General features: G+C 42.3%; 1 protein-coding gene across 1 annotated transcript; it reads right to left on the reverse strand.

Annotated features, from left to right (window-relative positions):
• Positions 1–7,803: 7,803 nt before the first annotated feature.
• Positions 7,804–52,421, reverse strand: LOC126101070 (protein takeout-like). The gene is made up of 6 exons (XM_049911744.1): positions 52,264–52,421; positions 29,423–29,515; positions 26,154–26,307; positions 16,769–16,905; positions 10,620–10,769; positions 7,804–8,096 (listed from the first exon to the last, which is right to left on the reverse strand). Exons 1-6 carry the CDS (start codon positions 52,349–52,351, stop codon positions 7,942–7,944), a joined length of 777 nt encoding a protein of 258 aa, XP_049767701.1. The 5' UTR covers positions 52,352–52,421; the 3' UTR covers positions 7,804–7,941.
• Between the last annotated feature and the right edge of the window lie 19,668 nt (positions 52,422–72,089).

Genomic DNA, 72,089 nt, shown 5'->3' on the forward strand with positions numbered 1-72,089 from the left:
GAGAGAGATGGCGGAAGTTTTGAAATTGAACTGCTATATATATTATGATTATTAAGGTAAATACAGTGTTTGTTCTCTATTAAAATATTTCATTTGCTAACTATCCCTATCAGTAGTTAGTGCCTTCAGTAGTTTGAATCTTTTATTTAGCTGGCAGTAGTGGCGCTCACTGTATTCCAGTAGTTCGAGTAATGAAGATTTTTGTGAGGTAAGTGATTTCTGAAAGGTATAGTTTAATGTTACTCAGGGCCATTCTTTTGCAGGGATTTTTGATAGTCAGATTGCGTAGCGCTAAATAATATTGTGTATCAGGTTAAGCACAGTCGTGTGTAATTTTTCTAAGGGGACGTTTCAGGATTATGACCTTCATTGTCTATTTGTGTCATTCGTGGGAGAAAGCACTGACAGGTGGCTAAGGTGCAGAAGGGCTTGGAGAGCGACATCTTTAATTTAGCATATTCACTAACGGTAGTATGGTTTCGGCTTGTACTTTTGGCAGCGTTTCACTGTGTCTGGTGAACACAGAATGAGCACACGTTCTCGTATGTGAGAGATTTTTGCGGGACATGTTTCTGTCGACATCGATGCCGATGTCTACCAGTTCTGAACTACGTTACCACTGGATACATTTGTGTTAATTTTATTGTTGTGAGTTGTCGCTGTCTATTAGGGAACTGTGAACTTATCTGTGTTTCTGTTCACTTTCACAGTGTAATTTTAGGTGATTTTACATTTGTGCTAATTTCTATTACTTTGGTGACTACGATATTTGCTTTGTTTTCTTGCTTCATCTGGAGCTGTACTGGGTAACATTGTATCTTTTAGTTAGGTAGCCGGCCGGAGTGGCCGTGCGGTTCTGGGCGCTACAGTCTGGAACCGAGCGACCGCTACGGTCGCAGGTTCGAATCCTGCCTCGGGCATGGATGTGTGTGATGTCCTTAGGTTAGTTAGGTTTAATTAGTTCTAAGTTCTAGGCGACTGATGACCTCAGACGTTAAGTCGCATAGTGCTCAGAGCCATTTGAACCATTTTTAGTTAGGTAGAATTAGTCATGCTGCTCTCTTTAAATGTTTTAAGCTTCCTATGAGAATACTGGTGTGGTTACGGAGCTGAGACTTGATGTGATGTGATAAACACCTGTACTATTTTATATGGGCCAAAGCATCCTTGTTTCCACACCAGAGTATATTTGAATGAATTTCCGGATCGTTGCCTGCGCTTGAGCATTTAGTTTGTTGTTGTGATTTTTAGGGACTTACATGCCAGACCTTGAGTGTGAAATTAGCTTAGGCAGATGGTATCGTAATGTTCTGTGTTCTTAGCAAATAAAAATACTTTCTAATTTCCGAACGCCACACTTCCTCTATCAGAACGACTTTCACTTACCTATCTTCAGGCCTCCCTCTTTGAATTTGAGCCTTATTATTTACCGCATGTTGTACATAATGTTTGGGGCAACAGGTGAAATTCTACACAGTGTATTAATGTCGCTTCAATTATGTGAATATTAGAGAAGAGCAATCTCATTTCCCAAGTAAGTAACCTTTCGTTTCCATTTCGCAGAGTAGGCGATGTTATTGCCTAATGCGTCCAAACAGAACCAACGTGCTGCTATTTTTTTCTTGGCTGTCGAAGACCTAAGGTCTGTAGAAATCCCCCTGTGAATAAAGAATGTGTAAGCTACAGCATGTCTGGCGAAAACAGTCGGCGAGAATGGGCCCAACTGCTTCATGCTAACGCAAGTTTTCATATCGAAAGTGTCCTATAGCGCCGGACGCTGTGGCTGAGCGGTTCTAGGCGCTTCAGTCCGGAACTGCGCTGCTGCTACGGTCGCATGTTCGAATCCTGCCTCGGGCACGGATGCGTGTGACGTCCTTAGGTTAGTTAGGTTTAAGTAGTGCTAAGTCTAGGGGACTGATGACCTCAGCTGTTAAGTCCCATAGTGCTCAGAGCCATTTGAACCATTTTTTGTCGTATAGCGGACTTTATGCTAACTCAAGTGGGAGACACTCTTAAAAAACACGTTGAAAACTCGGCTATTCCTGTCGGACGAGGATATGCAGTAGGCAGTTACGAACTTCTTCATATAGCAGGACACGGTGTTTAATCAATATCGAACATTCATCCCGACGCCTCGGTGAGATGTTTGCCTCAATAATAATGGAAATTTTGCCTGCTTGTTGTGCTAATACTGAACTGGACGACATTAGAACGGAAACGTTTTAACTGTCCCTCGTCTACACGCATACGGATAAGCTGAAGTCCCCTCCCCACGGCTTTGTCAGTTGGCTTGAGTATGATCAATCAGTGAAAGGCAGAACTCCATGGAATCACATTAGCTAGGGCAGCTGGGCGCTGCAGTTGGGCTGCCGTGGGCATTACTTTCTGTCCCTATAGAGCACCCCATCTTACAAATTTTATGTGACAGATGACGCTGATGGCATTGACGTCGCGTTTCGTCATAACGTTGTATGGCAGAAGGTGCCTCGTATCGAGGCTGCGTCGCAGAGGATGCTTCGTACAAGTGTCATGTGACAGAGGGTCTTCACGCTGATGTGGAGGCTTTGTATTGATAATGTGTGGCAGATGGTGCTCGGTACTGATGTTGTGTAATAGAAGATGCTTCATAACGATATTTAGTGGCAGACAGTATTTCGCACCAATGTTATATGGCTGTGAGGTCTTCGTACTTATCTTGTGTACAAGAACGTACTTCATACCGATGTTACGTGGCCGAGGATGGTTCATACTGATGTTGTGTGGTAGAGGATACTTCGTAACATTTATGCATGGCACTGTGTCCGTCTTGTGAATTTTACGTATCAGAGGCCGCTTTTTAATGACCTTTCGTGGACGACTGTGATTTGTACCAGTGCGGTGTAGCAGAGAGTATTCTGTACCAATACAGTGAGTCGAACGATGTTCTGCCGTATAATTTTTTTGGGGAGTGGTGCTGCATATGAATGTTGTGTGCTACAGGGTGCATCCCACCGACGTTGCGTCATGGAGGGTGCTTCGTAGCGAAGCTACTTTCGGTAATGCGGTAAAGGTCACACGGAAAATGTAGCTCGCACTATACTGGCTGCGGAATCACGTGGCTCGCAAGTGGCCGCAGCTCACGCCAGACTGGTGATGTGGTCAGGTGGACTGGGCAGTGCGGCAGTTCACAGCTGCCATCACTGCCATGAAATGTCACTCCAGACACCTGTTAAATATGGAAACGATAACAGTTCTCCTAGCTGAGAGCTTTCATGGTGTGCACTGACCGAACTGCTAACATCATTTGAAAACGACGCTATTCTGCTATCGAAAGTTGTTCTCTGAATTTTAATCATACTTCTATGCAGTGGCCAAGACATGTTGTCCGGCTGTATATATTTAGTGCTGACTGTGGATTGCAAGTGTATTATAAATTTAAGTCTCCTCCCATGTTTTTCGGTCTGTATGTAAAGGCTAATCGCAGGAACTACGGTAGGGATTTAGATACGGTTCACACTAATAGACAGATCCACGAGGAAGTTTTGTGTCCGTAGCTCGTGGTCCAGTGTCTAGCGTTGCTACCTATGGATCACGGGGTACCGGGTTCGATTCCCTGCCGGGTTGGGGATTTTCTCTGTCCGGGGTCTGGGTGTTTGTGTTGTCGTCACCATCTTCATCATTCGTGACAGTGGCTAGATTAGACATAAAAAAAGTGGACTGTGAAATAATTGGAACTTTATACAGGCGCTGATGACTGCGCAGTTGATCACCCTACAAGCTAAACATCACGAGGAAGTTTTGTGTGCCGGACAAGTCGACTGACGATAATTATTAATTGCTATTTCAAGAAGCCGGGAGACGTCCTGTTTATAAACTTGAAGCATTCTAATTGGGGGCATACAGGTGACTTTCATTTGCAATTATGAATTCCGCTTTATGTCTTTTTCCATGTTCATAAGAATCAGTACTTCAATACTGAATAATGAAGTAGTCATTAGTGCAGATGAGAACTAAAAAAAGCTAAATTTGAAAGTTAGCAAGTATATAGTGCATTGTGAAAATTATTTTCCATAATGTGTCGCACGTACTTTTTTTCATTTCCTTACAGTTTGCGTGGATGGGCATGCTGCTACATTTCTCTTATTGCATTTGTTTCTTCACTTTACAGCAACTGCTTTCAAATTATTGTGACCTAGCTGTATTCAATGAACTGGGTGCATTGTTGTACAGCGACATACTGAAGTTCTTAATGGTTCATTATTGTTTTTTTTTCATTTTGTGCGAAAGTGTTGGTATTCGTGTTTTCAATTCTATTTATACGTAATACACTTCGTCTTCAGGGGTCCGACTGCCTTGTCATTCCCACGGAGGATGCGGATAGGAAGGGCGTCTGGTCAGCACACCGCTCTCCCGGTCGTTATGATGTTGAGTGCACCCCTAAAAATGACGACAGCACATGGCGGCCAGGCCGGTCACCCATCCAAATGCTGGACACTCCTGACAGCGCTTAACTTCGCTGACCTAATGGGAACTGGTGTATCCACTGCGGCAAGACCGTTACGGTTTACATTTACTACTGAGGAGAATTCTTTTGTTTCATTGTGCCCAGTTAAGTTATATCCATAACGATCAGTAAGTCAGTTTATTGCATTAGCGACATACAAGGCTCGATTTAAGTTATTTTGTCCCTCTTAGTTAAGGACGACAAGTTTCAATCCGTTACGTGGTTACACAGAATCATCTAGTACCTACCCACCCCTGTACAGTACCCCCCTCTATCCACTAGCTTCACATGTTGTGTACAGCCAAAATGCCACCATACGACACAAACAAAACCTAGTAACCTACCATTATGTCCCATTCCAACCCACATGCTCATACTGCGTGAATTAATGTCGACGAGATATAACGGACCAAGGTTTAATTTTTCTATTCAACTCGATACAGCTGAACAGTGATACACTATCAAACAGGAGAAGCTCGATAATGCGTCTGAATGGGCGATATTGATCTCTAATATTAAGAACTTACAGGTACTACAATGTTCTGGATATCCTCAAACTTTAACTTCATTCAGACAGTGCTGAAACTTTCATACGTTGCGGCCATTACAATTGCTACAACAGTAATGACAGTAAATAGGGAAACTTTACTTACTGTGCATGTCCTGTGATCTAGGAGACATTACAACATTAAATTTTTAATGACTACACAAGAGAGAGCACGATCCTCTCAGAGATATCGAACACCGAAACGCAATAACTGAATGAAAAACAAGCTACGTAATTTTCTTAGATAAAGAATGAGTATAGCGTAACTCCTACAAACTTCAACAATAATCTTTTGAATGTACTAGTGTGTACTGGACTTCATGTCAAACTCAATTTTTTTTTACATGTCATCTGTAACGTATGCCGAAGCCAAGAGAGCAGCGTTCGATCCCCGTCACTCTTAGTCACGTGGTAAAGCCTCAGTCACTCTCAACAGGCAATTACTCGCCGACTGTGATCAAACAGGCAAGTGGCTCAGTGCGTATGGTTAAGGAAACGTGGCGGTTACCTATGTCACAATGTAGCGTGACGCCTACGATCCTGTGTACACTGTAACTCTGCAACCTAAGTACATTTGCGGGAGAGCCACACGGCTGTACAAGCGCCTCTGCCAGCTGCTGGTTACACATGAGCGAACTTCTATGATGGGTGGAATTCATAAATCCGTGAGTTTTCCTGCGGTTGTTCACTTGAGAAAATGTATTAGCTGTTTAAAGTCTCGTGAAGGAACGAACAATTAGCATACTGAGAAACTACACAGCTGTATTAAGGTGTTTGGGAATGTTGACCCATGGACATTACCTGGACAAAAATGTAAAAAACAGAATGTACAAAGTGATAACTGAAATACTTCTATGAATTATTTCAAATGTGGACCAAAATGTAGTAAAAAATAAGCTGCAAAGGTTGAGATCTAATTTATGAAAAGAACTCAAAAAGGCCGACGCTTCCGAAAGCAGCAGGGACGCAGCAGGATGGTTTGCCTTTGTACCGTATTATATCAATTACTTTAAAGGTATTATGAGTTGCTGCAATCTACAAAGAACAGTCTCTTCCTAGCACATCATACAATCACGATTCTCAGATTAATGCCAACAGTTCTGAAAAGCAGTCTTTAGAGTACTGGTATCCTTCCTCGAAATAATGTGCCACATTGCTGTACGATGGGGCCCATCATTTATAAATGTGCTATTAAAGTACAGTTTGTTGCACCAGATGCTGTGCATCAGCTGTTGACGCTAGCAAATGTAATGTACTCACCCAAAAATATACTAGTCTGTTCTGAAATAGTTCATACAGTCGTCGGGTAGAGAATATCTGATACTGTGAATCAGACACATATGACTGGAATGTTGCCCTTCGGCAAATCAGTCTTGTTGCCCATTTTGTGCGATTATTTTCATGATATACATGTGTCATGGCGACTACCGCAGTTCTTTTCCTGCTATCATCCATACCAATTTTCTCTCGAAGATATAAACTAATTTCAAAACCCTGAATCAGAAAAACTACTTCAGTACAAGCCTAAAGACGCTGCACTCTACAATGAACGTTCGGTGAGACACAGTCGTAGTTACCGAAATCCATCCCCTGTGCCATCTGACGTGTCATACACCCACCGTATCCCACCCCATACACAAAAGGAAGCGATCTCCGGACAGATCATGGTGACTTACCAATCATTTTTCTTGCTTTCCTTGAGCTATTAAAATTACTTTTTCTAATATAATGATTCGGTAATGCAATGATCCATTACTGACATAGAAAGGAGTCTTATTTATGCATCATGTATTCCTTGTATTCCTAAAGCTAGAGAAATTGGCCTAAAATGTGGTACATTTGCGATATGATCTCTACTACTTCCTTTCCTCCTCGTCCTTGTTTTAGCCAGTTAAGATGTATGTACCATTGTAAACACGTATAAATAATGGTTTAGTTCGTTCAAGTAATGACTCCTGTTTTATTATTTCTTAACATTAAATTCTTTAGTATATTACTGACAGGTTCCAAGAAGGATATGTGGGTGAGTCTCGTTGCGTGAGCGCGAATGGCCGTTTTGGTCATTATTAGTTTAGGCGCCAGTGCGGCTGTCGCTACGATAAATCTACGAATTTTAATAATTGCTTAGAACGTACATGTAATTTCATTAAAAAAAGTCTGATTGCCCAGAGCAAATCAAATTCGTACCCTTCAGATATTTCAAATCTTTACAGTCACTAAAGTGCTAAGTCAAGTCAGTTGTTCCGAGAAAATAATATTCCATGTCATATAAATTTTAATCGGTAGACCTTTCGTCAACTGCACTCAGCAGGTGCTACTTATGGTGAGTTAAGAGATCCGACAGGTGAACCTGCAGGAAGTGGGATACTTCCGGCCGGATCCGTGGAACACGATTATTGAAGTGTCACGACGTTATGGCGGTCAGAGAAATCTCTTACTGTGTGGTCAGATGTTATGGAGATAATACTAGTCATCTTTGGCCACTTCCACCAAGCTTTGCGAAGATTATCCGTCCTCTCTCTGACACACTGCAGGCGAGTGGATTTCATGTTGAAAACGTAAATGCTTGCACTGTTCTGCTACTCACCTCAGAATAGCACAATAACTTACACAGATTTACTTCAGTAATGAAACGTTCCAGTTCTGAAAATATTGTAACAGTGCCTTGATGTCTCCTTTTCACTCCTTTCAAAAAGCTGTGTAACGTCAGAAGCGTTTCACAAGCAACTTTTTCTTCTCTGTAGATCCGGGAAACACGAATAAAAGCAGCCAATAGACTGAGGAGTTTATTGAAACATGTGTGCAAGTGCGTACAGTCGGAATTGGTTTGGTGTCAGGAAGAGATATGGGACTCCTCCGGGCTCCTCCTGTTATAAGTAGGTGGTGTGCACACGTGCGCTTTCGCGCATACTCATGATGGGGGAAAAACGGAGTTGTAGGGCACCTTGCTGAACAGACGTTTAGCCACGTCCATGTGCGTAGCCGCCAGCGCCAACTCGATCGGCGCTTTTAGGTCCTGCACCAACAGATCCATGTTCTCGTTCAAGAACTTGTTCATGTTGTCACCTGCAATGGAACACAAAACAGAAAGTATTCTTCTTCTTGTATCGGCATATGGTGTTACAGGTTCAGAGATGATATCATGTTTCTCGTGGACTGTTACTGTGTCTCTTTCTGACAAACGCGATTTAGGTGTGTGTGTGTGTGTGTGTGTGTGTGTGTGTGTGTGCCGTTTTCAAGTGATATATAGTCGTGATTTTCCGTACAAAGCCTGGTTTCGTACAGCTCTCTATGCTAGTCCATCCGATGCAAGTCTCTTCATCTCTGCATATTAGTACGAAATACTTGTATTTAAATCTACTTACACACTTCAACCCTTGGCCTCCCTCAAAAGTTATCAACTTCTTCACCCCTTTCCCCCCCCCCCCCCCCCCCCCCCACTACACTCAGCACACACACTTGCACCTGACTCCATTACCAAACCAACTAGATTCATTATTGGCTCGGGGAGTTTTACACGATACCTTCCATTCCTTTGCTTGGACTGAGCCATAAACTTGTTTTCCCCATTTTGAATTCGTTCTTCCTGAGTAGTTGCGCAAACTATACATCTAATCTCAGAGCGTTCTCCTGCAACTTCACATTTCAAAACTTTCTGTTCTCTTCTTGTGTGAATAGCTTTTTGTCAACATTTCACTTATTTGTAACGCTACAATCCTGGTACACACCATTATAAAAGACTGCCTCACCTTTAAATTTATAGTAGATATTAAAAGAAATCTGCTTCTGGAATATTCTGTACTTTGGTCCTGTCAGTAATTCTGTTTCCCAAATAGCAGAACTCATATTCTTCTTTTACTGCTGCATTCGCTAATCTGATTCCCTCAGCATTGTCTGATTTAATTCGAATCTTTCATATTACATTTGTTTTACTTGTGTCGCTGCTCATCTTCTAACCTTTTTTTTTTTCAAGATCATCCATTCTACCAAGATATTATCCATTCCTTTCAGCTGCTCTGCCAAATTCATTCCTGTCTCTGACACAATTTCTATGTCATCAGGCAAACCTCAAAATTTCAGTCTCTTCTCCTAGGATTAATTCCATTTCCGTCTATCTCTTTGGTGACCTTTACTGCATGCTCAATGTTCACAGTGAACAACATTGGGAATAAGCTACAAACCTGTCTTACTAGCTTCTCAACTACTGCTTCCGTTTCATGTACCTCTACCACTGTAACTACTGTCTATTAACTCTGCAACTTATTGATAACTTTTCGCTTCTGTTATTTAGCCCTACTTCTTTCTGAAATTCGGACTGTGCATTCCACGAAAAATTGCCTACAGTCTTACTCTTAGACTGCAACTGAACTGAAAGGAAATTTGTCCCTCTTCAGTCTAACTTTTAATATATGTCGTAGACTGAGCATCGTCCAGTAAGCTACATCACATTCATATATTGGAGGCTTTTCATTTTAAAATAATTCCGTGCCTGTGGTATACGGCTCAGGTGACAGTCCTTCTACGGTTATCTTTGGCCACAATACAGAGTGAGCGAATGCTTGTGGTTACTCGATGCTCATCGATCGACAGTCTGTTTAAACGATATTTATCTGCCTTTAGCTGCCTTCATAGATAAATCACGGTTTCGCAAACTTCTACCGATAGAGCGTTCGTTGAAGTTGATATCATTGCTCCTAAGCATATCCTCATGCATCTGTAAAGCAATGAATCCAACTTGCTTAAACTTGCCTAAGGTGCATTGCAATACATAAAAGAGCCACAGTCAGTTTTGGTTCTTATGCCAGCTATATACTCGCTGAGTACTAGTCTAGATTGGGCTACCAACCACAAATTATATTTAGAGCTTAGATTGTACACTGTGATGCAAACAGAAAACTGAAGATGATGTTTCATCGTTTACGTCAGTGGAACCTCTACTCGTACTGCGCCCTACGACATCATTTACGGCGCTGTGATTCCGTTAATTATTGCACAATCATTTGTTTTCCTAACGAAGACATTGCTGGATAGTGTCGCAGCTAGGATTTTTACAAATAATTAACGCGACGGATGTAGCAAGGACACTTAAAAGTAAAAAATCATTGAAGTTAACAGCAAACATAACAATATTAAATGTACTCGCATTACAGCTCGTTTTGCAGTAATCAGACACCGTGAAATAGGTTGCAGTACAGACAGTTTTGTTTGTCTGATGAGTTTCTGCAGTAGGGATCAAATCTACCAGTACACAGTGAAGCTAGTGCGTGGTATATAGTGCAGTAATGCGATGTCGCAGTTGATTGAAATGGTCATTGTCTATCACGCGTCATTAGTTCATCATAAGTAACGTTTGCTCTTAGGTACCTCAGTGGATATTTGGCTAAAGAGTTTGCGTTTTACTTAAGTAGATTACTGCTTAGTGGTTACAAATTGGCGATGAAATAAGCCATTACTTTCAGTAGTTGGTCGTAAATTATGCTAATATGCAAATTCACGTATCTCTTTTAATAAACAGTTTATATTAAATTTTTAATGTCCATTTAACAGAGTTACAAAAAATAATTTCATTAACAACCGTTGGACACTTACCCAGCACCTTGTCACCATTGAACAGGTTGTCAAGTTGTATGTGGACCTTCCCAACCTCCATCTTGACTGTGAAGTTCTTGATATCCCAGTACACTTCTCCGTCTCGCTCCAAAGGCTCTCCCCACATCTCCATATCAGCTTCGAAACCCACTGCAAGATAATGATGTAGTTAGATGACTTAGAATCCGAAATTCGCAGTTACATGAGTGGAAATGTTTCTGCTATAAGTGACTGATGGACGGTTTTCTCTAGATCGTAGTCTTTAAACGCACATCTGTAAGAATCAACATCGAAATAATTTTCAACAGTGAATCATATCAAGACAATGGATCATAACAATAGCGTATTTTGTAATGTCATATACAAAATATACAACGTTTTATTTACATGGATATGCACCCGAACGATTTTTTTCCTTTTCTTCAAAGAATCGTTAGGTACAGTTTAGAAGCTGTGAAAAGTTTTCCCCAAGTTATACAAAATACATGACGTGAAGAAATAAACGGTCAATAGTATTAAATATTGTAAGCCAAATATGATAGCAAATTCATGTGGGTGAAAAATAGCACAAGCTTCTGAATCATCTAACGAAACATCTATTTGCAAAGCAAAAATTGGCATAAACCCGTAATTAAAAATTAAAAAGTGAGCACTCTGTGCTGATTAAAATTTCTTGATGATTAACTGAAGGCAAATTTGGGCAGCTCTTTAGTCTAAGACAGTGTTTTCTCAAGCCCAGGTTGAATTATTTGTGGTGTGAACTCGAAACATCCTATACAACAACTGGTTATACCATCTGGCGCAATAGTATGTTTGTTTCTAAATGAAAATGTTCGTGAATAGTAGTCTCCATATACAAGCCAAGACGTCAGTAAGCAGAAACAGTATCACTCGTAAGAATAAATACAATCTGTATCAGGATATGAAATAGGTTTACTAAGTAAAAGATAATTTCCATGACTGAGGAGCACACATTTTCGGTAATTTGAAAGGGACGATAATGAATTAATATTTTATAGGACACTGAAATATTTATTAGTGGCCAACTCCTTGTGTTTCAAAAACTAAAGTCTTATAAAAAATAATTATCGATTAGAGTTCCATAATGAAATTTCTGTGTAATATGTGATTCCTGAACGTTTCAATTGCAATGGTATCTAAGTACTGCGCATTCTCCTCTTTTGACGACGTATGACAGCAGTATCCAAGAGCTTGTTTCATTTCCTTACCTGTTTCTCCCTCTTTTTGGTGACTGTTTTATTCGCTTGTGGACGAAATTTATTTCAAGTTTATTTAGATCACATTCTTGAGGGGCTCTTCACCGAGGACTTGCGGAATGAAAATCAAATCTGACCATAAATATTCTAATATTTTCTTGTTTGTTCCACGTCCACGAAGCTCTCATTAATTTTGGATCTATTAACAACATGAATGTAACCCATGAAAGATGAGAAAACAGTTCCGAACAGTTGTCTGCAGATACATAAAACGACGTAGTGAATAGAAATTAAATTTTCGATTTCCGCGATAGAAATAGTTTGTCATAAACAGCATACTATACATCTAAAAGTTAAGTACATCGTATAATCTATGTGAATGTCCGGCTCCATAGCTGAGTCATCAGTGGGGATTAATGCCACGCAAGGCCGTGTAGGAGAGTTACTCTGGTCAGGGACTGGCTGTTGTGTTGCCTTCACAATCATATCATCGTCATAGACATGAAAGTCGCCTAAGTGGCGTCAGCTGAAAAGACATGCAGCAGGAACGCAGACTAACTGCAGGTGGGAATCACAGCCTAGCCACACGCTATTGAAATAAAATTCTTCGAACATTAGATAGCGTCATTCTGAAACTAAATCCACCATTGTAAATGACGTTTTCACAATCTTTACAGACGCAGTCTTCAGGGTAAGTAAATTTCACAACTACTGCAAAAAAAGTCATCTTAGAGGGATGCCCTTCAGATATGATGGTGCAGTGGATAAGATATGATAATCGAAATCTGAGGGTGGTGGGAATCCTACTGTACATCGTTATTTGCTGTGTGTTCCGGAAGCCACTTATTCAGAAGCAACAACACCTTTCGTCTCGCATAATCGCGTCCACATACCATCGAAAATTGTAACCCACATTATTTCATCCATTTACCATACCCTTTTCTCTCTCTGGATGGCCTTGGGAACTTATCCAGAAAATTCAAATTCAATATCCTTGCTACTAATCAGCGATCTAGATATCATGTTCCATCGCTACGTCTTCATCCTATCTGCGATTCATCTCCACACCTTATCCAGTCATCCATTGAATTTTCAACCAACTCCAATTAACAGGTACGAAATCCATCTTGACACGTTATTTGGCTCACACCCATAGTCAAGTATGATTCATCTTAGCCTTACGCCAGCGGTTTTGGCCGCATCTTCATCCTCTTTTCTTCCACAAGCCAGAGCTACTTTCCTTTCGTGGACTCACCGAGGTTGACATCATTACGTTTTACACTAGACACACGACGGTTTTCTTACATCATCGCATCATAAAAGCACCTAAAAAACCACTCTAGTATTTATAATCGTCCTAGAGAATCATCTGTATATTAGAACGATTATTTTCAAACACTAATTATTTACACAAATTGTTTTCATTATTACCAAGTCCCATATGTTAACTCTAGGACGAATAGCAGTATTATTCCTTGCTGTAACGTCCATTATGGAAAACTGAAATAACAACTAAAAAGTACAAAATATATGGTCATATGAATTGACCCAGACTGTGAGCACACCGGACGAAAACTAGGTGACTTGTTCAAGTGTTGCAAAACTCAAAGCATTATCTCGGTTGAATGTCGCAAGACATACCGTCTCTCACGAATATACGCTCCTTTTTCAAGATATGTATACAAAACTCGAAATGCCGTTTCTCGCAGATCATCTTCAATAGTTTACTAACTTCTTAAGCTCTCCCTTGAAGATTTCTGGGGCACATAGTTTCCTTGAAAACTATTTGCCACTTTTACAGGCGATTGATCTCTACATCTTTTTCTCTCTCGGATCGACCTCCTTACCTTCTTTGGCCATTTCTTGTTATTCATTTTCCATTATCGTCTAGTTTCACACACCATCATATCATAGAAGCATCCAGCTTGTTAGTAAACCTAATCCATTCAGTTAGAATCACTTTTTCTGAAGAATACATTTGAAGTCCCCATTTTGATGTTTCCATTATGGTCTCGTTCACTTTCATATTTCTTTCTGCTTTCTTCATTTATGGCGTCGTTTAAGCCTAAGATTCCATTAGTTCTTATCCATTAAACAATTTCTATGGAATCCCGTTAATCTTTTTCACTTACCCATTTTTCCAAAATTCTCTTCTATTGCTCCTTTCAGTTTTTATAGTGGTATTGTTTCTCCAGAGGTTTGAGTTTCATTGTTGGGTAATACGTTTCCCTTGCAATGACATCTCCTTAATTATTTCTAAGCTATTCCTATTCGCATTTATACTTACACTTACGTATTTAAATGGTATCTCAAAAGCCTACATGCATACAATTAAAGTAACTAACTGAGCAAGTACTAGCTCAGTGGGGACAGTTATCTGTTATCAGAGGAATTCCAGATTAATAAACGGCTTCAGAGGGCTATACGCACGCTCGTATGTTGTTTAAAACTGACAAGAACGAAGTATTAAAGGCATAGAGAAGTAAATGTAACCTAACAGGAATGTCAGTGGGAATTGGTAAACGATACTCTCCAGAATGAGATTTTCACTCTGCAGCGGCGTGTGCGCTGATATGAAACTTCCTGGCAGATTAAAACTGTGTGCCGCACCGAGATTCGAAGTCGGGACCTTTGCCCTTCGCGGGCAAGTGCTCTACCATATGAGCTACCCAAGCACGACTCACGCCCCGTCCACACAGCTTTACTTCTGTCAGTACCTCGTCTCCTACCTTCCAAACTATACAGAAGGTCTCCTGCGAACATTGCAGAACTCTCCTACCTAACATAGTGGGAGTAAGTCATTGTTTTGGTGAACGTCTTCTGGTTTTATTTCACCATTCGTTGGATAACCTACATTTAATTATTTGAGGTTGTAATCGTTGAAGCAAAAGCGTTGCATCCATACTAATAACATAAAACGATGAAATTTTCATGTACTATTCAAAACCACTCATGTAACAAGACAGGTTTTAAAACTCGGCGGATAAGTTATATCAAAACTATTGATTTTAGAATCTTTTCTCCTGTTGGAAAAATGTCTGTCGATGCTCATCATTGAGTATATATTAGAGAGTAGTAACGAATGACTTCATTCGATCCACAGTAATGCATCCTAAATATTGATTCTTATTCGTTTTACAAAATCAAACTATCACATTTGATCTGTCTAAAATTAGGAAATGAAATATTCAACATATATATGCAGACGCTTCAAATATGTGGTCATACAAGCATTGTCGTTTATAAAATCGTTAACTTTGTGACCAGTAATTAAGTAAGGATTCTTGCAGTTAGTGACTGATGTAAGCAAATTTCGAAAGTTTTCAAATACTCATCAGCACTGATGTGACTAAAAAAGCGCTTTGTCTAAGTATTATGATTTTCAAGCCAACGGAACTCGGTGGAAGGCGGTTAACGTACTACCTCGTTTTATCCGTCAACAAGAACATATACTCACAACTCTGCTGGCCGAATATTGCGATGAGCACACTAGTAACGTTCATCGATCGATAGCATTGTATTGCCTTGTAGACCTTCAGATAGGGCCTTGCTTGTTTCTGAACCCAATCCATCCAGTTAGCATCAGTGCTTATGAATAAACTGAAGTTCAGTTAAAACGATTTGTTCGAACTTGTTACTTTGACAACGTTTATAAAATCGTTAATTGTGTGACCAGTAACTAAGTAAAGATTATTGCAATTAGTGACTTGTAAGCAAATGTTTAAGGTTTTCAAATACTCATCAGCACTGATGTGACTAAAAGACCGCCTTGTCTAAGTATTGTTCAACGGTGAAATGCATTGAGTAACCTATTATTGTTGCCTGCCGCTTCACACTAACAGTCAGAGCTGAGCCATGACTGTATGCTCACACTGATTATTATGAGTGTGCTCTATGACTTACCATATATGCATCTGTGTGAAAAATGCATAGTTAAGCGGATACGTTTCTGTAAACGTATTAGTTTCTTCTCCTTCCATGCTTTGCTTTCTAGGTGAGGAGTTTCGATGGATTATATGATCTGCTACGACGCTATGCATTATCGTGATACGAGGTTCATCAATAAGTTATATGTGTCATTTGTATTTCATTTTGAGCCAAGTCTTTTCTGCGTTTATAGCATTTTGATGTATATTTTGGAGTGAAATTCTTTCAGTAGTGTCTTAAATTCTATTCAAGTCACACGAAAATTTCACAATCCTGTCATAATTTCACAAGGACTGTCGACAAACGAGGAATCATTGGAGGATCTATGAAATGTATCAGCTAAGTATCCACATAATACAAAAAAAGAATGGTAAAGGAACTTGATCCAAGCGGTGATGTAATGTTCTCGCTGTGTTATCTGTAGTTATTTAGCAGACTTTATAGATTCAAATGGTTCAAATGGCTCTGAGCACTATGGGACTTAACATCTATGGTCATCAGTCCCCTAGAACTTAGAACTACTTAAACCTAACTAACCTAAGGACATCACACAACACCCAGCCATCACGAGGCAGAGAAAATCCCTGACCCCGCCGGGAATCGAACCCGGGAACCCGGGCGTGGGAATTTATAGATTCCAAAATGATTCATTAAAAAATTAGAGAAGATTATCAGTCGGTAGTATGCCTTTTCCTTCCTACATTTTTTCTTGATTCACTGTCGACACACAAGGCAGCCTACTGTTATTCTCGAGCACAACAAATCAAACTGTCGTATGAGTCAGAGGTCTTCTCATCTCATAGTGAGGAGAGCTCAATTTGTTCTGCGTTGATTATGTGTAACCATCTGAAGTCATGTTTGGCAGGCGCATTTCACACATTACGAACTATACAATTGTAAACTTCGAGGAAACTAACCTACTACAATTTTAACGGTTGAAGTTAGACGTTGCCGCATGAAGCCATTACTTTATTCTAGATGCACAGCTGCAACAAATAAACTTACCGATGGTGAGGTTGCAGGCGCCATTTCCCTTAATGGGTAGGACAAGGACGTTGCCGTCCACCTTGTATGTACCGATCATGTACATGGGATCGTCAACGCGCAAGTGTGCCTTCATGCGGTAGCTGCCGGGCACCATCCTGCAACGAAAGGAAAGTATCAGGGTACCAGCTGATTGCGCTATATGCGCGGTTATTAGGACACATTCCACCAATAGGGATGACAAATAATTTTTACTGTGGAACTTGGAAGCTTTGTGTCAAGAAACGGCCGACCGACAGCATACGTGGACAGTATGGCGGTCCACGTCACCACGGCTGCGAAACAGAAGGATCACCTACCACCGCGAAAGTTCGAGCTATTCGGCCGGACCTTGTAAGTCCAGCAGGACACCGGCGCTGCAGCGTCATTAATCTGTGGTGAACCGTAATGACGGCTCAGCTTGCCTCTGCTGGGACAGATCCTGTTGTACATCCGCAGAGTCGTTCCACTCCTCAGCAACTGGCCTGGCGGCTAAACACTAAGACATCGAAAGGGCTCTAAGGCCCTTATTACACTAGGCCGCCAGGCGGCGCAGCCAGCCACTCCACCGCTGGCGTTGCTCGTCATCGGGAATGTATTGTTATGGGGCTTATTGGACTAGGGCAGCCAGTGGCGCCGCCAGAAGCTGGGTGCCGACTGCCTGCTTTGCCCCGCCACTATGTCGGCCGCCGTTGGTGGCGGGAGGCTCTTGGCGGGGCATTGTGTCAAACGGGACCTATTACACTGGTTCGCCAGTCCTGCCACCACCACTCGGTTTGGCCACCGCGTCGTCAGTTCGCTGTGCACTAGTGACCAGGGAACATGTCGGACAACAACTATGCATACACGCTCCTCCTAGCACTTTCAATGAAAACGCCAAGGCGAAGGAAGGGGAAGATGTATGTACACCCTACGCTATCGCCAAGAGAATCTAAAGTATTGTACGAGGGCTATCCACAAAGTACATTACGTTTTGGAATTAAAAATAAATCAAGTATTGGAAATTTTTTTTATTATATACAGATGAAAGCCACACTTAAATACTACTTTTCTACATAGTTGCCATTTAAATTAAGGCACTTATCGTAGCGATGGACGAGCTTGGAAATTCCTTCGTCGTAAAATTCGGCCGCCTGCGCCTTCAACCACGTGGTTACCTCTTCTTGAAGCTGTGCGTCGTCATCAAAATGCTGCATAGCCAATCACTTCTTCATTGCTGGGAATAAGTGGAAGTCGCTCGGTGCCAGTTCTGGACTGTACGGCGGATGAGGAAACAACTCCCACTTAAAAGATTCGAGAACTTCACGAGTGGCATTTGCCGTGTGGGCCCGGGCGTTGTCGTGAATCAGCAAGATCTTTGAGCCCAACTTTCCCCTGCGCTTGTTTTGTATTGCTCTTCTGAGGTTGTGCAGAGTTTGGCAATACATTTGAGAGTTAATTGTAGTGCCTCTTTCCAGGAAATCCACAAAAATCACACCTTTTCTGTCCCAAAAGACAGTCGCCATCACCTTCCTTGCCGACATTGTCTGCATGCATTTCTTGGGTTTGTGGGTGGAATTTGTGTGCCCCCACTGCATTGACTGCAATTTTGTCTCGCAGTTCACATGCTTAACCCACGTTTTGTCATCAGTAACGATGCGATCGAGTAATGAGTCGCCATCTTTCTCGTAAGCGTCCAAAAACGTTAACGCTGCAGCCATTCGCTGATTTTTGTAAATCTCTGTCAAGATTTTTGGTATCCATCTTGCAGAAAACTTGTGGTAAACCAAGCTTTTCGGTAATGATTTCTTGCAACAAACATCGTGAAATTTGTGGAAAACTCATAGAGAGTTCCGTTATTGTGAAATTACGGTTTTCACGGACCGCAGCATCGACTTTTTCGATAAGTTCGGCAGTCACTATGGTGGGTCTTCCATTTCGCTCTTCGTCGTGAAAGTTAGTTCGGCCATTTTTAAATTTTATGACCCATTGACGCACTCCACCTTCAGTGATTATGTTGTTCCCATACACTTCACAAAGCTGCCGCTAAATTTCTATCGGTGTACAGTTTTTTGCAGTCAGAAACCTTATTACAGCACGCACTTCACACTTCGCGGCATTTTCAATTAACGCTGACATTTCAAACTGTCACAGTAACTCAACAGAGTACAGCACGAACCCCTCACTAGCACGGCAGGATGCCGACTGAGCGGCGGAATGCCATGACAACAACATGGCCGATCTAGCCCCGCCCCTAACGGACAAAAACGAAAACGTAATGTACTTTGTGGATAGCCCTCGTATTATACTCTTTTTTGATGGACTGTGTTTAGAGGATAACAATTCTTTTATTTACCTACGAATGTCTAAATCGTCTTTGAGTTATTGTCGTTAATGAAGGTTGATATTACCGGGAAAGAAACTAAAATGAGAAAATGTATATCACATGAAGAAAAACTCGTAGTCACTTTGAGATAAGTAAGCCTATAAATTGTTTCGAAAGCAGGCTATTTCTCTCACTCGAGGACCGTTGCTCTAAATCCGGTAGGAGTGAACAAATAGTTTCATTGCTTCACAATTGACGTCCCAAATTCCACCTTGTGGTTCAACTGTACAAATGAAATTTTCGGTATTCATAGGTGTGTCCAATAACATCTTGTATTCTTTCAGTGCTTCTTCCACCTTAATGTTTTTCTCTTTGATCATGTGTATACTTTCACTCTTCTCCACAGTGACACTCCACTAGGCATACTGAAGCAAACGAAATAGTGCGCAGAAAAGTGTGCGAGGAAAATAGACTGCTCGACTAGCGAGAACTATCGTAGCTGGCGGCCTCGTATAATAGAAACAGCGCCTCCGGTGGCGTGGCTGACTGGCGGCCTAGTGTAATAAGGCCCTAATCATCTTACTTGTGTGTTCCCCTGGTGTCCGAAACATTTTCGGCTTCAGTGCCTTTTCCAGCGTTTGGTTCTTAATAGAGGCCCCAGTCAATTTAGAGCTCGGAGCAGTGGCTTTTAGCGTTCCTTACCTCAGTCTGTAAAAACGGAATCCCTATAGGATCACTTTATTGTCTGTCTCTGTGCCTGTCTATTTGTCCGACTATTAAGAACCCTTTTTCTCAGGAATGTATAGACGTATGAGTTTCAAATTTTCACCTGTTAACGCCTGTAGTCCACTGGCAGTGTCCCAGTTATGTGCCGTATTTTGATACTCGGAAACTCACTCATCAAAACTTGTGTGTTGCTTCCCGTTGGACTAGAGTCATGAAATTTGGCGAGAAGCGAGGTTCCACAGTAAACGCAAAGCAAAAGTTCCTAAAACTGTAAATTTGTAATTAAATAAGACGAATTTTTTTTGTCATTTGTCGTCTGGTCTGCCCGACCGTCACTTAAGACCCCTTTTCCTAAGAAACTGGTAGTCGAAATTTATGTCATATACTAAAATATATAGTCCTTGTGGTATAATAAACGTCAGCGTACTAGTCAACGCAATCGAAAGGTACCCCACCTATGTCTCATATTTCGATACTTGTAAACTTACTCTTCAAAAGCTGTAGGGTACTTGCTATTGGCCTAGAGTCATGAAATTTGGCAGGAAGCAACGTTTCTCATTACAAGTAATGGTAATAAACGTGTTAATCTGTAATTATATCACAGGAAAAAGTATTCCTGTCCTCATTTGTGAGCAGACGTCAAACTTCAAATTAAAACAATTAGTAGTTCTGCATTCAGGCATTTGTATCCTGTTATATCCTAGCCAGTAATGCCAACCGAGCCCGCTGCCAAAAGGTTGGCAGCATCAAAGTCCGGACGCCGTCCGCATAAGCAGCGCCAGCGCAAGTCTGCGCGCGCCACCGCTGGCTTCTGGCTTCTTAAGCGCTGGAGTCGCGAGCGCTAGTACAGTTCTGTATTCGCCGCCCAGTTGTATACTCGCCACCGATTTGTGTACTTGCTAGTCAGTTGTGTGTTCATCGCAGCAGAGTTGTTGTTTGTCGTCAGCCGACGCCGACCTAGCCGCTCCGACTCGAACTAGTCAGATTTCTGTAGACACGGAGTTCACTACTGTGTTTCTGTATCTTCGTTAATAAAGATAAGCACCGACTTTTATTTAATCAGAGTGTTTGGGTTTTCATCTTTCTGTTCACTGTTCCAGCGGACCGGTCGGCCCGCTATTAAAAGTGTGGCGGTGACTTCGTAAGCCGTTTCTACAGCGAAGTGTTTGTCGCTACGAACGCCGCCGCAAAATATCCTATCTTGATGCTCTCTACTATTCGTACAAATAGATTTTGAGCAAACAATCGGGTGTGCACGTAATTTTGCAGCTCTCATTTCTCTAAAGTGTTCTGTAGTTCTAGAATTTTTCAAAGCTCGCCCTTTTCCATTCACGGTTTGATAAGACCGTTCATGCGGAACTAGCATGGCTTCAGCACCAAGGCGTGACTTCCTCAATTTCCACCAGCTAATTGGTGATGCCTAAGGTTGTTTTTTGCCTTCTCCCCATGTATTCCACTGCCCGGTATGACCTCTGCCCCCTCGCTGACAATCTTTGAGAAATGCAAATCACTTCCACTCCCACAAGCTTCCACAAATGTAACTCAATCACAAACTGTGTCCCATCGCAGTAAGTAGGACAAATCCACCCACATCCACTTGCCCGTTCTCACTCACTCATTCAGGCCAACTCATTCTCTTTGCCGGCCGTCGTGGCCGAGCGGCTCTAGGTGCTTCAGCCCGGAACCTCTCTGCTGCTACGGTCGCAGATTCGAATCCTGCCTCGGGCATGGATGTGTGTGATGTCATTAGGTTAGTTAGGTTTAAGTAGTTCTATGTCTAGGGGACTGATGACCTCAGCTGTTAATTGCCTTTTTTTTCATTCTCTTTATCACCTTGTGTCTCTCTCTTTGTCCTTGTCTCCTATCTGACAGCCTCAATCTCCTTCGTTTGTTCTTTTGCTACTGTCTCTTCTCACTGTCAATGTCTCCACCTTGCTTTCTTTTACTGCTGCTTATCTCATTCATCCCTTGCCATCGGTCTCGTAAACTGACATACGGCAGGAAGAGCGGTGTGCTGACCACATGCCCCTACATATCAGCATCCAGTGACGCCTGTGGGCTGAGGTTGACACGCCGGGCATGCAAGCCTGTTCGGGCGGAGTTTAGTTTAGCTTAATTCCTTCCCACTGGTATTGTCTCGTCTTACTACCATTATCACACTCTTCCTCGTTGTCATTGTCATAGACTCTGTCTCTCATTATTACTACCTATTACTCACTTCTACTTTCCCCTTCTCTTTGTCCGTCTCCCACTGACACTGTTTCCTTCACTTTCTTCTTAGCATTGTTCTCTCACTGTAAACTGTGTTCCACTCCCTCTATGTCCATCTCTTTCTCTCACGCTGCCATTGTCTCCTTCGCGCTTTCTATACCACCACCACAGTCTACTGCCGTGCAGTACTTACTAGCTCTCCGACTCCTTCCCTCTCTGCAGAAAAAAATGTTCACATGACAAGAGGCGCTGAGGAAGGAAGAACGAGGCAGCCGGCACCGCGCTTTGCACTCAGAGTCCTTTAAACAGGAGAACATAAGTCTTTTTTGTTCTCCGATAGGAAAATTTTTCCGCTTGTTCCCTTCTTTTCCCTGCCAGAAGAGGGCAAACCACTCATATGAAAAGAACGTTATGGGCTTGTTACAACATATTTATCCATGCTGCGTCACTTTATAAGTTACACTATGTGATCAAAAGTATCCGGACACCTGGCTGAAAATGGACTTACTAGTTCGTGGTGCCCTCCATCGGTAATGCTGGAATTCAGTACGGTGTTGGCCCATCCTTAGCCTTGATGACAGCTTCCACTCTCGCAGGCATACGTTCAATCAGGTGTTGGAAGGTTTCTTGGGGACTGGCAGACCATTCCTCACGGAGTGCTGCACTGAGGAGAGGTATCGATGTCGGTCGGTGAGACGTGGCACGAAATCGGCGTTCCAAAACATTCCACAGGTGTTCTTTAGGATTCAGGTCAGGACTCTGTGCACGCCAGTCCATTAAAGGGATGTTACTGTCGTGTAACCACTGCGCCACAGACTGTGCATTATGAACAGGTGCTCGATCGTGTTGAAAGATGCAATTTCCATTACGGAATTGCTTTTCAACAGTGGAAGCAAGCAGGTGCTTAAAACATCAGTGTAGCCGTGTGCTGTGATAGTGCCACGCAAAACAACAAGCGGTGCAAGCCGCCTCCATGAGAAGCATAAACACACCATAACATCACCGTCTCCGAATTTTACTGTTGGCACGAAACGTTCACCGGGCATTCGCCGTACCCACACCCTGCCATCGGATTTCCACACAACGTTTTCCCAGTGTTCAATCACAAGCAAAGCGTCGTTTGGCATTTACCGGCTTGATATGTGGCTTATGAGCAGCTGCTCGACCATGAAATCTAAGTTTTCTTACTTTCCGACTAACTGTCATAGTACTTGCAGTAGATCGTGGGACAGTTTGAAATTCCTGTGTGATGGTCTGGATAGATGTCTACCTATTACACATTACGATCCTCTTTAACTGTCGGTGGTATCTGTCAGTTAACAGACGAGGTCCGCCTGTACGCCTTTGTGCCTTACGTGTCCCAGTATGTTTCCGCTTCACTATCACACAGGAAACGGTGGACCTATGGATATTTAGGAGTGTGGAAACCTCGCGTACAGACGTATGACACAAATGACACTCAATCACCTGACCACGTTCGAAGTCCGTGAGTTCCGCGGATCGCCCCATTCTGCTCTCCCACGATGTCTAATGACTACTGAGGTCGCTGATGTGAAGTACCTGATAGTAGGTGGCAGCACAATACGCCTAATGTTAAAAAAGTATATTTTTCGGTGTCTCCGGATGCTTTTGATCACTTAGTGTACGTTTTCGCCTGACATAATTTATAACGTGCGTATCTTACGTGTACAGGTAGGGAAACTTTAAATCTCTGTTCCTCGGAAACACATAAAAATATGAAAAATATTTTGTGAGTAGCACTATGTCGGTATCTTAGATATATATCGAAAAAATTACACCCATTTGCCGTTCACAGCCCTCTTGGAATGTGCGTCTTGCTTTTGGTACCAAAACATCATGTTTTCTCAGGAAATGGTGTCTCGATAAGCCATTTTAAGGCACAAGAGAGATCACATATAATGCACAAAGAACCAACATATTTGTTCCATTTGCCTAGCTGGAGGACATGTGTAATATTCAGACTTTGACACTGTACAGTAGAATAATCACAGTAAGACGATCCTTCTGCTGGGTATACAAATAGTGCATCGTCCAAGGGCTGTACAAAACATTTGACACTATCTCTCTATCACCACTAGGACCTTGAGGTACCGATAGAAACATTTCTTGTAGTCTTGACTAACAGTACCTGCATTAGGAATATGTCGTACTTTTCTTTAAACATGCTGTGCAATTCCAGATGTACTCTAGCCGTGATCGTTGATGAGAGTCGTTTATTATTCTTACTGATTAGTTTACTGTTTACTGTTCAAAGACGATTTTTTTAGGGATATAATGCAATTGGACGTAATTAATCGAAATTCGTGAGACATCGTTTTATCATATATAGTTCCACAGTAACGGTTTCTCGCAGAACAGTGACCTTATATAGCGTCTACAACCATCACTGTTTTACCACTATTTTTAAAATTTACAAACATATAACAATTGCATTGCTTTAAAATTTTTCTAAATATTTCTCCGCAAATATGGTGACAGGAAGGGCAACCGACCATATTCTAACATTATCAACGCCAAATCCGATAGTCGCCACGCCGACTGCGTGTAGATACAGGACAAAGACTAAATAAAAAGAAGAAGAAAAATTCTCCTAAATTTATTTTAGAGAAATGAACAAGTTGCGCAGCTGCCATGCTAGTCTACTATGAAAATGAATAAAAAAGAGAAGCAGATAACAGAAGCTGAATGGTTGCTAAGTTGTGCTTCTGTAAAAATGTAACGTTCATGCAGGAGTTTAGAGAATAGCAGTACATGACAACATACGGATACATAACACAAACATGAGATACAACAGAACAGTAATATGGAACATTGGCGCCAATATAATGCCTCGTGGCTTGGTATGGGACTACCTGAACATGTGGATCGAGGTTGCTCTCTTGATGTTCGCACTTGTAGCAAACTCTGCCATAAGATCAGCGCCGTATCGAGGGAACCGACAAACTTCAATTTCTCTAGCCCGTTGAGCCATGACATTTGCAACTGCGGAAACAGTTATATAACTAACTACGAGAGATATCCGGAAATTAAGGGGCCGCCAAACGGAAACGTCACCAAAAGTCCGATGAATCTTTGCACAGATGTGTTTGGCAGTGTCTTTAGTATGTCTGTCAACCGCGTCTCGTCGCTCTTTTCAATGCTGAGCACATAGTGAAGACGCCTAGAACCTTAGTGTCTCTCCCGCCAAGTATGGGAGCCCGTTGCGAGGTTTCACCGGATTTCGTGCAGCCCCACGTGTCATGCATTTCCTTTTTCATGACAGTTCTCGGTCGCACACTGCAGGGGCAGCGTTTTCGATGGGGACTGTCTGATCAGCCACCATACATCACCTGCATGGCTCCCTCTAATGTTCATCTCTGCTGACATGAACCGGCGGCTATGACGACAACATTTTAGCACAGCGCATGCAAGTGACGGGAAGAACAGGCGGCTACGTCCTATGGTGAGGGTACTGGAAAGTGGTACAACGCTGCCATTTGTAAGTCGACAATTTAGAGAAGTACGTGGAAGTTGTAGCAAACTGTTCCTAACCAATCATTATTGATTTTCACTGTTGTTTCTGTTTTGCGACCGACTTTCCGAATAGCCCTCGTATTCCTTCATAAGTGATGGTTATGTCTTCCACAGATCGCGGCCTATTTTGCTTTACAGAAATGGCACTGCTACGACCTCCTGATTTGGTGTGGACTTCCGACAACTTGACGCCTGCGCGTGGTTTCGCCAGTGTTCAAACACTTTTCATAGATGCCAACGACAGTAGAAAGCGAATAGCTTCGCAGTTTCCGATATACTTGTTCCAAGGCAGCGGACTATAAATGCTCGCCTTGTCGAAGTCACATATGTCAGTGGATCTCCCAATTTCATCTCGATGCGGTTTTATATTATTCATACCATTTCACATCCCCTCAAAGCCACTTGGTAGCATTATATCCCGTGGTATTCAGCGGTCGTATTGTTTCGGTTATCATTATAGGTAGCGCTACATCACAGTTAAAGAGCTTCAGTCTACTCAAGCTCTGTGATAAAAGTAATTGTGTGACTGGTTTCCAGTCGTAGCAGTACTCTATCCCCACACGTCGGAGACTGAATTGAAGAGATACTCACTCGACGGAATCCACGAAGCCGCGAGACATCTCGTAGACGAGCAGGTTATCGAACTCGAGGTCCACTGCTACTGGTTTCTGCTTGTTCTCTTGCTGGATCTTGATAGCCGCGAATGGCATAGGATCTATTGACGGCACGCCAAGGCTGGGAATCCCTGTTCAAATACAATTATTACTTCCTGCATAAAAAATGTTCAAATGTGTGTAAAATCTTGTGGGACTTAACTGCTAAGGTCATCAGTCCCTAAGCTTACACACTACTTAACCTAAATTATCCTAAGGACAAACACACACACCCATGCCCAAGGGAGGACTCGAACCTCCGCCGGGACCAGCCGCACAGTCCATGACTGCAGCGCCCTAGACCGCTGGGCTAATCCCGCGCGGCCTTCCTGCATCCTAAATGAGAAAACATTGTCGTGGGAATAAATAAGTGGTTAAAAAAATCTATTTTCTCTGCCTCGTGGAATATCGTGACAACGTAGTTCCCAACACAGTTGTAAGATATTTTTAAATTATAACACGTATGTCAAATATACACTGAAGAGCGAAAGAAACTGCTTCATATGCCTAATAACGGCACGTCCCCCAAGAGCAAGCAGAAATGCCCCAGCACGACGTGGCGTGGACTAGACCAATGTCTGAAGTAGTCCTGGAGGGAACTGACACCATGAATCCCGCAGGACTGTCCATAAATCAGTAAGAGCACCAGGCGGTGGAGACCTCTTCTAAACAGCACGTTGCAAGACATCCCAGACATGCTCAATAAAGTTCATGTCTGGGGATCTGTTGGCAAGCGGATGTGTTTAAACTCATAAGAGTGTTCCAGGAGTCACAATAGCAATTCTGGACGTGTGGTGTGTTGCATTGTCCTGCTGGAATTGCCGAAGTCCATAGGGCTGCCAAATGGGCACGAATGGATGCAAGTGATCAGATAGAATGCTGACGTATTTGTCACCTGTGACAGTCGCATCTAGACGCATCAGGGTTCCCATATAACTGCAACTGCACACTTCCCACACCATTACAGAGCCTTCACCAGCTTGAACAGTCCCCTGCTGATATGCAGGGTCCATGGATCCATGAGTTTGTCTCCATAGCTGTACACGTCCATCAGCTTGAAACGAGGCGTGTCCAACCAGGTAACATGCCTCAACAGTACAATGGCGTTGTTGACGGGCCCAGGCGAGGCGTAAAGGTTTTTTTTCTTTCAGTTATCAAGGGTACGCGAGTGGACCTTCGGCTCCGAAACCCCATGTCGATGATGTTTCGTTAAATGGTTCGAACGCTGACACTTCTTGATGGCCTAGCATTGAAATCTGCAGCAACTTGCGGAAATGTTGCACTTATGTCACGTTGAATGATTTCGCTTCAGTCGTCATCGGTCCCGTTTTTGTAGGATCTTTTTCCGGCCTCAGTGATGCCGGAGATTTGATGTTTTACCGGATTCCTGATGTTCACGGTACACTCGTGAAATGGTAGAATGGGAAAATCCCCACCTCATAGCTACTTCGGAGATGCAGTGTCCCAGCGCTCATGCGCCAACTATAATACGACGTTTAAACTCAGTTAAATCCTGATAACCTGCAGTGTAGCAGCAGTAACCCATCTAACAATTGTGCTAGACACTTGTTTTCTTGTGTAGGCGTTGCCGACGCAGCACCGTATTCTATGTGCTTATATATCTGTGTATTTGAATACTCATGCCTATACCAATTTCTTTGGCGCTTCAGTGAATTAATGCAATATTAGTAATATGAGGGGTGTTCAAAAGAAAAGGTACGAAAGAAAACTGTGTATATAATGTAAATTTTTATTCAAAAGTAATCAACTGAGGCCTGTCCACAACCATCTCACTGTTTCATTATCAGAATGGTTCCTTTTTTTCAGTATTCCTGTGGCTGTGGCAGGATCTAGTCTTCCTCAGTGTCCATCAGTTCGTCGTCTGAGTTGAAGCTTTTAAGGGGACCAAACAACGGGAAGTTGCAGGGCTATTACCCTTTTTTGTCACCGTGGTCACGTGTGGATACGAGTTATCGTAGAGCAGGAGTTGCATAGACAACCAAGTGTCTCACAGCACGTAGACGTCACTTTTACGGTTTTCCGTGCTTGATGAATTCGATGAGTGTCGATCCTCGGACATCGAAAATGACGGTGGGCATCACCTAGTCTGTTGAGGTCACAGCTTTGAATTTTTAAAGGGGAGGGGACTCATGGGCACAACCTTGGCGGACACCACATTCGCCTTCCTAGGTATCTGACTACGTTTTCGCAAAGCGGCATATGCTAATTTCCGCTTTTTTCGTTGTAATGACGTTCGTACCTTTCCATTAGAACGTTTCGTATAACTAAATGAATAACAATGACACGTTCTGATCATATATGACAGTTATTGTACACAGAGTACTTGTAACATAAACCTCCAATATTGAAACTCTTTAAGTGATTCACTTAACAACACCAAAAGGAATTAGCAGATTTTCAAAAAAGTCAGCCAACAAATTGCAAACGAAACGTTTATTTAGTCCTTGACCTAGGTTTCGGTATGTATAAAAGTATTTTCTTCCGACGAAGTGGACCTTGTAACAACACATAGTGTAAATTACATTTGCTGAAGCCGAGAAGCTAATGTAATTTACCGCCATCTAAAGTAAAACGGTACAATCCTTCTGAAGAAGATATATTTATAAATATCGAAACCTTGGACAGGGGCTAGATCAATCTTTTTTTGCAATTGGTTGGCTCATTTTTTCAATCTCTTCAAATTTTGTACAGATGCTGAATCGCAGTCACGTTTACGATTTCAAAATACGTAAATACTGGTGTTCCTCAGGGGACCATATTAGGATACATACTTTACTTGATTCATGACAGCGATACGATGGTTGCTAAGAAAACAAGAGAAATCAGTGCATAGAAAGCAAATGAAATAATCAAGAAAGTTTGTATGTAGTACTGTAAACATACTATAAAGTTACACTGCACAAAACAAAACCAATGCCAATAATTGCAGTTATGAGAAAGGAAAATGACATAAGTGGTTCCCCTATAAAAGTGCTTAACTATATTGAATATTTGTTTGGCTCACATTCTAACAGATGCATCTCTGCAAGCAATACAATGGATTCATCTGATATGAAATGTTTTATTCCAATTAGTCTGTACTGTCACTACAGTATTTACTATTGCTGCTGAAAGTATGTGTAAAGTATGTGAAGATGACAACATTTTTAAGGTAGCACTGCGCAGACACATTATCACGAGGTGTACCTTTCTTGAGCAGTGGTGCAGCTGACTGCATCGCCTGCTTGAGGCAGCCGTTGAAGTCCGGGTCATTCTGCTTGCACGTTTTGAACGACGACGCTGAAACGTTAAGCAGAGTTGTGGTTACTTTACTATTGTTCCTACGTTAAACAGTTGGGAGAATCTAAGACATGCTAAATGCCACTATAGTAGCTCCAAAGGATTATTTCAATTACAAAAGTTACTGAAGAGTCGAAGGAAAATGTTAAATTTCAAACCAGCCACATAATACTGAATAGTTTAATATTGAAAAAATATTTAAGTCTGGTATCAGTAATTACGTGCAATTACAGGACTCTTAAATAGGAATAATGAGACACATCGGGATTTTAAGTAAACAGCTCATTGAAAGAATTTATTTGCAGGTGTTTAATACAATTTTTTTAACGAAAGTTGAGAGGCTTTTAACAGTATTGTGTCAAGGAGAACAGCAAATTTCCCATAACGTCGGGATCTGTTAATATCAAGTATAAAAGGGCACTACTACCTTTAAAGAGAGAGACTAGGTCATGCTGCCCAACTTCAGCAATGTCCGATGGTGATTCTTAGTAGCCTGATGTGTTACTGTAACATCATTCTGTTTACTGAGCCAACAATCTATTGAAGTAAATAAAGTTTGAAAAGGATTCTTGCTAGAGCAAACACAATTATCTTTTTTTCACGAATAAATGTTTTCGATGCATTTTGGACATCATCAGTGGATTTCTTTCATTTCCTTTCAAATAACGAGTATAGGTTGCATGACAATGTATACAGTACTGGAATTATAGTAATTTGTTCCTCACATGCTTGTATGGAAAAGAAGAAAATTGCGTTTGCTCAAGGTGTAATACTCTAAAATACCTATTTATCTAAAAACAAACATTGACGAAACTCAGCTTCAGCATCAAGATAAAAATTGTTTCAGCAGTGCAAATTTACGCCAGAGATTTCATTATGTATATACGCTTCTAAGAGACAACAATAACATAACTAATTGCAGAAAAGCACATTGTTCAGTCTGTGATGAGCCAAACCAATATGACCGGCTGTTTAGTAGCATGGCTTTTCCCGTCGGGACTCCTTATGGTTCTTGATGGCGTAAATCTGACAAGTGCTTAGTAGTTTTCTGAGATATACATACGCACAGGTCACGCAGTTCTCGGAAATTACGGTCCTGGGGTTCGTGGGTGTGCAGCTGAGGCCAAATAGCATCCCAGATGTATTCTATCACGTTCAAATAAGGGGAATTTGATTGCTAAGACATCTGTTTCAGTTCGCTGTTATAACACATCAAACAGCTGCATTAAGATTCTTACCTAGTGAGAAGGGCAGTTATCCTGCTAGAACATGCATGCCTCGTCGGGGAAAAAATCAAGCCTGACAGAATATAGCTGGCCCACAATAATGTTCAAGTAGTCCATTGCTGTCATGGTGCCTTTCGTTATTACAAGTCCTGTGGAATCGCAGGAAAATGTTCCTCTTACTGTCACCTCTAGTCTTCGTCCAAGGCGTGGACGGCGTTCCGGGTACCCGTACACCTGGTAATCGGTGTATCCACAGACGACCATCGACCTGGTGTTGCGGACCCGGTGACACGTTTCATTTGATCAAAATTCCACTCTCGATGATCCTGGGCCCACACCATTTAATTGGGTCAGCCTGAGGACATGAAGAAGTCTACCGTGGAGCCGAATGTTCAATTATGTGCTCCGAACTCATGTTCAATTATGTGCGCTGAACGGCGTGCTGTGAAACACTTACGCCTGCAACCGCGTTTTATTCTGTCGGCAGAGCCCTCACGTATTGACACCTGTTTGGTGCAGCTGGCAGTTATTTGTCATCCGTGTTCTGTTTGCCAAAAAACATTCAACATGCTAGATCGCGTAAGATATTTCTTTATTTAAGACAACCGGTTTTTACAGATTTTGCTGTGATCTTCGGATCTTAAAAACCATTTTGTTGTGAAAAGTGTTCATTTTACGTCGAACCTCATGCTAAATTGTAAATCAGCACTTTATAAAAGCCCGTCATAACTAAAAGATGCCAATTTTTATCCACATGACAATGCGGTGTGAGATTCAATGTAAACTCGACATGTTTCACAACAAAAATTCTCTTAAGACCTGAAGATGACAGCAAAGCCTGTCGAAACCATTTGTCTTAAATGAAGAAATATTTTATACGATGTATGTTGTTCAATGTTTGCAAGCAAAAAAAAATTATTATTATTATTATAGATCGCTCCTTCAACTGAAAAGCTATCAGAAGACTGGAAAGTGGCTCTCATCCATCCCTTGCACAAGAAAGGCGACAAGCAAAATGTAAATAACTACAGAGGTATATCTTTGTTGCCAGTGGGTTATAAAATATTTTCAGCAATACTACTGAATAAGGTAGAAGCAACACGTGATGGCCAATTGGAAGAGTATCAGAGTGGACTTAGAAAGGGCAGATCTTGCTCAGAACAGATTTTCAACCTAAAGTCCATAATTCTTCACAGACTTACAAACTCCAAAGATATAATTGTAATATTCATAGCTTTTAAAAAGGCATTTGACGTAGTTGATAGGAAAACACTAGATAAATAATCAGAGAACTTGAGTCAAATCGAAATCAGCAAACCTTATTTATCAAAAGTAAAGTATCATGGTGAAATATCGAAGGCATTCAAAATAAAAACAGGTGTAAGGCAAGGTGATACCCTGTCTCCACTCCTCTTTAACTGTGTGTTATGGAAAATAGTAAGAGAATGGAAACAAATGCTAAAAGAAGAGACGCTATCACCAATCAGACTGGGAACTAAAAACAAAGGTATTGAAATCCACTGTTTAGCATTTGAAGATGATTCTGCCATTCTTTCTGAAAACCTAACAAATGCTGGAATACGACTAAATCTCTTAGAAGAAATAGCCAACAAAGCAGGTTTCAGAATATCTGTAGAAAAAACAAAATTTATGACAAATATGAATAATGCTCCGGAATCCCTAGCAACAGATATTGGCCCGATAAAGAGGGTAAATAAATTTAAATATCTGAGAGAAATTACCCAAGAAAATGGCTTAGAAAAATTCGCTATAGAAGAAAAAGTACATAAAATGGAGAGAGCTTATGGAATAACTAGGAATGTCTACAACAAAAGGTGTCTGTCTAAAAATTTGAAGATACAGTACTGCAACACATTACTAAAAACCAGAATTTCTTTATGCAAGTCAGTGTTTAGTACTGAACTACAAATTACACAAATTTGAAGTCGTAGAAAGAAAAATCATTGGAAAAGTACTTGGACCACCAAAAATTACAGAGGTATGGAAATTAAGAAGCAGTGAAGAAGTTTATCGCTACATAGAAAACATAAATGTAACACTACGAAAGAGGCGACTGCCATTTTATGGACACTTATACAGAATTAACAGCAACAGGTTAACAAAATAGATTTTTAAATATCTTTGGGACAAGAAATCAACAATAGCCTGGATACAAGGATGTAGGAAAGATTTGGAAAGAAACAATATAAGTGAAAAAGAAGCAACAGAAGGAGAGAATTTCAGAAGGAAAGTGTTAACAATGGAAGGATTCCAAGACAAGAGGGAGAGGAAGACAGGGACAAAATGGTCCGAGGGGAGAAAAACGATACATAGTGAACAGATGAAATAATACTGGAGGAACACCGAAGAGGGAAGCATTGAAATTGTGCGTCGTCCTTAGTTGACCCAAAAGAAGAAAGGAGAATATTGCTCGTTCAGTACTTTCAAAATGAGAGATTCAATCCACGTTCTGTGTCGAAGCGTAGACATCCGACATTTTGTGGACTATTCGTCGTTTCATTGTCCTTCAACCGCTTTTCCACAGACGATAGCGGCAGAAGCACGTGAACACCCGACCACCTTCGTCGTTTCTGAAATGCACGTTCCCAGGCACCGGGCTGTAGTACATCGTCCATTTTAAAACACATTTATGTCAGAGGGTTTCTTCGTTTGCGAACCATTTTGTTGTTGTGGTCTTCAGTCGGAAGACTGGTTTGTGCAACTCTCCATTCTACTCTATCCTGTGCAAGCCTCTTCGTCTCTGAGTAAACAGTGGAACCTCCGTTCATTTCAACCTGCTTACTGTATTCATCTCTCGGTAACCCTCTACATTTTTACCCCCACTTACATAACACACACACGCTCACACACACACACACACACACACACACACACACACGCACGCACGCATACACAAACACACACACACACACACACACACACACACACACACACATACACTTTCCTCTAATACCAAAGTGACGATGTCTTGACACCTAAGGAGACGGCCAGCCACGTCGAGCCAGCCATGTGCGTGTCGTATGTGTAAGCCGCGTGCGGGTCGGGAGTCCACCTACCTTGGCTTTCTCGATACTTGTTTGACGTGCCCGTTACAGTACGACGTTTTCTTTAGTACTGCGGAGTGGTATTTTTCGGTCGGTGTATGTCTTCCAGTTTGGCCTCGTCGTGTCAGCGCTGTCCACCTTTCACTACCTGTTCGCGGTATGAAGGACGTTCACAGTCAACTCCCTGTTTGTATACAAAGAAGCAGTCTAGCATTCTGTGCTCACAGGCCATTAAAACTGAATGGGAATGCGAGAAGATAGGGATGATAACACTCAGAATCTATTACGTAGTCGCGTAATAGACGGGTATTGTAAATTTTCTATTAAAAAGGAAAACAAAAGTAAAATAACTGTGTTGGTGATGTTACATAAGAAAACTTTCCTTTCCATGTAGTCGCGAAATACCTTTGAAATTATGAAGCAGTTTCTGGACGCTGGGCGCAACTGTTCCAATTTTGTAAACAGGCAAACTCGACTGTAGGACTGTCTAAGTAGTAAAGAATAAATGTATGAAAACTTCATGCACGATGCGGCAATTTTTAGCGCATTTCAGTGTTTACGACATCATATCTCTTGAACTATGTGTCGTAAAATGGTATACGGTATGTTCAAACAGTCTTTCCGCAGTGCCGTATGATTGTTAGCCGCGCGTGCCGTATGATGGTTCGCCTGCCTGGGCTACTTCCCTTCAAGTGGACTCTCCCAACATTCCTCTGTTTCGTTTATCTCAGCCAGCGTCAGTACTATCGTTGGTGTGTGTCGTTACGTGTTGACGTGAACATTTTAGTTCCTTTGTTCGTCTGTTTCGTTTCTGTCACTGTTAAAATGTTAACCATTGAAGAACGTGTGTTTTACCTCGAACAAGTGTTCAAAGCTGGCGGTAAATACACAATTTCAGTTCGTCAAATATTTAATTCAGTTTTCCCAGAGACAACACTCCCATAGCGCGATACTGTGCGAGATTTAATTAACAGGTTCAGTGACATATGCACCGAGAAGTGGTCGTCCTAGCGTTTTGTCTGAGGATAAACTACTCGATATTTCCGATAAAATGTCCATGAGTCCGAACAAGTCAGTAAGAAAATTCGCCCAGGAAATCGGTGTTAGTGTCGAAACGGCCCACGCAGCTGAAAGGAAAAAATTAGATCTTTTCACATACTTAGTGACAGTCGTACAAGAATTGAAAAATACTGATCATGGCAAGAGACTGCATTATTATCAATGGTTCAAAAATTTCGTTCAACAAAAAGGAAGGGATACTCATAATGAAAAGTTTTTGATTGATGAGGCGTGGTTACAGTTATCCTGGTACATGAACTCGTGAAATTCTCGTATGTGTACTGCAAATCCATTGCGTATTTATGAGGAACCATTTCATTCAGTGAACATATGAGTTTGGATTGCAATTTCCAGACGTCGGATTGTGGGTCCATATTTTACAACGAAACAATAAACTCACAACAATACTGCAGTGATATTCTGTACCCATTCATAGGAGAACTTGTGTTGAAATACTGAAAGGTTATTTTCAACAAGATGGTGCAACCACACATGCAACTCGCGTTTCAATGTCACTGCTTGCTGATGTTCTTGATGATTGCATAATTTCACACGGACTTTGGCCTCCACGATCATCTGACCTAACATCATCTGACTTTTTCTTCTGGGGTGCTGCGAAAGCAACTGTCTATTAAAGCCGTCCGAAATCCATCGATGAATTGAAAAGTTGTGTTACAGAAGAAATGTTACAGCTTGTGTTTGGAAACATGTTAGACGAATTGAATTGTGTATTCAACAACAGGGGGGACAAAAAATGGCTCTGAGCACTATGGGACTTAACTGCTGTGGTCATCAGTCCCCTAGAACTTAGAACTACTTAAACCTAACTAACCTAAGGACATCGCACACATCCATGCTCGAGGCAGGATTCGAACCTGCGACCGTAGCGGTCACGCGGCTCCAGACTGTAGCGCCTAGAACCGCACAGCCACTCCGGCTGGTAACAGGGGTGGGGGGGGGGGGCACTTTTAACATTTAATGTGAAATTTTATAAATAAAAACGAATACTCAATAAATTAGTAACTTATATTTCACCGAGTTTCATTTCGTTATAGTCACTGCGGCATACGGCACGCGCGGCTAACAATCATATGGCACCTGCAAAGAGACTTTTTGAACACTCCGTATTTGTGTAGGTACATACAATGGCATATGTGAATACTGTTTGCGAAATACGTTGCGAATTTCAGTCTGCAGTGATTTTAGCTCATGTTGCCCTGTTTATGTTTCGCCGCACTCCTCTTCTACAACCGTCTCCTACGATCACTCAGCACACGTTTTCCTCCAAGGTGTGTCTTAGCGCGTGACGTTTCTCCGCTTTCTGCGGTCTAAATCTCCAATACAGTGCTTCTTCAAACAGCAAACACTTCTGCTCCCTTGGTTGCGGAAACACTCACCACGCGAGCACCAACAACGTGTCCACGTTCAGTAGCTCCGTCGTAATGCACTCACAACTACACCATTCAGTCCGCGAGAGACACTTGCAGCGTGATGACGTTCCATTGGTAACATTGGTGATCAAAACCAACACCGCCACAAGCTGACTTCGCTGCCATCCGCATTTAAGTTCAAGAATGCATATCTCCACGTCTTTCCATTTGCCGTCTCGAAAAAGCGAAGTTAAGAAATAAATATGTTGCTGCATGAGGGTACAATATCGCTCAAAAGTATTTTATAGTTGAGCTAGTAGATTGGTAGGCGAGTTTATCTATACGTGGGATGAAAACGAACCTATTTTGCAGACAGAGGACGGCTTGATCTCGCCGGGGTTACATGTAGTGATTGCTGAGTGAAGGTAAGAATGGACTTCCGCCGTAAACAGTACGTCTGAGGGGTTTATAAATAACAAACCTAACTACATAAAGCAAATCTCATTCTAAATCTAATATAGTCAAACACGGGGTGAAGGTCGGTGTTTCGACAGCTAAACGTCACTTAGCCGTTATAGCTCTAAATGCAGATAAGAGCGAGAAACAGGAAGGTAAGACAAGAAGTACGCGTCATGAACTGCTAAAGACTGGTCAAAAATTCTATCGTTTGTCGAAACCTAGTTTAAACTCTGAAAGGGTCCTGTAGACCCCATTAATTATCATTTGATTTGCTTTCCAGTGATTCAGAAGTCTCTGGCATGCGTGATTCAATGAATGTGGTGTGTTTCATTTTTCTATACGGTGGTTTAGTCTGCTGCAGAGAATCAGCGGTGGTCGTACAGAATGGCGAAACCTTCAGTTTTAAGGTAGGCAAAGAGGTTTGCTCTCCCTGTGTGAAAGTTACCGGTGTTAGGTTGGCGGCGGAAGCCTCATCGTGGCCGAGTGGTTCTAGGCGCTGCAGTCTGGAACCGCGCGACAGCTACGGTCGCAGGTTCGAATCCTGCCTCGGGCATGCATGTGTGTGATGTCCTTAGGTTAGTTAGGTTTAAGTAGTTCTGAGTTCTAGGGGACTGATGACCTTAGAAATTAAGTCCCATAGTGCTCAGAGCCATTTTTGGAAGGCTCTTCTCTGGGCTTTCCTAGCCACGGGGTTGCGTGAGAGAAACTGTGTGTCCGCGAACCCCGTGGGCACACGAGTCTGTTGTGAATCGTATAGCGCTTCACAAGCAACTGTACCTAGTTACCAGGCAACAGCAGTTATGAAGATGCCTTACATCAATGTTTCAAGGAATAAATAATATTAGCTCCACTCTTACCCACTGTACCGATGTTACGTCTCCGTTATCTAAGCCATTTACCTTGTACTTTTCCTTGATAGCCGATCCACGGCGTTTCCATGTGCACAGATCCAATAAATAGAGTTCCTTTTTCTTATTTTAAGCATATGCTTTAGAATAGATCTTGTTTTCAGGAATGTTGCTGCAACCTGCTCTTATGCAAAATGTCCATGCACTCTTTGTTTTATTTTAATACTTGATTCACGTGAACAATGCTGGGATCATATTAATGATTACATTCCATTCTTTATGAGTGACTTTATAATGAATGTTTTTTATTAGTTTTTCTTCTCAATAAAGTAAGCAATTTTCCAACTCAGCCCAACCTCTTATTTGTCGTGTGGCTAGACTTGGTGGCGACCCAATCTTTTACGTTGACTTCAATGTCAGATAGCACTATCTTATTCAAAGTACGCTTCACGCACCTTACACATAGCGACCCTTTACTCACGCTACTTACAACTCTACTACAAGGTGGGATACAGTATGTTCGACAGCCGAAAAACAGAAAGGATGACAACAAGTACCATGTGCCCAACATGAAGCACGGTAGATGAAGTACCATAGAGTGGGGCTATACTTCAAGAAGTAGTGTAGCTCCTCTCGTCAAATTTCATGGGATAATGGAGTAGACAGACGTATAGTGAAATATTAGCATACCATATGATAACTCAGGGGAAACGAAATATGCCACGTAATTAGCAATTCCAGTATGACAACGATCTGAAGCACACTAGCGGCAATGTTGAGACAGTCGTGAAGCAGCACGAAGTAAAGGTATTTCAATGAGCAAGCCGAAGTCCAGACTTAAACCTAGTAGAAAATTCTTGGGCCGAGCTGGATAGACATGTACTCCAACAAAACTGGACCAAAAAAGGAGGCCTTCTAGAAAGGATTGATGAGCAATGAAAGAAAATCCATCGGGAGCGATTGGTCAAACTCGAGGATTCTGTATCATCCAAGTGATCTGAAGTAATACACGCAGAGGTCTATGCAACAAACTATTAAGCCAAGAACATTATGGGTCAAGACGTTATTATTGTTTTCCTTCCGTTTAGTTCTAGCAGAATAATTTTGAGCCCACTTAATTTGTTCATTTGTGTTTTATTGTTGATGCAAAGACTAGAACTTGGCCACGTGTGTAAGAAAATAAAGCACTCACTACAGGGATTTGGTAATTTAATTCTTTCATTTATATTTTGTCGTGAAGAGTTTATTTTCCCACTTTGTTATCTCTATAAAATACGTTGGAGTGATAGTGTGCGAATGTGCGGTCCTGACACGTATTGAAATCCTGGCGTCAGAGTACCGCAAAATCAAATGTCGCAACCTGTAGATAAAATGAATATGAACGTGGGAATAGTGATGTAGTTGAAAAACATCAAGATGGCGAGCACAGGAGCATCGTACGGTATTGTGGTGAAGGGATTTTAGTGTGCACCAAGAATGCAGTCATGAACCTGGAAATGAAAATCTCATTACTTACATATCTAAACACACTGGAGTTAATAATTAAAACATTGTGACACTCTTGTATTCGAGGACACTGCTAGAGACCTCGATACTGGTGTGTAATGATGTCCACCTGCTCGCTTACGTTTTACGTGAACGAGAGTGACCTGCGCTCCTTTTCAGTCGGGCCACTCTTCATTACACAAGAGATTCTCTCGAGGCATCATGATGATCATGACGATTTTTCGGTTAGGGCGCTAAACAGCTTGGCCGTTAGCACCATCGCTTGACTTAAATACCAGACGAACATGGTGAAGATCTATTAAAAACAGTTATAAATTGGAAGAACAATTTTTATCCACAATCAAGAAGCGAAAACACTATCTTTACATTGTGAGCATCATAAGAGATCATCAGGAAAATACAGACGAAACATAGCAGCATGACTAGGTAAAACCCGGTACAAAATGCCAAGACAGACGGGGTTCAAATGGGACAGATGAATGTGGCTGGGTGACTACTTAAGAATAATGGGTTACCGAACTATTCTGTGTTGTATTAAAGTCTCACACCAGATATTTTGGGAAGAAGTCTGTACATCACACAAAATGTTAAAATACGAAGAACACTGGTCTTACTACGGATTGAAACAGAGAACAGGTGTCTTGGGGGTCCCAAATCTTTGGCTGGTAATCATATAAAACACACTCAACTACTATACATCGTATCGACAGCTATGTTCCACATATGTGACACCAGACGGGCTCCTCGCGGAGTACGATATAGCTGTTTGTTAATGGTCCTTTCTAAACACCGTGAGGGCTACTTCTTCCGCTCGTCGTGTACTGAAGGAGGTAGACAACGGTCGGGCTGAAATCTCTCACTGAACGCAGCCTACTATTCCTCACTTACTGCCACAGATTCTCCCACGAGCGCATCGTCTCCCTGGGTCGCAAATGTGGAAACAGCCTGTAGGGGGTCTGAAGAGCGATCACGTGATCACGTAGTGGAAGGGATCATTTCTCCTAGTCGCGTCTTCGAGCTCATTTTCCCACATTCCTGTGTTTCCTGGAATCTATGAAAAGTTATTTCTTTCCTGCCTTTGCAGGAGATGAAGAGCGTCCTGCACATCTTTCATCAGCCGCTCTGCTGCGTACATCTGACAGGCACTGCGGAAATCCGAGCAGATGAGGAATTTCTTGTAACGATGTCTCATCCTCTCCATTTCCCTAAGGATAGCAAACAATTACGTATAAGGAACTAAAAATTGCTCTGTGAGCCTTTGTTCGGGGCACTATTTTGGAGCACAATGGAGCACCCGATGAAATAACCCTGCTTAGACCCTCCCGTGCAAACATTAAGCAAATCCGGGTTTCCATATAAAATCTCGTTAAATTAAATTTATAAAGCAGGATCTGCGGTACAATTCTTCCTCTATTCGGTCAGTTCGAAAAGTAACGTCGGCCTCTTTAGCAGCCAGGGTGATCCTGTATTCCACAAATCCCTTTGCAGCTAAAAGCTCCCCACCTGCAGTAAGTCAAGGCTCTCCCTCGCATGGATTCCAATCGGCCTCGTTGCGAGCTGACAGTGACGGAGAAGGAGTTCCACTGGCGCATGTGCACTGTATGAAGGTATTGCTAATTGCGACAGGTAAATGATTTCTTCATTCTTTTCTTTTGCTTTCTTTACTCTTTACACATTCCTTTTATAGTGTAGAATATTTTAGTGTTTGGTTCTACAGTATGAAGTATAAATGTTTCGCTTCATTTATATTGCTACAAGAATCTTCTATTAATTTAGTGTGCAAACGTTTCAGTTTATCTTTGATCTTTGTAATGCTTTTGTTAAATACATCGAGTAAAACTAAATGTAATATGTAGCATGTTGTGTACACAGTGATGCGAGAGTGATATCGATAGCTGCAGTCGAAAGTCACAGTCAGTGCGTGTGCAGGTTGGTGTCGTGAGCGCGTTTATAACACGTGATCGTGCGGGACGCTTGTGGACGTCTGCCCCATTAGCTGAGTGATCGGCGCGTCTAACTGCAATACAGCAGGCTCGGATTCGATTCCCGGACGGGACGGATATTTTCTCCTTTCGGAGGCTTGGCGCTGTATTGTCCTTATTATCAGTTCATCTTCGTCGACAAGCAAGTCACCCAATGCAGCGTCAACTGGAAAGGCTTTGAACTCGACGGCCGAACTTCCCCCAGGTGGGGACTGCCGGCCACCAGTGCCATACTATTATTTCATTTCATTTTTCGAGACGGAAACACACGAAATTTTCTTTCCAATTTCTTATGTTTCGATCACGATTTGATCTAAATTTCGACGTGAACCTTTTAAAAATAAAATTTTATTTAAAAAAGCAGATAAAGTGTCACTAGAAGCCTTCCTAAGAGACAATCTCCATTCCTTCCGAACTGACTATGCAAATGTAGACGAGATGTGGCTCAAATTCAAAGATATAGTAGCACCTGCAATTAGGAGATTCATACCTCATAAATTGGTAAGAGATGGAACTGATCCCTCATGGTACACAAAACAGGTCAGAACGCTGTTGCATAGGCAACGGAAAAAGCATGCGAAGTTCAGAAGAACGCGAAATCCTGAAGATTGACTAAAATTTACAGACGCGCAAAATTTGGCACGGACTTCAATGCGAGATGCCTTTAATAGGTTCCACAACGAAACATTGTCTCGAAATTTTGTAGAAAATCCGTAGAAATTCTGGTCGTATGTAAAGTACACAAGCGGCAAAACGCAGTCAATACCTTCGCTGTGCAGTGCCGATGGTACTGTTACCGACGACTGTGCCGCTAAAGCGGAGTTATTGAACGCAGTTTTCCGAAATTCCTTCACCAGGGAAGACGAATGGAATATTCCAGAATTTGAAACACGAACAGCTGCTAGCATGAGTTTCTTAGAAGTAGATACCTTAGGGGTTGCGAAGCAACTCAAATCGCTTGGTACGGGCAAGTGTTCAGGTCCAGATTGTATAGCGATTAGGTTCTTTTCAGAATACGCTGATACAATAGCTCCCTACTTAGCAATCATATACAACCGCTCGCTCACCGATAGATCTGTACCTACAGATTGGAAAATTGCGCAGGTCGCACCAGTGACTCATGCTAAAAGCCAAAAGATTATAACGTTGGGAACGGCAAGTCAAAGTGAATTATCTACTGTCAGAAAACCTTTTACTGAAAGTTAGTAACAGTGTCATGTGTGTATGAAGTGCAGTGGGCGCGCGCATACGAAATTGTTTCGTAATACCAATAATTGAGATATTTATATACATTACGTGTGCGTTCTTTGTTGACATTTTACACTAGTGTATTTGAATAGTCAAGATCTTTGGCTGTGCGAATATGTAATAATTATGTTAATTACTTAGGCATTTTAAGAAACTACATTGTAACCGTCTCTCTGGTTTTATATGTAATACTCTGTGAATGTAATAATTTTTAAAGATTCTGCACATGTTAGTGGTCCATGAGCAGGGAAGTTAAATCTAAAACTTGCAGTAAAGCCGCGGCGCTACGGAAGTAGTCTGGCGGGCCTAGATAAGGTGGACTTGGCACGCATGGCTCTGGCTTCCTTTGCGGCGAGTGGAATTCGAGCTGCGACTGTGACGCTGAGTGGTCAGCGGCGGCCTTGGTCGATACGGCGGTTAATTTGGATTGAGGCAAGAACAACTTGTGAGTATGTAAATTAGCCTCCGATGGAATGTAAAGTGGTCTGTGGGCCATGGTATCATTATTCGCCCTCTTTGTTTAAATTTACGACGACAAGTGCAGTTATACAGGGTGATTCAAAAAGAATACCACAACTTTAAAAATGTGTATTTAATGAAAGAAACATAATATAACCTTCTGTTATACATCATTACAAAGAGTATTTAAAAAGATTTTTTTTCACTCAAAAACAAGTTCGGAGATGTTCAATATGGCCCCCTCCAGACACTCGAGCAATATCAACCCGATACTCCAACTCGTTCCACACTCTCTGTAGCATATCAGGCGTAACAGTTTGGATAGCTGCTGTTATTTCTCGTTTCAAATCATCAATGGTGTCTGGGAGAGGTGGCCGAAACACCATATCCTTAACATACCCCCATAAGAAAAAATCGCAGGGGGTAAGATCAGGGCTTCTTGGAGGCCAGTGATGAAGTGCTCTGTCATGGGCTGCCTGGCGGCCGATCCATCGCCTCGGGTAGTTGACGTTCAGGTAGTTACGGACAGATAAGTGCCAATGTGGTGGCGCTCCATCCTGCTGAAATATGAATTGTTGTGCTTCTTGTTCGAGCTGAGGAAACAGACAATTCTCTAACATCTCCAGATACTGTAGTCCAGTTACAGTAGCACCTTCGAAGAAAAAGGGACCAAAAACTTTATTGGCTGAAATGGCACAGAAAACGTTCACCTTAGGCGAGTCACGTTCATACTGAGTTGTTTCCCGCGGATTCTCAGTGCCCCATATACAGACATTGTGACGGTTGACTTTCCCGTTAGTGTGGAAAGTTGCAAGGATAAAATCACAGAAATCGATTCTTTTAATCAGCTGCAGACAGTGCTTGAACGAATTTCAGACAATAAAGTTTCATAACTAACCTTTTTCGTAGGACTCTCCATACAGTTGACTGTGGAATTTGCAGCTCTGCTAGCTCTGCGTGTCGATTTTCCTGGGCTGCGAACAAATGCTTGCTGGATGCGTGCTACATTTTCATCACTCGTTCTCGGCCGTCCAGAACTTTTCCCTTTGCACAAACACCCATTCTAAGTAAACTGTTTATACCAACGTTTAATACACCACCTATCAGGAGGTTTAACACCATACTTCGTTCGAAATGCACGCTGAACAACTATCGTCGATTCACTTCTGCCGTACTCAATAACACAAAAAGCTTTCTGTTGAGCGGTCGCCATCTTAGCATCAACTGACGCTGACCCCTAGTCAACAGCGCCTCAAGCGAACAAATGTACAAGTAAATGAAACTTTATAGCTGCCTTAATTCGCCGACAGATAGTGCTTAGCTCTGCCTTTTGTCGTTGCAGAGTTTTAAATGCCTAAAGTTGTGGTATTCTTTTTGAATCACCCTGTTATTATGACGGGGCTAATACCAAGAACCACGGGTGCTTTAGCGCCAATTTGATAGTGACTGTTATTTTCCATATTCCCCACAATTTTCAGCTGAATTGTTATCTAAATATGTACATCCCCTGGACCAGTTATTTGGTACCGAATAACAACATTTTGTGGAACTTCTAACTTACGTACGCACACCCGTTGTTATTCCCAGCCAAATTCGAAGACAGGTTCCTCATCAAGTGAGTTAGTTCTGAGATCCTGTTTTTATTAAACCGAAAATTTTGGGCGTAAAACATTTTGGACATTTATTCACTTTGTGGATTATGAAGTTCGGTTAGTTTCCTGTACAGTAACAAAGCATTTATTCTGTATAGATTTTCGTCTTAAAGTTTTCTAAACTGTGCTCATCAGGAAAGCTTTCCGTTAAACAAGAAACTGGCATTAAAATAATCAATGACGAAAGATTAAAGTGCTAATATGAGTCTGTAAGTAACAGTCACAAAACACATCGACATCTACATCTACGTGATTACTCTGTTATTCACAATAGAGTGCCTGGCAGAGGGTTCAATGAACCACCTTCAAATTGTCTCTCCACCGTTCCACTCTCGAACAGCACGCGAGAGAAAGTGCACTTAAAATTTTCTGTGCGAGCCCTGATTCGCCTTATTTTATCGTGATGATCACTTCTCGCTATGTAGGTGGATTCCAACACAATGTTTTCGTAATCTGAGGAGAAAACTGGTGATTGAAATATCATGAGAAGATCCCGTCGCAACGAAAAGCGCCTTTGTTTTAATGATTGCCACACCAATTGACGTATCATGTCTGTGGCACTATCTCCCCTATTTCGCGATAATACAAAACGAGCCGCGCTTCTTTGTACTTTTGCGATGTCATCCGTCAGTCCCACCTGATGCGGATCCCACACCGCACAGCAGTACTCCAGAATTGGGCGGACAAGAGTGTGGTGTAAGCAGTCTCTTTAGTAGACCTACTGCACCTTCTAAGTGTTCTGCCAATCAATCACAGTCTTTGGATTGTTCTACCCACCATTATCTATGTGACTGTTCCAATTTAGGTAATTTGTAATTGTAATCCCTATGTATTTAGTTGGATTTATAGCCTTCGGACTTGTGTGATTTATCGCGAAAACAAAATTAGGTGGATTTCTTGTAGTGCTTATTCAGGTCAGTTGCCACTTTTCGCACCAAACAGATATCTTATCTAAATCATTTTGCAGTTCGTTTTGGTCATCTGATGACTTTACAAGACGGTAAATGACACCATCATCAGCAAACAATCTAAGACGGCTACTAAGATTGTCTCCTATATCGTTAATATAGATCTGGAACAACAGAGGGCCTATAACACTTCCTTCGGGAACGCCGGACATTATTCTGTTTTACTCGATGACTTTCCGTCTATTACTACGAACTGTGACCATTCTGATAGGAAATCACGAATCCAGTCGCACGACTCAGGCGATATTCCATAGGGACGCAGTTTGGTTTGAAGACGCTTGTGAGGAACTTTGTCGAAATCCTTCTCGAAATCTAAAAATGTGGAATCAATGTGACAACCCCTGTCGATAGCACTCATTACTTCATGAATATAAAGAGCTAGTTAAGTTTCGCAAGAACGAAATTTTCTGAATCCGTGCTGACACTGTGTCACTAAATCGTTTCCTTTGAGGTACTTCACATAGTTCGAGTACAGTATATGTTCAAAAACCTTATTGCAAATCGACGTTAGTGATATGGGCACGTAATTAAACGGATTACTCCTACTTCAATTGTTGGGTATTGGTGTGACTTGAGCAACTTTCTAGTCTTTAGGTACGGATCTTTCTGTGAGCGAGGGTTTGTATACAATCCTTAAATATGGAGCTATTGTATCACCGTACTCTGAGAGGAACCTGACTGGTATACAATCGGGACCAGAAGCCTTGCCATTATTAAGTTATTTAAGCGGCCTTGCGACACCGAGGATATCTACTTCTATAATTCTCATTTGGGCAGTTGTTCTTGATTGGAACTCAGGAATATTTACTTCGTCTTCTTTGGTGAAGGAGTTTCGGAAAATCGTGTTCGATGACTCTGCTTTAGTGGCACTGTCATCAGTGACTTCACTGTTGTTATCGAGCAGTGAAGGTTTTTATTGCGTCTTGCCACTGGTGTGCTTTACGTAAGACCTGAATCTCTTTGGGCTTTCTCCCAGATTTCGATACAGAACTTCGTCATGGAGATTATTGAAAGCATCTAGCATTGAAATACGCATTATATTTCGAACTTCTGTAAGGCATTGCCAGTCTTGGGGATTTGGCGTTCTTTTAATTTTGGAATGCTTTTTCCGCCAATTCTGCAACAGAGATCTGACACGTTTTGTGTACCATGGGGGATCAGTACCATCACTTATTATGTGGTATATATCTCTAAATTGCTGTCGATACTATCTCTTTGAAATCATTCCAAAACTTTTCTACGCTCACAAGATCAGATCGGAAGGAGTGGAGACTGTCTCTTAAAACGGCGTTAAGAGCATTTTTATCACTTTTTTTTAAACAGATATACTTTGTGTTTCATTTTAATGATTGTAGGCGTTACGGCATTTAGCCTAATAGCAATTGCCTTGTGGTCACTAATCCCTGTATTAGTCATGATACTCACTATTTGTCTAAGATTATTTGTTGCTAAGAGGTCAAGTATGCTTTCGCAACCATTTACGCTTCGAGTGGGCACATGAACTAATTCTTCAAAATAATTTTCTGAGAAAGCATTCGGTACAATTTCGGATGACGTTTTATGCCTTCCGCTGGCTTTAAACGTATAATTTTTCCAGTATATCGAGGGTAGATTGAAGTTGCCACCGACTATAACTGTATGAGTGGGGTACCTAGTTGAAATGAGACTCAAGTTTTCTTTGAACTGTTCAGCAACTATATCTTCTGAGTCGGTGGTTCGGTAAAACGATCCAATTAATAGTTTAGTCCGATTGTCAACTGTAACTTCTACCCATCCTATTTCGCAGGAACTATCTACTTCAATTTCACTACAGGGCAAAATGCTTCTGACAGCAATAAATACTCCAATTGTATTTAATCTATCTTTCTGGACACTGTGAGGTCGTTTGAAACAATTTCGACTGAACTTATTTCCGGCTTTAGCCAGCTTTCTGTACCTGTAACTATTTGAGCTTCAGTGCTTTCTATTAGAGCCTGGAGCTCTGTTATTTTACAACACAGTTACAATTTAAAACTACAATACAGTTTCTACAACTAACTTACTGTGTTTTGCCCTTCCCCTTTTAGCAGGATGCCCTTCTGTGGTTCCCTGAGACCCTCTAACCTAAAAATCCGCCCAGTCTCTTCCACACAGCCCCGCTACCCATGTAGCTGCTTCCTGTGTGTAGTTGAGTCCTGACCCATTAAGCGGAACCCGGACACCTACCACCAGATGGCGCAGTTCAAGGAATCTGCAGCCTACACGGTCACAGAACCGTCTGAGCCTCTGATTCAGAGCTTCCACTCGGCTCTGCACCAAAGTACCAAGTCGGTTCTACCGACGATGCTGCAGATGGTGAGCTCCGCCTTAGTCTCACAAGCAAGACTGGCAGTTTTTACCATTACCGCTAGCCGCCTAAAACCAGAGAGAATCTCCTCTGATCCAAAGCGACTCGGAGTGCACACTGGCTTCCTTCCCCACCTTGAGAGCCATGTTCCTAAGGGGCGCCATTATGCGTCTAACGTTGGAGCTGACAACTAATAGCAAACCCACCCTCTGTGAATGCCCAGACCCTGAGGTCCGAGAAGCTTCCTCTGGAACAGGGTGGACGACTTCATCCGGCTCAGAGACATCGTCAGCCAAGGATAACGCCCGAAACTGGTTCGTCAATGAACCGTGGAGGCCATACGATCGGCCACTTGGAAAGTTTTTCGCTGCCTGCCAGACTTTGGAATGACCTCCCACTCGACCATGGGTGAGGGGGCAACCTCAGTGCAGGCAGTCCTCGGAGTGGCCACTGGAGTGGACCGATTAGGGTGCACGTGGGACGCGCTCGACACCCCTCGCGTCGCTGCATCTGACCCCCCTCCCTCACAGTGATGCCCCTAGGCAGCAGCTTCAAGCTGTATGACGGAAACCAACGCGGCCTGTAGGTGTGAGCAAAGGGTAACCAACTCAGCTGCCATCTGTACACAGCAATCTCAGTTCTTATCCATTACTGCAGTCGATCCTGTTTGAAGCTAGTAAAAATACACTCCTGGAAGTGGAAAAAAGAACACATTGACACCGGTGTGTCAGACCCACCATACTTGCTCCGGACACTGCGAGAGGGCTGTACAAGCAATGGTCACACGCACGGCACAGCGGACACACCAGGAACCGCGGTGTTGGCCGTCGAATGGCGCTAGCTGCGCAGCATTTGTGCACCGCCGCCGTCTGTGTCAGCCAGTTTGCCGTGGCATACGGAGCTCCATCGCAGTCTTTAACACTGGTAGCATGCCGCGACAGCGTGGACGTGAACCGTATGTGCAGTTGACGGACTTTGAGCGAGGGCGTATAGTGGGCATGCGGGAGACCGGGTGGACGTACCGCCGAATTGCTCAACACGTGGGGCGTGAGGTCTCCACAGTACATCGATGTTGTCGCCAGTGGTCGGCGGAAGGTGCACGTGCCCGTCGACCTGGGACCGGACCGCAGCGACGCACGGATGCACGCCAAGACCGTAGGATCTTACGCAGTGCCGTAGGGGACCGCACCGCCACTTCCCAGCAAATTAGGGACACTGTTGCTCCTGGGGTATCGGCGAGGACCATTCGCAACCGTCTCCATGAAGCTGGGCTACGGTCCCGCACACCGTTAGGCCGTCTTCCGCTCACGCCCCAACATCGTGCAGCCCGCCTCCAGTGGTGTCGCGACAGGCGTGAATGGAGGGACGAATGGAGACGTGTCGTCTTCAGCGATGAGAGTCGCTTCTGCCTTGGTGCCAATGATGGTCGTATGCGTGTTTGGCGCCGTGCAGGTGAGCGCCACAATCAGGACTGCATACGACCGAGGCACACAGGGCCAACACCCGGCATCATGGTGTGGGGAGCGATCTCCTACACTGGCCGTACACCACTGGTGAACGTCTAGGGGACACTGAATAGTGCACGGTACATCCAAACCGTCATCGAACCCATCGTTCTACCATTCCTAGACCGGCAAGGGAACTTGCTGTTCCAACAGGACAATGCACGTCCGCATGCATCCCGTGCCACCCAACGTGCTCTAGAAGGTGTAAGTCAACTACCCTAGCCAGCAAGATCTCCGGATCTGTCCCCCATTGAGCAATTTTGGGACTGGATGAAGCGTCGTCTCACGCGGTCTGCACGTCCAGCACGAACGCTGGTCCAAATGAGGCGCCAGGTGGAAATGGCATGGCAAGCCGTTCCACAGGAGTACATCCAGCATCTCTACGATCGTCTCCATGGGAGAATAGCAGCCTGCATTGCTGCGAAAGGTGGATATACACTGTACTAGTGCCGACATTGCGCATGCTCTGTTGCCTATGTCTATGTGCCTGTGGTTCTGTCAGTGTGATCATGTGATGTATCTGACCCCAGGAATGTGTCAATAAAGTTTCCCCTTCCTGGGACAATGAATTCACGGTGTTCTTATTTCAATTTCCAGGAGTGTATGTAACAAACGAATGATGTAGTCAACTTATTAGCAGCAGGAATTCGAAGTGCTCTCTCACTAACGGTCTAAACGACACTGAGCTACACTAACCAAAACCGAGCGAGGTTGTGCAGTGGTTAGCACAGCGGACGCACATTCTGGAGGACGATGGTTCAATCCTACATCCAGCTATCCTGATTTAGGTTTTCCGTGATTTCCCTAAATTGCTCCAGTCAAATGCCTGGATGCCGGCCGTGGTGGCAGAGCGGTTCTAAGCGCCACAGTCTGGAAACGCGCGACCGCTATGGTCGCAGGTTCGAATCCTGCCTCGGGCATGGATTTGTGTGATGTCCTTAGGTTAGTTAGGTTTAAGTAGTTCTAGGGGACTGATGACCTGAGAAATTAAGTCCCATAGTGCTCAAAGCCGAGCCAAATGCCTGGATGGTTCCTTTGAAAGGGGATGGCTGACTTCCTTCCCTGCCCTTCCATAATCTGATGAGATCTATGACTTTACTGTTAGGTCTCTTCCCCAAAAACAACAGCTACAATAACCATAACAAACAACAGCCTATACGATACAAGGTTCGATAACAAAGACGGAACTGTAGGCTACGCTGTTATTAAAAGCTCGTGCCTAGTAAGCACTCGGCGACAGATGTATATTTTATCTTGAATACGTTTGTAAACTTATAATTGTTTGTTTATTTGTATAAGTTGTTTTAAAGTAGTTTTGCAGGTTGTGTAGTCATGTACAAAGCCAGTTTTAATTCAGATCAGAGATTAGTTTCTCTGTACCCTTGTTAACTGTTTTCATTATTCATTATATTTAAAATTGCTACTACAGCTGTTAGCCATTTTCTTAATTTTGGGTGTTACTATTTACAATTGATTATGGTTCTTCAGACCATGCAGCTTAAGTGACCAAATATGCTACTTAAATTGTGTAATAAATGAAAGTAAAGGCTCCTTCTCAGTAAGTGTAGCAAACATATATTCTACACCAAAAAGTTTCTTATAAATAATAACTGTACTGCCAATTTGTATAGAATCACGTCATTTGCAAATTTCTGAACCCGATAGTAATCAGTACGGTTTCAAATCATGAACTTTTTGTCGTAGTTAATTAAGATAATGGTAGTTCATGCTACTGCCACTCAGAATTTGTTAGTAGATTCAAATGCCCTCCTGCATCTTTTCATTACATTACCAGTTTTACCAATAGAAAGTGCTATTGTGGGACAGTGTGTAGCCCTGTATCTATTGGTCATTTTATGCTCTACATAAGGGTTAGCTGTTGTGTTGTTTTCTAGGGCAAATTGCTGTATAATAATATATAGCGTAACTGGGTTACAACAGGTTTGTTAAGGTATCAAGTGGGTTGGTTTTCTTTGGTGAAGTTTATTTACGCTTCGCCATAAAACTTGATCCGCACTGCCTAATTAGGCTGGCGACTTCATAGATGTATCAATACAGTTTACTTTCGTATTAGTAGGAACTGAAGTTCCAAATCCAGTTTGCTTTGCTGTTGTTACTGTTCAACTTACTTCGCAAGTACGAAATTATAGTCCGATTCCTTGGGATTAGGTACAGTCACGGTCAGGCTAAATCCTTCACAGAAGGTTAACATTATCAGCGATTGCCAATATGGTAAGGACCGGTACTGTCACAGTATCGACACAGCAACGATTACGTCCTATCAACTTGTAACGAAAGGAATGCGGCGGAGGGAAATATGAGCGTCGTGAGAATAATATACCAAATAAGATGAGATATTTGTTGCACTTTCGTGACTGATAGACATACAATACATACGCTGCCACCACGACGAACTGCTGTCGACCATGGAAGTGTGTGATCTCCTTAGTTAGGTTTAAGTAGTTCTAAGTTCTAGGCGACTGATGACCTCAGAAGTTAAGTCCCATAGTGCTCAGAGCCATCTGAACCATCATCTTTCGATGAACGCTATTGAGAAAATCTAGAGAATCGTCATTTGATGGTGACTTCAGAACGATTCTGCTGCATTTCACGTAAGTCGTTCTTCCCTCACCGTGTTTGGAGGTGGAGTGGTACATGAAGGAATATGACTAGTAGTTGTACAGGGCGCCCGCCACCATGCAACGTACGATGGCTTGCAGAGTATGTATGTGCAGAAAACGTCATATGAGCAGTTACGCATGACCAAATATGTTTGACTTGTCATTTATAACTGAGCATAATTATTTACGAAATTAATTACAGTTTGTGGTCTGTATTCTTACGGAGTTCATTACCAAAGGCTGAAATGGATATTTCGTTTACTTCGGAAGTAGGACGAGTTACTCTGAATTTAAATAATCAATATTTACGGCAAAAATTACGCGGCTTAGATCTTCTATAACTGTTTTCTTCACAAATGGGGATGGAGGTTGGCGATCTAGGAACAGAAAGTGCCCTGTATGCTTGGCAAGGAGGTATGCGCAAACGAGTCGTATAAGCCGTCTGTTAACTCACGCAGTTTTCCGGGGGCTGCCGAGGCGTGGGTGGTGAGCAGCAGCAGGAGCATCGCCGACACGGCGGCGGTGGCGGAGGCTGAGGACATGCTGGCTCTGACGGGCTGAGCGGCTGACGACTGGGAGCCCCGGGGTAACGGGCCGCTATAAGAAGGGGGACCCGGCGAGCTCTGCGCGTGCGAATCCGCCACCCGAGACATTCAAGGCAAACCTCTCCCCTGTACGTGCAGCGGTCCGGTTTACGCAGCACCAGAGCGTCACAACTCTTAGCGTGATCGGGCGCATGCATGCATGTCAGAAGGAAGATTGCACCGTAATTCGAAACAACACATGCACTGCGATATCGTATTTATCACTCGACACAGGGCATATGACTTTCAATTAAAATGGGAATATACGTAATGGACATATGAGTACAGGCTGTAGACATATGGTTGATGACATACGGAACTTTCGGTCTACCTGTGAGTCGTGTCTGGATAGTCTAATGGTGAGGCTACCGCTCGCAATACGCGAGAAATTCAGGTTGGAGTCCTGTTCGGAACAGATTTACCTAGTCGTCATTCCATTATGCAACTGATGGTTGACTATATTCACAACTACACTATGAAACGCCCCTTAGAGGAATTTATACATATGAAACGTCCACTTAGAACAATTGTACAAGACTGTGCTTAACCTGGCACACAATAATTTTAGCGCAACGCAATCTGACTATCAAAATTCCCTGCAAAAGAATGGCCCTGACAAACATTAAACTATACCTTTCACAAATCACTTACCTCACAAAAATCTTCGTTGCTCGAACTACTGCAATACAGTGAGCGCCACTACTGCCAGCTAAATAAAAGATTCAAACTACTGAAGGCACTAACTACTGATAGGGATAGTTAGCAAATGAAAGATTTTAATAGAGAACAAACACTGTATTTACCTTAATATTCATAATTGACATCTAGTCTTACAGATTATCAAAACTCCGCCATCTCTCTCCCCACATCCACCACTGCTGGCGGCTCACCTCCAACTGCCCAGCGCTACGCGCTGTTCGCATCCAGCTATAGCAGTTCATGACAATAATGGCAGGCAACAATGCAAACTAGCCACATACTGCACACAGCACAGCCAGTGATTTTCATACAGAGAGCGCTACGTGGCATTACCCATATAAAAATCTAAACAGCCTACTTACAACTAATAGCCATTAAAAATGCTACACCAAGAGGAAATGCATATGGACAAATATATTATACTAGAATTGACATGTGATTACATTTTCACTCAATTTGGGTGCATAGATCCTGAGAAATCAGTACCCAGACCAACCACCTCTGGCCGTAATAACGACCTTGATACGCCTGGGCATTGAGTCAAACAGAGCTTGGATGGCGTGTACCCGTACAGCTGCCCATGCAGCTTCAACACGGTACTACAGTTCATCAAGAATAGTGACTGGCGTATTGTGACGAGCCAGTTTCTCGGCCACCATTGATCAAACGTTTTCAATTGGTGAGAGATCTGGAGAATGTGCTGGCAAGGGCAGCAGTCGAACATTTTCTGTATCCAGAAAGGCCCGTACAGGACCTGCAGCATGCGGTCGTGCGTTACCCTGCTGAAATGTGGGGTTTCGCAGGGAATGAAGAGTAGAGACAAGGGTCGTAACACATCTGAAATGTAACGTCCACTGTTCAAAGCGCAGTCAATGCGAACGAGAGGTGATCGAGACGTGTAACCAATGGCATCCCATACTATCATGCCGAGTGATACGCCAGTATGGCGATGACGAATACACGCTTTCAATGTGCGTTCACCGCGATGTCGCCAAACACGGATGCGACCAACATGATGCTGTAAACAGAATCTGGATTCATCCCAAAAAATGACGTTTTGCCTTTCGTGCACCCACGTTCGTTGAGTACACCATCGCAGGTGCTTCTGTCTGTGATGCAGCTTCAAGGGTAACCGCAGCCATGGTCTTCGAGCTGATAGTCCATGCAGACGTCGTCGAACTGTTCGTGCAGATGGTTGTTGTCTTCCAAACGTCCCCATCTGTTGACTCAGGGATCGAGACGTGGCTTCACGATCCGTTAGAGCCATGCAGATAAGATGCCTGTCATCTCGACTGCTAGTGATACGAGGCCGTTGGGATTCAGCACGGTGTTCAGTATTACCCTCCTGAACCCACCGATTGCATATTCTGCTAATAGTCATTGGATCTCGACCAACGCGAGCAGCAATATCGCGATACGATAAACCGCAATCGCGATAGGCTACAATCCGACCTAAACAAAGTCGGAAACGTGATGGTACGCATTTCTCCTCCTTACACGGGCATCACAACAACATTTCACGAGGCAACGCCGGTCAACTGCTGTTTGTGTATGAGAAATCGGTTGGAAACTTTTCTCATGTCAGCACGTTGTAGGTGTCGCCACCGGCGCCAACCTTGTATGAATGCTCTGAAAAGCTAATCATTTGCATATCACAGCATCTTCTTCCTGTCGGTTAATTTTCGCGTCTGTTGCACGTCATCTTCCTGCTGTGGCAACTTTAATGGCCAGTAGTGTATAATGGGAATATACGTAATGGACGTATGAGTACACACATGGGTCTACCTGTCAGTCGTGTCCGGATAGTCAAATGGTGAGGCGACGGCTCGCAGTAAGCGGGAAATTCAGGTTGGAGTCCGGTTCGGCACAGATTTATACTAAAATGTAGACTTTTACGGCCGGAAATATCATGTCCATTATAACTATCCGGGCTGTTATGCCGTGGTCGGTTGATGAATTTTGTCTCAATTCCCAACGTTTCGTCTCCGACTGCGGAAGACATCTTCAAGGGGGTCCGTAGGTCGATGGAAGGTCCAACACATCCACTGGCTCGCTACTGACGTCTTGAGAGGTGACTGATTCCAAATGGTCATTGGTTGCTGTTCCTTTCTCAACATTCTTTCGTTGACAGTTGGGATTGGATCTTCATTCACTGCCGTGTTATGAAGAGATTCTGTGTCGCAAGCCATGGAGCGCGTCTCCCAACCCCCCCAATCAGGATCGTTTCCCGACCACAATTCTGATGCACTTTTCTTGGCCACGTGTGTTAAACCACTGCTTGTCGACACCTTGAATAGTCTGCCGCGAAATACAACAAATTTCACTACTTCACACACTGTGTGGCCCTAAGCACGGTCAAATACGATTTCACACTTTTGCGACTTTGTTACGTCCTTATATTTCCCATGTTTATGGACAATGTACGCTTGAAACATAAATACGATACTGCAGCACCTGTGTTGACCCCAAGTACTATGCTATGTTCCTTCGGTCATGCATGCTAGCGGCTACTACAGCCATTGTGAGGTACATGCAACGTATTTGTAGTTGTGAATATAGACAACCATCAGTTGAATAATGGAATGACGATCAGCTTTGTGAAAGAAGCGGCGACACTTTCTGCGTAACCCACCCATCATCTTGCATGACAATGCGCGGGCGCATACAGCGCAAGCTGTGGCTGCTCTGTTCGGTCTATGGGACTGGGAAGTACTGTACCATCCACCATACTCCCCGGACTTAAGTCCTTGTGACTTTGTTTTGATTCCAAAGATGAAGGAACCACTTCGTGGCATTCGCTTCAGAACTGTTCCAGAGATTCGATAGGCAGCAGACCGCTCTATCCGCACCATCAACAGACCAGGCTCTGCTAACGGTATATTACGCCTTCCACGTAGCTGTCAACGGGTTCTACACAACGCTGATAATTGCTTTGAAGGACAGTAACAGGTGCAAACATGTAACTCTTTTGTGTCGGTTGTGAATAATTAGTTGCCATTATTTAAGTTCCAGCCCTCGTAAATTAGTATTATTATTATTTATGTGTACTGAATATGGGTATATAATATCAAACAAACGAATATTTACATTTTTATTTATATAGATGCAAATGTTTGTTGTTTAAAATCTTAAACCTCCGAAAGTTCCTCACCGTTCCTACGAAATTTTAACCCACTGTTGCTCTCGAATAGGTGCATGTTTTCATATACATACTGGAGTGTCATACGGTGTATATGAAAAGATGATCGTATTCAATAGTAACAGTTTGTCAAAATTTCAAAGGAAGCGGTGAAGAAATTTCAGTGATTTAAGATCTTGAACAAACGAACATTTGGTCACAACGTAACCCTTCATAGAGGGCGATGCGCATAAAAATAGACCGTGTGAGCACCAAGGAAATGCAGTCACATTAAACGGAAACGAAGAGCAGAAATGGACTTCCCATTTGCATACTATTTACAGTGGATAATACATTAACAGCTAAGACGTCTAAGCACATATAAACATTACGGTTGATGTTCTCTTTTAGTTACTGTATTATGTGTGAATGTCTTTCATCGACGTTGCTCCTCAAGTGTCCCCACACGAAACAATCACGTGTTATTACATCCGGCTAACGTGGTGACCATAAATGTTTGTTGACAGTTCTTTCCTCAGTGAAGACGTCGTGGATTCCTTCCAGGGGTATCGCAAACGAGTGGCATATTGACCCATATTGCTGGAAGAAGCAGTATTGTCTTTCATATTCAGTGAGTTGAGCACAAAATGTATCAACAATTTCCATGTATACAAACATGTTAATGGTGGTGTCAACAAACATTGGTCCAGTGACGCGCATTCCTGTTACACTACACCAAACACCGATTTTTTCATCATGGAGTGGTTGCTGACACACAATGTTAGGGTTCTCCGTTGCCTAGTACCTCGTGCTCTGTGAGCTCACATGACTGGAAAGATAAAACCATGCTTTACCACTCATGATGTAGCAGAAGGGATGTAATAAACCATCGTTGATGTTATTCAAAAGCCACGTGATGTGATCTACACGTTTGACTGTCATCGTGTCGTAATTGCTGCACTGCCGTCGTACGATATGGCTTCAAATTCAGGCTTTTCAATATGCCCTGGCAACTCCTTCTATTTACATGCGCCTGTTGGGCCGATTTACGTGTAGACTTCTTATGGCTCTAAATAATTATTCGGTGAATGTCTGCAACAACTTCTGCTATGCAAACTGAAGGACTTCTTTGTCGCTTTACGTTTTGCACTGATCCGTACGTGCGCCAGGTTTTGCTGGTAGTCCTCTATTCGGATACTTGACCCAGAAAATTTCGCGTGTTTCCTTGATCGAACATGTTTCACGTATGCTTCCACAGTTTCAATTCTTTCTTCTGTCGAGAAAGTAATTTTATAGAGTGTAGAGAGAAACGTCTAAATTCACTAATGAGGTAAACTGAAATGCAGGCACAAGAGCACTACGAATCGATTACTGCATAAAACTGTCCATTGTTGTTGCTGTTTATTTCAGAAGACCAAATGTTGTATTCGCTTTCAGAGGGGAGGTGGGTTACGTTTAAATGCTCCTCACTTTGTAATCGATAATTCCCGCTTAAGGAGGGAATTAAAAATTGCATTTTTTTCTGTCTCTTTCTTTTTTCTACCCAAAAACCTCTCATATATTCACTGTTGCTATCTTCTGTCCGTTCCTCTTTCCTTCTCTTTGAGCGTTCGCTGAAATTTCTGTGTTCTGATTGTTTCTCTCTTCTCTCTTCTCTCTTCTGAGAGATGTTCAGTTTGTTGAGGTCTTCCATGGTTTCTTTTACCTATTTGATTTTTACTTTATTAGTTGTCACTAGCTTAAGAATTTTTCTGGCCGATCTATTTTCCTTCACCCTATGTACGTGTGCTAGAACTTTGTCCTTCTTTTCCTGATGTTTCTTTGTAATCGTCTCTGTCTCTTCGTACAGTTCATTTATAGGTCTCTTTATCGAAAATCCCTCATTCTGAACAGGCTCGTGAATATTTCTCAGTATTTTCCTCTCTTGTTTTTCCATCTCCTTGATTTCTGTATATTCCTTGGTTGCTGTTGTTTCTGAGAATTTGCCATTCATGAAAGTACTTCTTTTGTCGTAATGGTACCATGTAAGTCTCTATGCTTTTTTTTAGCTTTGTGGTCCTTTCTTCATAGGATTTCGAGTTAAGCCTTGTTTTCGGTACAATCTTTCCCAGGTATCTGAAACATTCTACTTGTGTTATCTTTCCATACTTCGTTACCAGTTGGTACCTGTCTGTGGATTTTGTATCCATGTACTACATTGTCTCATATGAGATTGGTAATCCTCTTTTGGCTGAGATTTGCTATAGTGTCCCGAGAGCTTCTTTGGCTTCTTCTGTGTTATTTGTTATGATGGCTATACCATCGACAAAAACCAGACATTTTACGTTTACGGTTCTATCCTTGTCTCCTAGCTTTACCCCAAAGACTGCTTTGTACCATGCCCTGATGATTTTGTAGAAAACCGAGTTAGATAGAAGGGTGACACACCATCTCCCTGACTCACACCTGTCTTGATTATGAATGGTTCCCGGACCCCTCCCACAAAATTCACTTTCGTTGCGGTATTTGTTAATTTTACGTAGATTATCTTTTTGGTTTGTTGTCCACTTTCATTTCTCCTAGAGCGCTAAAGAGAATTTCTCTATGGAGTCGTAAGACTTATTGAAGTCAACGGATGTTACAGCGGTTTTCTTGGACTTTCTTGTTATTACTGTTCTCAGGCATCATATCCGTTAACTACATGATCTTCCCTTTATGAACCCTTCTTTATGTTCTCCTGTCTGTAGATCTACTTGACCTAGCCGATTTAACAGTGTCTTGCATTTGTATGTCAAATGATGTAGTGAAATTTATCAGTGGTTATAGGGGTCTGTTTTGTCTCCTTTCTTGCAAGGAACTGTATTAGCAATGATGTTCCTTCTACTGGTATATTTTTTATTTCTTGTTGTTTTTGGTAATTCTGTGTATTTTTGATGTGATTTTTTCGTGGTCTAGTCTCCAGATTCTGCAATCAGTCCATCTTGTCCAGGTGCTCAATTATTTTTCAATGATTCTATTATTTTCACGATCTCATCGTGTGATAGTAGCTTTGAATCGAGGTTAGGTTCTGGCTTCTCGAACTGTAGAGTCGACATCGGTTTATGGCAGTTTGATAGTGTATCGGAGTATTGCGCCAGTATCTCGCAGTTCATTTTCAGGTTTACCTGCAGTGTGTCCGTCTTACGTTTTGAAGTGTAAGCTCGGTGTTTCATATCCTATCATATTTTCTCTGAATGTTCTGCAAAAATTTCTTGTGGTTTTTTGTTGAAATCCATCTCATTCAGTCAGATGTTTTTCAACCTATTTTTATCTGTACTGGTTATTTTTATTGAGTCATCAATCTTCTGACTTCATTGCTACCTCGGATGTCCTGTATCCCATCGACAATGCGGCTACTATATCACCAAGTTCAAAGTCACTTAAATCTTGATAACCTACCATTGTAGCAGCAGTAATCGACATAACATCTGCGTCAGACACTTGTTGTCTTATATAGGCGTTTTTATGAAACAGATCTGATGATGGTCATTAAAGACCGAAACCGGTAATCTGTTAAACAAAAAAGATTGTGACGATAGACGTAAATTAAAGGAAACTTAGAATTAAGTGAGTTTGGACGTGGAGTTACATTCGGCGTACGAGCGTTGTAACACACCATCTCCAAGTTAGCGATGAAGTGGGGGTTTTCCAGTACGACCATTTCACGAACGTACCGAGAATATAAGGATTCCAGTAAAACACCAAAGCACCGATATAGCTGCGGCCGGGAAAAGATCCTGCAAGAACGGTACCAACGACGATTGAAGAGAATCTTTCAACGTGACAGAAGTATCACTCCTTCCGAAAATCGCTGCAGATTTCAGTGCTAGGTCATCAAGCGTCAGCGTGCGAAACGTTCAACGAAGCATCGTCGATATGGGCTTTAGGAGCAGAAGGACATCTCGTGTACCCTTAATGACTGCGCAACACAAAGCTTTACGCCGCACCTGGGCGCGTCAACACCGACACTGGACTGTTCATGACTAGAAACTTGTTGCCTAGCCGGACGAGTCTCGTTTCACGTGCATGTGTACAGGTATGGAGACATTATGAATCCATGGACCCTGCAAGTCAGCGGGAGGACGTTCAAGCTGGTGGAGGGTCTGTAATTCTGTAGGACATGTGCAGTTGGAGTGATGTGGGACGTCTAGATACGACCGATAGATGACATGTGTCTAGATACGACCGATAGATGACATGTATGCATCCTGTTTGATCACCTGGGACCGCTCATGTCCAGCGTGCATTCCGGCGGAGTTCGGAAATTCCAGATGGGCTATGCAACACCCCACTTGTTCAAAATTGCTACAGAGTGGCTCCATCAACATTCTACTGAGTTTAAACACTTCCGCTGGTGACAAAACACCCCAGATATGAACATTGTTGAGCAAATCTGGGATGCCCTGCAACGTGCTGTGCATCACTGCTTCAGACTTTAGTTGAGTCTATGCCACGTAGTGCTACGGCACTTCTACGTGCTCTCAGGGGCCCTACACGATATTAGGCAAGTGTAGCAATTTCTTTAGCTCTTCAGTATATACATATCGACGAAGTGAAATTGATTACGAGCCACGTGACGGCACGGTTCATTCTTCAGAAGTGTCACACACTCTCCCTGTGATCGACAAATAAATGAAAAACAAGCTCGTGACATGTTTAGTACACACATTTGCTTGGCTGCTGCGTTCCGTATTGTCATTTAATGAATTAAGTATAAGCTTACAGAGTATCTAAATAAATTTCTGGCTGGATTCGATAAAATGGATAATTCCTGCAGGTGCGGGCAGTTTACCAGCTACGAAAATAAATGAAACATATTGGCCATAAATAACCAAAGAGATCCACTACTGTAACTTTAAGTTATTGGCAACAGGTCACCGGGAGCAGTATGTATCATAAAATACCTAGGAATAACCAGGCAAAACTATCTAAAGCAAAATGAACCCATCAAACAAATTGTAGGAACGGCAAATGATAGGTTGAAATTCACTGGAAGAATCTTAAGATAACGCAGTTCATTCACAAAATAAATGATTTTCTTAGCAAGTGTTCGACAAATATTTATTACTCATCAGTCTGAGTCTCGTGAGAGTATAATAGGAGAGAGAAACAAGATCCAACAGTGATAAACTCTTCTGTCATGTGACTTTATTAATGGCGCGAGAACATTTTGGGAATTTCAACAAGCTGAGGTGACAGACGCAACAGGAGAGGCGTTGTCCATCATGGAGAAGTGTACCATTTTAAATTCAAAGACAGTACATCCCAGAAAGTGTCAGCCAGTCTATTACTTCCTGCCACATACATCTTTCGAAATGATCACAACAATAAAATACGAGAAATTAGTTCTATTGAAATCATTCTTCTCACTCGCCATTCGAGAATAGCCCAGGGATAGGGGGGACAGATAGTGGCTCTGGTAGTACCCTCCACCTGACATGGTAAGCTAGATTGTCGAGTACAGGTGTAAAATGGGTAAGGCATATAAGTGGGCTGTGCCTAATAATCGTCAACGATTTTGTCCAAATTAATGATACAGAGTATGCAGAAAAAATGGTTCAAATGGCTCTGAGCACTATGGGACTTACCTTCTGAGGTCATCAGTCCCCTAGAACTCAGAACTACTTAAACCTAACTAACCTAAAGACATCACACACACACATGCCCGAGGCAGGATTCGAACCTGCGACCGTAGAGAGTATGCAGAGCTTGACCAGAAATCAAAGTAACAGTAGTAGGAACTCAAGATGACCAAGCATTCAAAAAAAGAAATAGAAATTTTGTAATGTGTCAGGTGAAGTGTCAGCCGTTTATTGCTTCATTTTCTTTCAGGGTAATGGTAGTCATCATATGGCAACAGGCTATCATTACCCCCGTTTTGCTCAGGAAAATGGTAGTCGCCACATATCAGTTGACAGTGATTATCCACAGCTGCATCTGGAATAGTGGCATTCTCCTTATAAACTGGCCATCGTTGTCCCACCCAATACTGTCTGATGTAATGACAGTTACAATAGCAACCGAACATTATTGCCCCAATAGCACTCACCACGCATTTGTGATACATGGGCCAAATTGTTACAATGTTTATGTAATAATGATCGTTATATGTGACCAGTTTATATCATCAAACGAGTATCTAGAAATCCAGGGTATGATACCGTTTATCACCATTAACGTTTTCCAGCAGTAACAAAAAGTTTATTTTCAATATTTCATATAGTTAGTGACCGAATTCAAAAATTTCAAATTCTATCGTTATCTACTCATTAAGCAGTATAATCTTAATGTAAGAATTTAACGCAATGAGACAAGTACGGCAGTTAGAAACTGTGTGTTTGTGTCGGAACTGCATAACTGATGCTGCACAAATACTTGTATTTTATCTATCCTGTATTTGAAAAAGAGAACAGTTAGGGACTTCCAGTAGATTTCACACATAATTTATAACTTTCAAGAAACTGTCGCTAACATTGCCCACAACATGACGATAGGTAAAAGGTCTGTTGCTCACCTCATTTTCGCTCTTCATGCAGTCCCACCTCAACTTTTGGATTTATATTTTAATAAATTACGTCTTCACTATCACCTCTACTCCCAACTTGTTTCGCACACAGTACTCAAACATAAAACTGAACGTGCCTGCAAAATCCTATCACTTTAGTACAAAGAGTTCTGGTGATATAATGTCATCAGCGATTAGAGGCATGAAAAACTGTTTTTTATTAAAAAGGTGTGCTGTAGAAGTTCAGCAACGTGCGTAACGTTTTAGTTTATTACTTCTTTACCACTAACTATATTTGCAACACACTTATCACACTGCATATACCGATATGGCTGAATAACAGCTAAATTATATCATTGTATGGCACATAGTTCAGGAGATATGAGGCTACAAATATTCAGAATCACGTAAAACTAGCTTTTGTTTAAACTGGAGCGACAGTATTTGAATCGTTTGTTTAAACTGGAGCGACAGTATTTGAATCTACACTACTGGCCATTAAAATTGCTACACCAGGAAGAAGTGCAGATGATAAATGGGTATTCATTGGACAAATACATTATACTAGAAGTGACAAGTGATTATATTTTCACGCAATTTGGGTGCACAGATCCTGACAAATCGCTACCCAGACAACCACCTTTGGCCATAATAATGGCCTTGATACGCCTGGGCATTGAGTCAAACAGAGCTTGGATGGCGAGTACAGGTACAGCAGCCTATGCAGCTTCAACACGATACCACAGTTCATCAACAGTAGTGACTGGCGTATTGTGACGAGCCAGTTGCTCAGCCACCATTGACCAGACGTTTTCAGTCGGTGAGAGATCTGGAGAATGTGCTGGCCAGTGGAGCAGTCGAACATTTTCTGTATCCTGAAAGACCTGTACAGGACTTGCAACATGCGGTCGTGCATTATCCTGCTGAAATGTAGGGTTTCGCAGGGATCGAATGAAGAGGAGAGCCACGGGTCGTAACACATCTGAATTGTAACGTCCACTGTTCAAAGTGCCGTCAGTGCGAAGAAGAGGTGACCGAGACGTGTAACCAATGGCACCCCATACCATCACGCCGGATGATACGCCAGTATGGCAATGACGAATACACGTTTCCAATGTGCGTTCACCACGATGTCGCCAAACACGGATGCGACCATCATGATGCTGTAAACAGAACCCGGATTCATCCGAAAAAAATGACGTTTTGCCATTCGTGCACCCAGGTTCGTCGTTGAGTACACCATCGCTGGCGCTCCTGTCTGTGATGCAGCGTCAAGGGTAACCGCAGCCATGGTCTCCGAGCTGATAGTCCATGCTGCTGCAAATGTCGTCGAACTGTTCGTGCACATGGTTGTTGTCTTGCAAACGTCCCCATCTGTTGACTCAGGGATCCAGACGTGGCTGCACGATCCGTTACAGCCATGTGGATAAGATACTTGTCATCTCGACTGCTAGTGGTACGAGGCCGTTGGGATCCAGCACGGCGTTGTGTATTACCCTCCTGAACCCACCAATTGCATATTCTGCTAACAGTCATTGGATCTCGACCAACGCGAGCAGCAATGTCGCGGTACGATAAACCGCAGTCGCGATAGGCTACAGTCCGACCTTTATCAAAGTCGAAACGTCATGGTACGCATTTCTCCTCCTTAGACGAGGCATCATAACAACATTTCACCAGGCAAAGCCCGGTCAACTGCTGTTTGTGTATGAGAAATCGGTTGGAAACTTTTCTCATATCAGCAAGTTGCAGGTGTCGCCACCGGCGCCAATCTTATGTGAATGCTCTGAAAAGCTAATTATTTTCATGTCACAGCATCTTCTTCCCGTCGGTTAAAATTCGCGTCTGTAACACATCATGTTCGTGGTGTAGTAATTTTAATGGCCAGTAGTGTAATTTATATGCGTGAGTATGATTCTGTAAAGGGCTGAGAACTTACTGGTTTGTTATTATTTTGGTTTAATCTGAGTGAGGGTATGTGTGTGTGTGTGTGTGTGTGTGTGTGTGTGTGTGTGTGTGTGTGTGTGTGTGTGTTCCATTTTTTAACATGATGGTGTGTAGTGCAGTTTGTTGCAATATTGCTTAAGAATGTCAATGTACAGACCAGTTTCTTATACGTTTGGTGTAACATGTCGGTGTATGGGGCAGTTTATTGGAATTTTGCTATAACGTGGTGATGTACATGGCAATCTGTCACAATTTAGGCGTAATATGACTAGATATGGCCGGCCGGAGTGGCCGTGCGGTTCTAGGCGCTAAAGTCTGGAACCGCGCGACCGCTACGGTTCTAGGGGACTGATAACCTCAGATGTTAAGTCCCATAGTGCTCAGAGCCATTTGAACCATTTTTTGATTAGGTTTGGGGAAGTCCGTTACATTTTACGGTAAGATGTCGACGTAGGCAGTAATCTCTAACAATTTTGCCGTAACTAAGAGATCAACCTACAAATTTGTTAGACTTTTGCTGTAACATGGTGTCGTTGTTGTTCTTTTTTTTGTTGTGATCTTCAGTCCGAAGAATTTTATGCAGCTCCCCATACTACTATCTTCTGTGAGAGTCCCTTCATCTCCGAATAACTATTACCATCTACATCTTTCTGAATCTGCTTGCTGTATTCCTGTTTTGGTCTCCCTTTACAACTCCGCTCACCTCCCTCCAACACTAAATAGGTGATCCCTTGATGTGTCGTATCAACTGGTCATTTGTTAGGGTCAAGATCTGCCACAAATTCCTTGTCTTCCTAGTTCTATTCAGGACTTCCCTATTAGTTACGTGATAGAACCATCTAATCTTCGGCGTTCATTTGGGGTTCCACATTTCGACAGCCTCTGTTCTCTTTTTATCCAAACTGTTTATCATCCATGTTTCACTTCGATACAGGACAACACTCCAGACAAATACCTTCAGAAATGACTTCCTAACACTTAAATGTATATTCGATGTTAACACATTTCTGTTGTTCAGAAATGCTTTCCTTGCCACTGCCAGCCTACATCTTATGTCCTCGTAAAGGCTACCATCAGTTATTTTTACTACTAAAAACAGTCCTTAGAAGTCCCTGTCCATTCCTCTGAAATATTTCTCCAAGTCCTTTGCTGTCTCTGAGAGAATTACAATGTCATCAGCAAACCCCTAAGTTTTAATTTCTTCCTCCTGAACGTTAATCCGTACTTAACATTTTTCTTTGCTTTCCTTTACTGCTTTTCCAATGTACATACTGAATAACATCGGGGACAGGCTAAAACCCTGTCTCACTTTCTTTTCAGACGCTGCCTGCCTTTCATGCCGCTCGATTCTTATAACTGCCGTCTAATTTGTATACAAGTTGTAAATAGACTTACGCTCACTGTACTTTATCTCTGCTACCTTCAGAATTTGAAAGAGAATATTCCAATCAACATTGCCAAAAGCTTTCTCTAAGACCACAAATGCTATAAACGTATATCTGCCTTTATTCAACGTATATTGTAAGGTAAGTTATAGGTTCAGAATTGTCTCACGTGTTCCTACATTTCCCTGGAATCCAAACTGATCTTCCACGACGTCTGATTCTACCAGCTTTTTCATTCTTCTGTAAAGAATTCGTGTTAGTATTTTGCAACCATTACTTATCAAACTGGTAGTTCGGTAATTTTCACATCTGTGACAAACTGCATTCTTTTAATTGGAATTACTACATTCTTCTTTAAGGCTGAAGGTATTTTACTTGTTTCATACATCTTGCACTCCAGAGGGAAGAGTTTTGTCATGGCTGGCTCCCCATAGGTATACGGAATATCATCTACCTCCTGGACCCCGTTTCGGATTACGTCTTTCAGAGAGTTTTCAAATTCTTCTCACGGTATATCTTCCAGCCCATCTTCATCTATGCCCTCTTCCCTTTCTACAACATTGCATTCAAGGTCATCTTCTTTCCATAGACACTCTTCTGCATTCTCCTTCCACCTCTCAGTTTTCCTCTCTTTGCTTGTAACTGGTTTGCCTCCTAGACTCATGTTATACATACAGCTACTTCTCTTTTTCCCTAAAGGCCTCTTTAATTTCGGTATCAGTCTTTCCACTAGTGAAATATGCTTCTAAGTCCTTACATTTGTCCTTTAGCTGCTCCTGCTTAGAAATTTTCGCTTTCTGTCAATCGAATTTTTAAACTTTTGCATTCCCTTTCGCCTGCTTCATTTGCTCTGTTTTTAAATTTTCTCCATACATTAATTAATTTCAGTATCTCTTGTGTTATGCAAATATGTTTACTAAGCCTTGCTTTTTATCTACTTCATCCTCTGCTGCCTTTACTGTTTCATCTTTTAAGGCTACCAATTCGTCTTCTACTGTATTCCATTTCCCTGTTCTAGTCAACTGTTGCATAATGTTTCCTCTGAAGCTCTCTAGAAACTCTGGTTCTTTCTACTCATGCAGGTCGCATCTCCTTAATTTCCTGCCTTTCTCAAGTGTCTGGATTTTTAATCTAACGTTCATAAGCAAGAAATTATGGTCAGAGGCCACATCTGACCATGGAAATGTCTTCCAATTTGAAATCTGGTCCCTAAATCTCCGTCTAACCATTATGTAATCAATCTTAAATCTTCCCGTACCTCCAGGTTTCTTCCGAGTGTACAACATTCTTTTATGAATCTTAAACTAAGTGTTAGCGATGGTTACATTATGTTATGTGCAAAGTTTTACGAGGGGGCTTCCTCTCTCTCATTCCTTTCGCAAAGTCTGTGTTCGCCTATTATTTTTCCTTCTCTCCCTTCCCCTACTTTCGAATTCCAGTAACCCATTATAATTAAATTTTCGTCTCCTTTAGCTATCTGAATAATTTATCTTATATTATCACACGTTTCTTCAATCTCTTCTCTATCTGTGAGCTAATTGGCATATAAACTTGTGCTGATGAGGTGTGCATGGGCTTCGTGTCGATTTTGGCTACGATAATGCGTTCACTAGGCTGTTCATTGAAGCTTACCCGCATTGTTGTTTTCTTACCGATTAATAAACGCGTTCGCTCATTACGTCTATTTGATTTTGTATTTATAAAGCTGTATGTAACAAAGTAGGAGACCTCTTCGTCCTGCCGCTGAACTTCACTAATTCCTATTATATCTAACTTCAAACCATCTATTTTCCTTTTTAAATTTCGTATCCTGTCTGTCGGAGTAAGGGATCTAACATTCCACTGTCCGATCTGTAGAATGCCAGTTTTGTTTCTCCTGTTGATAACATCCTTCTGAGAAGTTCCCGCCGTGGACTTGAACTGGGGGGTGGGGGGATTTAAGGAGAGTATTTTACACAAGAGGTCGTCATCATCATGTCACAATACAGAAGAGCTGCACTCCCTCGGGAGGAATTACAGTTACAGTTTCCCCTTGCTTTCAGCCGTTCGTGGTACTAGTACAGCAAGGCCGTTTTGGTTGATGTCACAAGGCCAGATCAGTCAGTCATCCAGATCGTTGCCCCTGCGACTACTAAGAAGGCTGCTGCCCCTCTTTAGGAACCACGTGTTTGTCTGGCTTCTCAACAGGTACCCCTTCGTTGTAGTTGTACCTACGCTACATCTGTCTGTATCACTGAGACACGCAAACCATCCCACCAACGGCGAAGTACATGATTAATGGGGGTTGGGTGGAGGGGAGGGGGAGGGAAAAGTAGGGTGATGTATGATGCAATTTAATACAATTTTGTTACAAAATGATGACGTACAGGAAAAAAAGTGTTGTGTAGTCTCCAATGTGCAATATTACAAGGTAGTATTATCAGCAGAAGATAACAAACGTTATACTGCAAACTGAAGTTAATTTCGTAGTGTAGAAGTAAATACGTTTGATCGACATTGATCTCGATTTTAGGTGAACTAAGACATGCTTTTGACAAATCCAAATGTGGGAATAATCTCCACTGCGGTTAAAAAATCGAACTGTTATTGTCAGTAAGTGAATTTTACGATAGATAAGTAGTATTACCCATACTCGTGTTGTATGGTTGTAGAACTAAATTTTATGTATTTTGGTTTTGTTTAATGCAGGGTGCAAAAATCAAATAAAGCTCACAGATTTACCGCTATGTTACATCAGTAGTGCCAATAAATGATCCCACGAGTATTTTCATAAATAACGGAGACATTTTTTAATTTGAAAATATTTAATTTGAGAACACACAGTACTTTGCAATGTTTGTACAGATACTGAACTTCAGTTGTCAACTACTGCTGTTAACGTATACGTTTTATCGGTAGAGCCCGCCGGAGTGGCCGTGCGGTTCTATGCTCTACAGTCTGGAGCCGAGCGACCGCTTCGGTCACAGGTTCGAGTCCTGCCTCGGGCATGGATGTGTATGATGTCCTTAGGTTACTTAGGTTTAATTAGTTCTGAGTTCTAGGTGACTGATGACCTCATAAGTTAAGTCGCATAGTGCTCAGAGTCATTTGAACAATTTTTTATCAGTAGAGCTATTTGTATTGTTTAAAATCTTATAGAACAATTAAGCTTCGATAGTGGCGCCCTGTGTGTTTTCCAGTCGAAATACTACGAGTTTTGAGAAATGATACAATCCCATTTTGTTACAAAATTTAGAAATTTTGTTCACAATCAGAGGTATTGCAGACGCAGCAATAAAGGCATGCTTGATCACAACTGCAGATGTGAAACAAGGATGCAGGTTATGTATGCTGTTGTATCTAAATATGAGCGAAAGCTGTGCAATGTCCACAGTATTTTGTATGTCTTTTGTGTAGTTCTGAGTGCATTGTTTCGGAGTTAAGTGAATTCTAATGTGAGCAATTTGTTGGTGCTCGTGTGTAGAGTGCTTGCGTAACCACAGAAGCAAAACTGTTTGGTGTTTCAAGAGGTACAGTGTTAAAGATTTATACCATATACAGGGAAAGCAGAATAACATAATCCCGTAAGTGAAAACGCAGGCGGGATAGCTTGTTTAGCGATAGCGACAGACAGTAATTGAAGATGTTTATATCGGAATGTAAGGGACGACAGCTACAAAAGACACTGCAAAACTGAATGTCACTCTCACGAATCCTGTCAGCACGAAAACAACACTAAGGGAGCTCCATAAGGAAAGAATTTCTGGGTGAGCTTTAATACCAAAGCCGTCCGCTGTGCCAGAGCAGTTCTTGGCGCTTCTGTCCGGAACCGCGCTTCAGCTACGGTCGCAGGTTCGAATCCTGCCTCGGGCATGGATGTGTGTGATGTCTTTAGGTTAGTTAGGTTTCAGTAGTTCTAAGTCTAGGGGACTGATGACCTCAGATGTCAAGTCCCATAGTGCTTAGAGTCATCTGAACCATTTTTAATACCACTGATCAGTGATGCAGGAACTGTATTTATCCATTCCGAGATGACTGGAAGCTGTTTGAAACCCATCGGGATTTCTGAAAAGTATTCGGAATGGTAATGTGGTCTGTTTTCGGCGTTCACGTATTTTTCTCCAGCCACTTTACTTATCATGAGGAACATCTTCGCCTTTTGCCACTGAAATCGCTACGATATATAATTTGGTTTTGGTGCGCATACCATCTATTTGGTCATATGCACTTTGCTGTCTTTCTGTGAAGTCCACTCTTGTCTTTCGGCTTTTTTATCCTTTGTGTTTAGAACATTAGAAATTTACGTTTGCATATTAATAAAATATGCATTTTAAAAGTCACAAAACAATAAAGATCTCCTCGGAACGCTTCATTTTTGTATGTTTCATTCTTCTGAAGTGTCGCAAGATGTGACATCACTGTACAGAACAACGTTTTTCTGGCCTAGAACCCGATGCATTACCTTTTTCCACCTCAGACGGTGTTTTTGTGGTGAAGTATTACTAAAAAAATTCTAAAAATGTTAGTTTATACAAGTTCGTTCTTTATACCGTTAATAACATAGCCTCGGATCGGAAGTATGTCCATGGGCAGTCAGATAAAGTTTAGAGGCTTGCCACCATAGATCCGAATGGTAATTTCCGCAGCCTTCCACTAAAACTCGTCGTTGTACATAGCCTCATTTAGGCCTTAAATAAGTGTCAACGGCCTGCTTACTACTGTAAACGTGTACTGTATGGTTATAGAAGTATTCGGGTGTGTAATTACCTTTGTGTCAATTTCCAATTTCACAATCATACTTTATGCGTCAAATGTAAGTTATTAACTGCTTTCCCCAATATTTGACGGTAAATGAGTTTGGCTATTCGTTGGTGTCAGCTGTCACTGCCTGTACTTTGCAGTGAAGCTATCAAATAATTTGGAGGGAATTGCCGCGCGGGATTAGCCGAGCGGTCGTGGGCGCTGCAGTCTTGGACGGTGCGGCTGGTCCCGACGGAGGTTCGAGTCCTCCCTCGGGCATGAGTGTGTGTGTGTTTGTCCTTCGGATAATTTAGGTTAAGTGGTGTGTAAGCGTAGGGACTGATGACCTTAGCAGTCAAGTCCAATAAGATTTCACACACATTTTAACCGAGCGGAACCGCGCGACCGCTACTGTCGCAGGTTCGAATCCAGCCTCGGGCATGGATGTATGTGCTGTCCTTAGGTTAGTTAGATTAGTTAGGTTTAAGTAGTTCTAAGTTCTAGGGGACTGATGACCTCAGATGTTAAGTCCCATAGTGCTCAGAGCCATTTGAACCATTTTTTTGGAGGGAATCGACCATCTACAACAGGTATGCAAGACACATTGACAGTAATGGTGTTAAGATTACCACAGAAATATCGAAAAAGTAATCCCGTCATTAACAGTTGGTCGCAAATGTTTGCACAGCTCAGCTCATGATCCCAATAGCAAACAAAGAAAAAACATCTTTTTTATCAATGACATTCCCGTCATATATTATTTAGATTAGTAATTGTTATAATATGTATGGAACTGTATATTTAATTTCCTATGGATGGATGTAAACATCAGCCTCTATAGCAGTATAAATATGAAACTTCAGACAAAAACTACTGTTGCGTCCCAAGTGTGGGTTTTGCAAGGGATTGAGCGACACGGTTCGTGAAAGGGATCTAACCGGTTGACCTTAGTGAGAGGTAGACTTTTGATCAGGCTAAGATTTTGAATTTCCAGGTGTGAAGGTAAAAGGCTAGGAAGCGGGTGGAATTAAATTCATGCGAACGTTGCACAAGTTTATTCAGAAATAAATACAGATTACCTAACTGCGTAGTGATTGTACCTGCAGAATGGCCAAGTCTATTATAGAGACGGTGGCTAATTGTGTGGTGTCACTGCCAGGCACCACACTGGCTAGGTTGTAGGCTTCAAATCGGCCGCGGTCCGTCAGTACACATCGGTCCTGCGAGTCGCGCTTACTTAGCGCTTACTTATGTTTTGTATTATTATTATTTAAAATAAATTATATTAGGCGTTTTAATTTCTTA

Source organism: Schistocerca cancellata, chromosome 9 (genome assembly GCF_023864275.1).
Source record: "Schistocerca cancellata isolate TAMUIC-IGC-003103 chromosome 9, iqSchCanc2.1, whole genome shotgun sequence".
Lineage (NCBI taxonomy): Eukaryota > Metazoa > Arthropoda > Insecta > Orthoptera > Acrididae > Schistocerca > Schistocerca cancellata.

Excerpts from the sequence above, each read along its gene's own strand:
- LOC126101070 (XM_049911744.1), bottom strand. The coding sequence starts at position 52,351 with ATGTCCTCAGCCTCCGCCACCGCCGCCGTGTCGGCGATGCTCCTGCTG. Across the intron at positions 26,308-29,422 it reads TGCACCACTGCTCAAGAAAG|GGATTCCCAGCCTTGGCGTG; the intron begins GTACACCTCGTG and ends GTATTTGAACAG. Across the intron at positions 16,906-26,153 it reads GGCTTCGTGGATTCCGTCGA|GATGGTGCCCGGCAGCTACC; the intron begins GTGAGTATCTCT and ends CTTTCGTTGCAG.